Below are 72,089 nucleotides of genomic sequence, written 5' to 3' on the forward strand. Positions count from 1 at the left end.
CATGATCCGAGTCAACTAGGTCGTGTCCGATCATCACGTGAGACGGACTAGTCATCATCGGTGAACATCTTCATGTTGATCGTATCTACCATACGACTCATGCTCGACCTTTCGGTCTCTTGTGTTCCGAGGCCATGTCTGTACATGCTAGGCTCGTCAAGTCAACCTAAGTGTTTCGCGTGTGTAAATCTGTGTTACACCCGTTGTATGTGAACGTTAGAATCTAACACCCGATCATCACGTGGTGCTTCGAAACAACGAACTGTCGCAACGGTGCACAGTTAGGGGGAACACTTTCTTGAAATTATTATGAGGGATCATCTTATTTACTACCGTCGTTCTAAGTAAACAAGATGCATAAACATGATAAACATCACATGCAATCAAATAGTGACATGATATGGTCATCATCACTTTGCTCCTCTTGATCTCCATCTTCGGGGCTCCATGATCATCATCGTCACCGGCATGACACCATGATCTCCATCATCATGATCTCTATCATCGTGTCTTCCTGAAGTTGTCTCGTCAACTATTACTTCTACTACTACAGCTAACGGTTAGCAATAAAGTAAAATAATTACATGACGTTTATGTTGACACGCAGGTCATAAATAAATTAAGACAACTCCTATGGCTCCTGCCGGTTGTCATACTCATCGACATGCAAGTCGTGATTCCTATTACAAGAACATGATCAATCTCATACATCACATATATCATTCATCACATCCTTTTGGCCATATCACATCACATAGCATACCCTGCAAAAACAAGTTAGACGTCCTCTAATTGTTGTTTGCATGTTTTACGTGGCTGCTATGGGTTTCTAGCAAGAACGTTTCTTACCTACGCAAAAACCACAACGTAATATGCCAATTGCTATTTACCCTTCATAAGGACCCTTTTCATCGAATCCGATCCGACTAAAGTGGGAGAGACAGACACCCGCTAGCCACCTTATGCAACTAGTGCATGTCAGTCGGTGGAACCAGTCTCACGTAAGAGTAAGTGTAAGGTCGGTCCGGGCTGCTTCATCCCACAATGCCACCGAATCAAGATTGGACTAGTAACGGTAAGCATATTGAACAAAATCAACGCCCACAACTACTTTGTGTTCTACTCGTGCATAGAAACTACACATAGACCTAGCTCATGATGCCACTATTGGGGAACGTAGCATAAATTCAAAATTTTCCTACGTGTCACCAAGATCTATCTATGGAGTCATCTAGCAACGAGGGAGGAGTGGATCTACATACCCTTGTAGATCGCGCGCGGAAGCGTTCAAGAGAACGGGGTTGATGGAGTCGTACTCGTCGTGATCCAAAACACCGATGATCCTAGCGCCGAACGGACGGCACCTCCGCGTTCAACACACGTACGGAGCAGCGACGTCTCCTCCTTCTTGATCCAGCAAGGGGGGAGGAGAGGTTGATGGAGATCCAGCAGCACGACGGCGTGGTGGTGGATGTAGCGGGATTCCAATAGGGCTTCGCCAAACGCTGCGGGAGGAGGGAGATGTGTCATGGGAGGGAGAGGGAGGCGCCAGGGCTTAGGTGCGGCTGCCCTCCCTTCCCCCCACTATATATAGGGCCAAGGGAGAGGGGGGGCGCAGCCTTGGCCCTTCCTCCAAGGAAGGGTGCGGCCAGGGAGGAGTCCATCCTCCCCAAGGCACCTAGGAGGTGCCTTCCCCCTTTAGGACTCTTTCTTTCCCTTATCTCTTGGTGCATGGGCCTCTTGGGGCTGGTTCCCTTGGCCCATATAGGCCAAGGCGCACACCCCTACAGCCCATGTGGACCCCCGGGGCAGGTGGACCCCCTTGGTGGACCCCCGGACCCCTTTCGGCACTCCCGGTACAATACCGATAATGCACGAAACTTTTCTGGCGAACAAAACAAGACTTCCCATATATAAATCTTTACCTCCGGACCATTCCGGAACTCCTCGTGACATCCGGGATCTCATCCGGGACTCCGAACAACTTTCGGGTTACCGCATACTAATATCTCTATAACCCTCGCGTCACCGAACCTTAAGTGTGTAGACCCTACGGGTTTGGGAGACATGCAGACATGACCGAGATGACTCTCCGGTCAATAACCAACAGCGGGATCTAGATACCCATGTTGGCTCCCACATGTTCCACGATGATCTCATCGGATGAACCACGATGTCAAGGACTTAATCAATCCCATATACAATTCCCTTTGTCTAGCGGTACGATACTTGCCCCAGATTCGATCGTCGGTATCCCGATACCTTGTTCAATCTCGTTACCGGCAAGTCTCTTTACTCGTTCCGTAACACATCATACCGTGATCAAATCCTTGATCACATTGTGCACATTATGATGATGTCCTACCGAGTGGGCCCAGAGATACCTCTCCGTTTACACGGAGTGACAAATCCCAGTCTCGATTCGTGCCAACCCAACAGACACTTTCGGAGATACCTGTAGTGTAACTTTATAGCCACCCAGTTACGTTGTGATGTTTGGCACACCCAAAGCACTCCTACGGTTTCCGGGAGTTGCACAATCTCATGGTCTAAGGAAATGATACTTGACATTAGAAAAGCTTTAGCATACGAACTACATGATCTTGTGCTAGGCTTAGGATTGGGTCTTTGTCCATCACATCATTCTCCTAATGATGTGATCCCGTTATCAATGACATCCAATGTCCATGGTCAGGAAACCGTAACCATCTATTGATCAACGAGCTAGTCAACTAGAGGCTTACTAGGGACATGGTGTTGTCTATGTATCCACACATGTATCTGAGTTTCCTATCAATACAATTCTAGCATGGATAATAAACGATTATCATGAACAAGGAAATATAATAATAACTAATTTATTATTGCCTCTAGGGCATATTTCCAACAGTCTCCCACTTGCACTAGAGTCAATAATCCAGTTCACATCGATATGTGATTAACACTCAAGGTCACATCCCCATGTGACTAACACCCAAAGAGTTTGCTAGAGTCAATAATCTAGTTCACATTACCATGTGATTAACACTCGATGAGTTCTGGGTTTGAACATGTTATGCTTGTGAGAGATGTTATAGTCCACGGGTCTGAATCTTTCAGATCCGTATGTACTTCGCAAATCTCTATGTCATCTTGTAGATGCAGCTACTACGCTATATTTGGAGCCATTTCAAATAACTGTTCTACTTGGAGCTATTCTAAATTGTTGCTCCATTATACGTATCTGGTATCTCTACTCAGAGCTATCCGGATAGGTGTTAAGCTTGCATCGACGTAACTCTTTACGTCGAACTCTTTATCACCTCCATAACCGAGAAACATATCCTTATTCCTCTAAGGAAAATTTAGACCGCTATCTGGTGATCTACTCCTAGATTACCTTTGTACCCTCTTGCCAGATATGTGGCAAGGCACACATCAGGTGCGGTACTCAGCATGGCATACCGTATAGAGCCTATGACAAAAGCATAGGGGACGACCTTTCGTCCTTCCTCTTTCTTCTGCCGTGGTCGAGCTTCAAGTCTTAACTTCATACCTTACAAGTCAGGCAAGAACTCCTTCTTTGACTGGTCCATCTTGAACACCTTCAAGATCATGTCAAGGTATGTGCTCATTTGAAAGTACCATTAAGAATTTTGATCTATCCTTATAGATCTTGATGCTCAATGTTCAAGTAGCTCAATCCAGGCTTTCTATTGAAAAATACTTTCCAAATAACCCTATATGCTTTCCAGAAATTCTACGTTATTTCTGATCAACAATATGTCAACATATATTTATCAGAAATTCTATAGTGCTCCCACTCACTTCTTTGGAAATACAAGTTTCTCATAAACTTTGTATACACCCAAAACTTTGATCATCTTATCGAAGCATACATTCCAACTCCGAGATGCTTACTCCAGTCCTTAGAAGGATTGCTGGAGCTTTGCATACTTATTAGCATCTTTCAGGATAAACAAAACCTTCCGGTTGTATCACATACAACCTTTCCTCAAAAATCGTCGAGGAAACAATGGTTTTTGGCATCCTATCTGCAAGATTTCACAAATAATGCAGTAATTGCTAATATAATTCCAACAGACTCTTAGCATCGCTACGAGTGAGAAAGTCTCATCGCAGTCAACTCCTTGAACTTGTCGGAAAACATCTTAACGACAAGTCGAGCTTTCTTAATGGTGATACCTACCATCATTGTCCGTCTTCCTTTTAAAATCCATATGTACCTAACAGCCTTACGACCATCAAGTAGTTCTCCCAAAGTCTACACTTTGTTTTCATATATGGATCCTCTCTCGGATTATATGGCCTCGAGCCATTTTGGAATCCAGGCCCACCATCGCTTCTCCATAGCTCGTAGGTTCATTGTTGTCTAGCAACATGACTTCCAAGACAGGATTACGTACCACTCTGAAGTAGTACGCATCCTTGTCATCCCACGAGGTTTGGTAGTGACTTGATCTGAAGTTTCATGATCACTATCATAAGCTTCCACTTCGATTGGTGTAGGTGCCACAGGAACAACTCCTGTGCCCTGCCACACACTAGTTGAAGAGACGGTTCAATAACCTCATCAAGTCTCCACCATCCTCCCACTCAATTCTTGAGAGAGAAACTTTTCCTCGAGAAAGGACCCGATTCTAGAAACAATCCCTTATTGCTTTCGGATCTGAGACAGGAGGTATACCCAACTGTTTTGGGTGTCCTATGAAGATGCATTTATCCGCTTTGGGTTCGAGCTTATCAGCCTGAAACTTTTTCACATAAGCGTTGCAGCCCCAAACTTCTAAGAAATGACAGCTTAGGTTTCTCTAAACCATAGTTCATATGGTGTCATCTCATCGGAATTTCGTGGTGCCCTATTTAAAGTGAATGTGGTTGTCTTTAATGCCTAACCCATAAAGTATCGTGGTAATTCGATAAGAGACATCGTGGTATGCATCATATCCAATAGGGTGCAGTTATGATGTTCGGACACACCATCACACTATGGTGTTCCAGGCTGTATTAGTTGTGAAACAATTTCCACAATGTCTTAATTTTGTGCCTAACTCGTAATTCAGATATTCATCTCTATGATCATATCATAGATATTTTATCCTCTTGTCACGACGATCTTTCAACTTCACCCTGAAATTACTTGAACCTTTTCAATAATTCAGACTCGTGATTCATCAAGTAAATATACTCAACATCTACTCAAATCATCTGTGAAGTAAGAACATAACGATATCCACTACATGCCTCAGCACTCATTGGATTGCACACATCAAAATGTATTACTTCCAACAAGTTGCTTTCTAGTTCCATTTTACTGAAAACGAGGCTTTCAGTCATCTTGCCCATGTGGTATGATTTGCATGTCTCAAGTGATTCAAAATCAAGTGAGTCCAAACAGTCCATTTGCATGGAGTTTCTTTATGCATATACACCAATAGACATGGTTCGCATGTCTCAAACCTTTCAAAACAAGTGAGCCCAAAGATCCATCAACATGGAGCTTCTTCATGCGTTTTATACCGATATGACTTACGTGGCAGTGCCACAAGTAGGTGGTACTATCATTACTATCTTTTGGCATGAACATGTGTATCACTACGATCGAGATTCAATAAACCATTCATTTCAGGTGAAAGACCATTGAAGGTATTATTCAAATAAACAGAGTAACCATTATTCTCTTTAAATGAATAACCTTATTGTGATAGACATAATCCAATCATGTCTATGCTCAACGCAAACACCAATCTCGATGGTAGAGGGAGCGTACGATATTTGATCAACCTTAGAAATACTTCCAACACATATCGTCATCTCACCTTTAGCTAGTCTCTGTTTATTCCGTAGCTTTTATTTCGAGTTACTAACACTTAGCAACCGAACCGGTATCTAATACCCTGGTGCTATTAGGAGTACTAGTAAAGTACACATTAACATAATACATCCAATATACTTCTATCGACCTTGCCAGCCTTCTTATCTACCAAGTATCTAGGGTAATTCTGCTCCAGTGGCTGTTCCCCTTATTACAGAAGCACTTAGTCTCGGGTTTGGGTTCAACCTTGGGTTTCTTCACTAGAGCAGCAGCTGATTTGCCGTTTCATGAAGTATCCCTTCTTTCCCTTGCCTTTCTTGAAACTAGTGGTTTCACCAACCATCAACAATTGATGCTCCTTCTTGATTTCTACTTTTGTGGTGTCAAACATCGCGAATATCTCAAGGATCATCATATATGTCCCTGATATATTATAGTTCATCACGAAGCTCTAGCAGCTTGGTGGTAATGACTTCGGAGAACTACCACTATTTCATTTGGAAGATCAACTCCCACTTGATTCAAGCGATTGTTGTACTCAGACAATCTGAGCACAAGCTCAACAATTGAGCTTTTCTCCCTTAGTTTGCAGGCTAAGAAAATCGTCAGAGGTCTTATACCTCTTGACGTGGGCACGAGCCTGAAATCCCAATTTCAGCCCTCGAAACATCTCATATGTTTCGCGACGTTTCAAAACCGTCTTCGGTGCCTCAACTCTAAGCCGTTTAACTGAACTATCACATAGTTATCAAAATGTGTATGTCAGATGTTCGCAACATCCATAGACAACGTTCGAGGTTCAGCACACTGAGCGGTGCATTAAGGACATAAGCCTTCTATGAAGCAATGAGGACAAACCTCAGTTTACGGACCTAGTCCGCATAATTACTACTATCAACTTTCAACAAAATTTTCTCTAGGAACATATCTAAACAGTAGAACTGAAGCGCGAGCTACGACATAATTTGCGAAGACCTTTTGACTATGTTTAGGATAATTAAGTTCATCTTGTGAACTCCCACTCAGATAGACATCCCTCTAGTCATCTAAGAGATTACATGATCCGAGTCAACTAGGCCGTGTCCGATCATCACGTGAGACGGACTAGTCATCATCAGTGAACATCTTCATGTTGATCGTATCTACCATACGACTCATGCTCGACCTTTCGGTCTCTTGTGTTCCGAGGCCATGTCTGTACATGCTAGGCTCGTCAAGTCAACCTAAGTGTTTCGCGTGTGTAAATCTGTCTTACACCCGTTGTATGTGAACGTTAGAATCTAACACCCGATCATCACGTGGTGCTTCGAAACAATGAACTGTCGCAACGGTGCACAGTTAGGGGGAACACTTTCTTGAAATTATTATGAGGGATCATCTTATTTACTACCGTCGTTCTAAGTAAACAAGATGCATAAACATGATAAACATCACATGCAATCAAATAGTGACATGATATGGCCATCATCACTTTGCTCCTCTTGATCTCCATCTTCGGGGCTCCATGATCATCATCGTCACCGGCATGACACCATGATCTCCATCATCATGATCTCTATCATCGTGTCTTCCTGAAGTTGTCTCGTCAACTATTACTTCTACTACTACAGCTAACGGTTAGCAATAAAGTAAAGTAATTACATGACGTTTATGTTGACACGCAGGTCATAAATAAATTAAGACAACTCCTATGGCTCCTGCCGGTTGTCATACTCATCGACATGCAAGTCGTGATTCCTATTACAAGAACATGATCAATCTCATACATCACATATATCATTCATCACATCCTGTTGGCCATATCACATCGCATAGCATACCCTGCAAAAACAAGTTAGACGTCCTCTAATTGTTGTTTGCATGTTTTACGTGGCTGCTATGGGTTTCTAGCAAGAACGTTTCTTACCTACGCAAAAACCACAACGTGATATGCCAATTTCTATTTACCCTTCATAAGGACCCTTTTCATCGAATCCGATCCGACTAAAGTGGGAGAGACAGACACCAGCTAGCCACCTTATGCAACTAGTGCATGTCAGTCGGTGGAACCAGTCTCACGTAAGAGTACGTGTAAGGTCGGTCCGGGCCGCTTCATCCCACAATGCCACCGAATCAAGATTGGACTAGTAACGGTAAGCATATTGAACAAAATCAACGCCCACAACTACTTTGTGTTCTACTCGTGCATAGAAACTACGCATATACCTAGTTCATGATGCCACTGTTGGGGAACGTAGCATAAATTCAAAATTTTCCTACGTGTCACCAAGATCTATCTATGGAGTCATCTAGCAACGAGGGAGGAGTGGATCTACATACCCTTGTAGATCGCGCGCGGAAGCGTTCAAGAGAACGGGGTTGATGGAGTCGTACTCGTCGTGATCCAAATCACCGATGATCCTAGCGCCGAACGGACGGCACCTCCGCGTTCAACACACGTACGGAGCAGCGACGTCTCCTCCTTCTTGATCCAGAAAGGGGGGAGGAGAGGTTGATGGAGATCCAGCAGCACGACGGCGTGGTGGTGGATGTAGCGGGATTCCAACAGGGCTTCGCCAAGCGCTGCGGGAGGAGGGAGATGTGTCATGGGAGGGAGAGGGAGGCGCCAGGGCTTAGGTGCGGCTGCCCTCCCTTCCCCCCACTATATATAGGGCCAAGGAAGAGGGGGGCGCAGCCTTGGCCCTTCCTCCAAGGAAGGGTGCGGCCAGGGAGGAGTCCATCCTCCCCAAGGCACCTAGGAGGTGCCTTCCCCCTTTAGGACTCTTTCTTTCCCTTATCTCTTGGCGCATGGGCCTCTTGGGGCTGGTTCCCTTGGCCCATATAGGCCAAGGCGCACACCCCTACAGCCCATGTGGCCCCCCGGGGCAGGTGGACCCCCTTGGTGGACCCCCGGACCCCTTTCGGCACTCCCGGTACAATACCGATAATGCATGAAACTTTTCTGGCGACCAAAACAAGACTTCCCATATATAAATCTTTACCTCCGGACCATTCCGGAACTCCTCGTGACGTCCGGGATCTCATCCGGGACTCCGAACAACTTTCGGGTTACCGCATACTAATATCTCTATAACCCTAGCGTCACCGAACCTTAAGTGTGTAGACCCTACGGGTTCGGGAGACATGCAGACATGACCGAGATGACTCTCCGGTCAATAACCAATAGCGGGATCTGGCTACCCATGTTGGCTCCCACATGTTCCACGATGATCTCATCGGATGAACCACGATGTCAAGGACTTAATCAATCCCGTATACAATTCCCTTTGTCTAGCGGTATGATACTTGCCCGAGATTCGATCATCGGTATCCCGATACCTTGTTCAATCTCGTTACCGGCAAGTCTCTTTACTCGTTCCATAACACATCATCCCGTGATCAACTCCTTGATCACATTGTGCACATTATGATGATGTCCTACCGAGTGGGCCCAGAGATACCTCTCCGTTTACACGGAGTGACAAATCCCAGTCTCGATTCGTGCCAACCCAACAGACACTTTCGGAGATACCTGTAGTGTACCTTTATAGCCACCCAGTTACGTTGTGACGTTTGGCACACCCAAAGCACTCCTACGGTATCCGGGAGTTGCACAATCTCATGGTCTAAGGAAATGATACTTGACATTAGAAAAGCTTTAGCATACGAACTACATGATCTTGTGCTAGGCTTAGGATTGGGTCTTTGTCCATCACATCATTCTCCTAATGATGTGATCCCGTTATCAATGACATCCAATGTCCATGTCAGGAAACCGTAACCATCTATTGATCAACGAGCTAGTCAACTAGAGGCTTACTAGGGACATGGTGTTGTCTATGTATCCACACATGTATCTGAGTTTCCTATCAATACAATTCTAGCATGGATAATAAACGATTATCATGAACAAGGAAATATAATAATAACTAATTTATTATTGCCTCTAGGGCATATTTCCAACACTCACCGGATTCGGAGAGGCCCTCCGCGACGACACTTCGGGGTCGCCCGCTTCCGGAGCGGAGGAGTCCGGAGGAGGCGTTTCGCTCTCCATCATCTCTGGAAGAAGATCCCCCGAAGACGAAATCATTTGAGAGGGGCTAAGGCCCGAACTGCAAAGATATAGGCGGTGGTTATTTTCTCAGAAGAAAAAGATGGCATGCCTGTACTATTAAAGTATTTCGGTTCACTTACGACTCACCGGAGGATTGATCCCCCTGCGGACTTTGTGCGACAAAAGCACCTCCCAAGGTAGGACCCTCTGTAGGAGACTTCTTCTCCCGTTTGGAAGCTTCGGCTTCCGAATCCCCAGGCGCAGTCCTTTTCCTCCTCCGGTCATCTTCCTTCATGGAGACGCTCGCTCCCCCGGTAAGAATGGGCAGCGTTGAGGGCCCGCGTCCGCCCGTATTATCCTTCCCGGTATCTTCCTTCAAGGGCTCCGGGCAAGGTGCGACCTGGAGCATCTTTTCCAATACCGGATTGTCCAAACCCTCAGGGAGGGGGGCCGAACACCGAATCAACTTCGCTTTTGTTATCCAGTCCTGGTCAAAAAGCAAACTCTCAAGAAATAACTTCGCAACAAATGAGAGATGGTATGTTCGGCCGGAAGATTCCCTACCTGTTCGGCAGCGCGGTTACTGCTCAGGCCCACGTCCTCGGTGATTTCTGGACACTCTACCTGAGGTCCGAAGAATGACTTGTACATCTCCTCGTGCGTCAGGCCGAGGAAATTTTGAATGACACGCGGTCCCTCGGGATTGAACTCCCACAAGTGAAGGGGCCGGCGTTTGCAAGGCTGGACTTGACGAACCAGCATAACTTGTATTACTGCAACCAAACTAAAATCTCCATTGAAGAGATCTCGAATGCGGCTTTGCAGTATAGGCACGTCCTTGGCTGGACCCCAGCTCAGGCCTCTGCTGATCCATGACATCAGCTGTGGTGGAGGGCCCGAGCGGAAAACCGGGGCGGCCGCCCACTTGGCACTTCTAGGAGCCGTGATGTAGAACCACTCCTGTTGCCACAATTCAGACACCTCTGGAATGGAACCTTTGGGCCATGGAGCTCCCGTCATCTTGCATATTGAGGCACCTCCACACGCCGCATGTTGCCCCTCAATCATCTTCGGCTTTACTTCAAAGGTCTTGAGCCACAGGCCGAAGTGAGGGGTAACCCGGAGGAAGGCTTCACACACGACAATAAATGTCGTAATACGAAGAAAGGAGTCCGGAGCTAGATCATGGAAATCTAGCCCGTAATAAAACATCAAACCCCTGACAAAAGGATCCAGAGCGAGGCCTAGACCTCGGAGGAAGTGGGAGACGAACACGACGTTCTCATTGGGTTCAGGGGAGGGGACGGCCTGCCCTCGAGCAGGCAGCCGATGCGAAACCTCGGCGGTCAGATATCTGGCCTCCCTCAACTTTTTAATATCTTCTTCCGTGACGGAGGAAGGCACCCATCGGACTTGAAGGCTAGATCCGGACATGATTGAAGGTTCGGAGCACCTGACCTGAACTTTGGGTGTTTGAGCTTGAGGTGGGGGAAGGATTCGATTGAGCACTTGAGGTGGCCGTTTGGACTTGCCTATAGTCTAGGAGTCCTAGAAGCGGTTCGGTTACCCACGCCCGTATTGATGAGAATCCCGGAATAAGGGGACACGATCTCTGCTTTGACAAGACGTGCCAAGGAAACCGCCTCGCGTGACACGCGGAGGTGGAACAATAAAACGATTCGAATAAAGGCTTGGCCATGGTGTGATGTCACACTACAGAATACGTCAGCAGATTAGATTTGTGTAAATATTATTCTCTCTATGGCAATATGTGGAAACTTATTTTGCAGAGCCGGACACTATCTTTGTGTTCAAAATCTTCTATGAAGTACTTGGAGGAGGAACCCGCCTTGCAATGCTGAAGACAATCTGTGCGTCGGACTCGTCGTCATTGAAACCTGGTTCAGGGGCTACTGAGGGAGTCCTGGATTAGGGGGTGTCCGGATGGCCGGACTATACCTTCAGCCGGACTCCTGGACTATGAACATACGAGATTGGAGACTTCGTCCCGTGTCCGGAAGGGACTTTCCTTGGCGTGGAAGGCAAGCTCGGCGATACGGATATACAGATCTCCTACCATTGTAACCGACTCTATGTAACCCTAACCCTCTCCGGTGTCTATATAAACCGGAGGGTTTTAGTCCGTAGGACAACATACAGCACAACAATCATACCATAGGCTAGCTTCTAGGGTTTAGCCTCTCTGATCTCGTGGTAGATCTACTCTTGTACTACCCATATCATCAATATTAATCAAGCAGGACGTAGGGTTTTACCTTCATCAAGAGGGCCCGAACCTAGGTAAAACTTCGTGTCCCTTGCCTCCTGTTACCATCCGGCCTAGATGCATAGTTCGGGACCCCCTACCCGAGATCCGCCGGTTTTGACACCGACAGGTATGTTACTTGCCCAAGATTCGATCATCGGTATCTCAATACCTAGTTAAATCTCGTTACCTGCAAGTCTCTTTACTCGTTCTGTAATACATCATCCCGCAACTAACTCATTAGTTGCAAGGCTTGCAAGGCTTAAGTGATGTGCATTACCGAGAGGGCCCAGAGATACCTCTCCGACAATCGGAGTGACAAATTCTAATCTCGAAATACGCCAACCCAACAAGTACCTTTGGAGACACCTGTAGAGCACCTTTATAATCACCCAGTTATGTTGTGACGTTTGGTAGCACACAAAGTGTTCCTCCGGTAAACGGGAGTTGCATAATCTCATAGTCATAGGAACATGTATAAGTCATGAAGAAAGCAATAGCAACATACTAAACGATCGGGTGCTAAGCTAACGGAATGGGTCATGTCAATCACATCATTCTCCTAATGATGTGACCCCGTTAATCAAATGACAACTCATGTCTATGGTTAGGAAACATAACCATCTTTGATCAACGAGCTAGTCAAGTAGAGGCATACTGGTGACAATCTGTTTGTCTATGTATTCACACATGTATTATTTTTCCGGTTAATACAATTCTAGCATGAATAATAAACATTTATCATGATATAGGGAAATAAATAATAACTTTATTATTGCCTCTAGGGCATATTTCCTTCAGGGATACCATTTGCCTTGATTAGCTTTCGAATGTTATATCTGTTACCATCAATGACGGCACAAATATCATCTGAGTAGATGAAAACCTCCAGAACCATAAGCTGAGGAAACACTGACTCCCCTATCTCGATCTTCTTCAACGCCACATCCAGTACCAACTCGTTGAGACTTTGGAACCCACTTGTGAATACAATATGGTAATCTTTGTCTTCATAGGAGTCATGGTTTAGGGCAAGAGTGGCAAGAAAGGGCAGTTTACCTAGCTTATTGATGAACTCTTTCGTCACCTTTGTCTGCTCCAGAGACAGTTTTGTCAAGTTTGGGAGATAGAAGCCACTGCTCTTTGGCAGTGTTGGCGGCACAATCACCCCCTTTAGTCTCATTTCCTGGAGTCGCGGAAGGTTGGAAACAGTGAACAAATTGGAGGTAATGCTTTCACCTTCTATGCTTAGGAGCATGAGGTACTTGAGTTTGCATACATCAGTCAAGGCATTAGCATTTCTTTCGGGAAGCTTCCATATATACAAGGACTGAAGTTGTATCATATTCTCCAGGGTTCTTCTACCCCAGCCATGAACTTGATCTGGCTCTATGCTCTCTAGAGTCTGCAACTGTGTTAGGCGCCCGACTCGCCTTGGAAGGACGAGGAAGCCAAACACATGCCGCAGGCTCTGAATCTTCCAGAACTCCTCGGGGAGTGTCGTGACTTGGTTGTCTCAGACATCTAGTGTTTGGAGGCCAGTGAGCTTTCCAATTGATGGTGGTATTGTAGAAAATATAGGATAGCTAATATTTCTGTTGTTCTATGTTGTATTGATCTGACCCAAGTGTGGGGTATATATAGAGTACAATATGAGGGAGAGAGACTTGGAGTAGAGGGCAAGTCGTACACGATTTAATCCTATTCTATCTCTAACTCTTAATCTCTAACTTAAACATAATTATACTTCTAACATTCCCCCTCAGTCGTAGCGGGAGTGAAGCGGACGATTACGACTGAATTTGAAGTCTTGCTCTTTTGTCGTCTTCTCCGCTACGCCATCATCAACTGCGTCTCTGATGCGTCGGCAGTTAAGGCGGTGACTGCGTCCCCTTCTGGTGCCTTCCTGCCTTCCCCTCTATTCCCTCCCGCAGTCACAGCGGGAGCGTCGTGGACACAAATGACGAGGCGGACGGTGTTGACTGGAGTTGTTGCCGATGAGTTGCTGTAGACGCAGCCTTGTATGTCGATGTCGAGGTAGCCGATCATGATGATGTAGCCGTGGTCGAGGTAGTCATGGTCGATGGTGTGGTCATCGTGGATGATGAAGCCGCACAAAGCCGGAGGCGCAAAAAAATGCGCTCTGACGGAGCTGCAGACATGGACGATGCACCTTGTGGATGTCAGAGGGTGCCGTCGGCGATGAGTCCACCGATTTTGCCAAGATCGGAGGAAGCCCATCGAGCACACATCGGTTTTGCCAGAACCGTGTGGCCGTGTAGGGTCGTCACTGTAGTGACGCCGTGTCGATGCGGTCGTGCCGTCGTCGTGACGCGGTCATTGCTGTCGTCGAGGTCGCGCCTTGCAGAAAAGTCCGTCAGAGGACGCTAGGTGTCCATCTTATGGACGAGGCGGCGGCGGCGGTGTGTTGACGATGATGCTGGTGAAGACCATGTTGATGGAGATCTTGGCGATGAAGTGTCGGCTATGGCGTTGCAACAGCGTATCGACGATGATGTCGCTTGAAGGCGTCCCTCGTGACGACGATGTGTCGATGCCGTGTCGCGCCGGAGAGGTCGATGAAGACTTGCATCTCTCTCCACACCGGTCTGGCATGTGGACGGTGCATGTCATAGTCGCTTCTCGTACATGTGCTCGATGAAGATTTTTTTTTTTTCTTGGGCATGATGTAGACGTACAGCTCGATGATGTGGCGCGGGTCGATGTAGATCGCTCAGCGAAGATAGCTTGGTGCAGCGGTTATTGGACGTGGCTCGAAGATTGCAGTCGGTGCAGGTCAGCCGGCTCGATGCAGAAGTAGCGGATCAATGTCGATGTAGACGAGTTCGGCCGGTGCGTTGTAGTCACGTACGCGTACAAGCCGTACGGCTGCTGTGTGCCGTAGTCGCATGGACGGAAAACTGATTGGAGCTGCACCATCAATCGTGGAGTCCGTGTGGAGTCCGTGACGAGGCTGGTGAATCTGCATGGAGATTTGAACATGGACGATCGTTAATTGTATTTGCACTTGGCTCGTCTTTGCTCACGTACTGTCAACATGCATGGACGGCATGTTCCTCTTGTTTTGGGTGGATCGGGAAGCCGCCGGCCTCCCGGTGTCGGTGCATGGTCCCTCCTGATGCCCGGAGACAGCCCGTGAAGTACCTCGGGCGCCGTCGGTGTGGAGATCGCCTGCATGAGCAAGGCGCTGATCGGATCGTACGTGTGGCAGCTGGGCAGTTTAGCGATGTAGAGCCCGAGCCTGCCGCGCCGCATGAGTGTGCCGCTTCCTGGTTTATCGGTGACGGCTTGATCAGATCGGACGAAGAAGTCCATGCAGATGCAGCCGCCGGGAGATCCGCGTATGCGATCCGGATGGATGCCTACGCCGGACGTATTGCATCTAAGGATCACCGGATTCTTTTGGTGGCTAATGAAAAAACTAATCTAATGAGAATTTCTAAACCTGAAATTGATCTACTGCTGAAGAAATTGAAAATTGGATCTAAATTATGAGAGCGGTCTAATCTTTGATTGATCGGATGCCGCGCCCCCGGAAAGAGGAGATTAATCTCCCCGGGGGCGGCGCGATGTGGAAGTGGAGGAAGGTCCTAGGATCGGCGTCGTTGGACAAACCACTCTAATACCATGTAGAAAATATAGGATAGCTAATATTTCTGTTGTTCTATGTTGTATTGATCTAACCCAAGTGTGGGGTATATATAGAGTACAATATGAGGGAGAGAGACTTGGAGTAGAGGGCAAGTCGTACACGATTTAATCCTATTCTATCTCTAACTCCTAATCTCTAACTTAAACATAATTATACTTCTAACAGGTATCTGTTTCAAAGAGCGGGAGGTGATGCCGAGGTATTGCAAGTGCACCACATTTCCAATATCAGATGGTAGCGTGTCTCCAATCTCAAGGCCATGCAGGTTGATGACACGAAGGTACTCAGATCCTTGCAAGAGTTGCCTATGGCATACTTGATGAGTATGATCTCCTTGGAGTCGGCTGTGGGCCTTGACCTTGAGTGATGGAGACAAGGGCATGCTTGTTGTTTTTGCTTCTCTTCTTCCTTCTCCTCGGTACCCAGAGGCTCTTCTTCCTTCTCGACGGTACCTAGCTGGTCTTCTTCCTTCCTAGCCTCCACTTCTTCAAAGTTTGACAAGATGGACCGCAGCTTGGGCAAATAATGGTTGGCGAGAGCAGCATACTTGTCCCTATGATTCTGGAGGGAAAGGAGGCGTGCATTGGACAGTATAGGGAGGTCATCCCCACCATGGACCTCCACAAAGCTTGCCTCTTGCGCCTCATGAAGCAAGAAGTCATGGACTTTTGTCTGGATGGCCACACGCTCATCTCAGAAGCTTCATACTCCATTGGTGCAAGGTTCACTAACCGCCTTGCAATTAACTCTTTCAAGTACTGTTCACCCACCTTCTCCATTGCTTGCCATCTTTTGGTCTCAGAAATCCCTCTGCCATCCACATGCACACTAAGTTGCGTGCCCTGATAAGTGTGTTCACAGGCAAGGCAGCAAAATACAAGAAGCAAGATTTCATATCATGTGGAAGGTCATCAAAGCACATGGATAATACGATGTCGAGGCGCTTCCATTGAATGGCCTTGTTCTTGAGGTAGTCAAACACTTTCTCCCATTCTCCAGGATACTCCTTGGTTCTTAAAAGGCCAGATAGGACAACTGCAAGTGGCAGACCACCTTTAATCTCAAAGATGTCTTTTCCGTAGTGGTTCTTTCCAACAGCCTCCTTCACGGTTTTCCTGTACTTTTTACCTTTCTCCTTCATGAAAAGTGTCTTTAGGAATAGGTTGGTGGCCTCATCTTCATTGAGATCCTCAAGTTCAATGGGCTACAAGGTCGAAGGTGATGATTCTGGTTTGGTCTGTGTGATTTGCACTACCTTGCTTCCTGCCATGCCGTCTGGAAGGGCATTTAGTATGCTTTTCCACTCTGTGCTGCTGACTTCACCATCTATAACCAGCAAGTACTTTCCTTTTTCTAACTCTTCCTTTAGATTCTTACGAGCCTCCCCTCTGGAGCATGTAACATTGTCTTCTTTCAAACGCTGAATGATCAACTTCAGGATGTTGGAGGCACTTAGATTTGGTGCAAAGCTCACCCAAGCCTGCACATCAAAGTGATTCTTGGTCCAGTACTCCTCGTACATGTTCCTCACAAGCTTTGTCTTGCCCACACCACTCTTGCCTATCACATAGATCACTTCTGGTCTTGTTGTGTCAGTTCCTGCCTCTAAATATTTCTTCAGATCATCTAGCTGTGTCTGTCGTGCCACAATTGGTAGCACAATTTTATCCCTGTAGTTTAATTTTATGAATTAGTTTACATCTTCTCCACTCACATCAATTTAAGAATAAACATTACATATTCTTCTTTCTTGGAATGGAAGTTTCATTGTTAATCAACACAACAAATTGCACACCTTTTGGTGCTCCTTGAATGCTTCGGACACATGATGTTAGTTATTATGAGGTAATGTTTCTTGCAGTACTAGAAAAATAAGAAAACCAAGACACACACATGGGATACATGGTTGACTATATGTATGAGTAGAAAATCTTTACTTACATCTTCTCGGTACTAGTAGAGGTGTCAGCGGATGGTCTCCAGGTCACAACTGACACAGCAGATGCATCCTCAATTTTGTATCTGTCCTTGTTCGCGATGATGCCCTCTAGCCTTGTATTGATTGATTTGATCCTGCTAGAAAGATTGCGCCGCACGCGCACTTCTGTGGTGAAGCTGGCAAAGAACTTGAGGGTAGCACGAGTCCAGCTTGGGTATCTTAGAAGGAAAAAAGTTAAATTAATAACATCGTCTTACAGTTGTGTTTGAGCATATCTACGACATGTATTATCTGAAAGCTCCAAAATCACCTTTAATTTGCCATCATGTTCATATAGCCTTATTATTTATATGTCAATCACCGAGTGACTGATCTTTTGAGAATGCACGCGCAAATAAGAAACTAAAAGTAATCCATGGCTAAAGCTGGACAAATTTTAGGGAGGTTCAAAATCAGCACCCTGCTCGTATGTATTGTGTGAGGGGTGTGCTTTGCTATAGATAATACACCTGATATTGAGTAGAAAACTTGAGTGAACCTAGGTGTCTTGCTTATAATACGTCCTGACTTGGGCCACTTGAGCTGCGGCAGGCTTATTATTTGTTCTTGCAGTTACCATAGAATAGAAGCCTCTAAAGTGCATAGCTAAAATATTACTAGTGGTTAAGCTATGCAATAAATTTCAGGGCCGGCCCGGTGTTTCGGGAGGCCCTAGGCGAACTCGACGACATGGGCCCTTTAAGTCCTAAGACTGTGTGTGTGTGTGTTTGCGTGATACATATATATAACTTCATTTGCATAATACTAAAACTAAATTTTCAACCACACATCTTTAGTTTGAAATTTGACTACAATAGTTGTTGGACAATGCAAAATAAAACAAACATGACATGATTACCTCAAATAGGAAACAAATTTATTATCTCCTCTGTATATTTTCACAATCTTCATTGACCTTAACATCTGAATTTTCATGCTCGGGATTAGTTCCTTGCCTATGTTCTTCACTGACATCAACAATACTTGAAGATGTAAAATACTTTGTCAAAGAATCCTTCAGTGGTTGGATTTTCAGATGTATTTCTTTCTTTCTTTTTCTTTTTTCAGCACCCGACAAATACTTCTTAGGCAACATGGCATACTAATGTCCTAATATTACGAAGCAAAGAGTAGACAACGAATTGGAAATTTATAGATCGTATGATCAGAACCCTAGACATGTACACAGAATGACAAAAAATTAGGATGGTTGAATACATACTATGAAAGATTGAATTAGAAAATTATACATAAAAAATTAGATACTTCATGGGATGAATCGTGGATGAATAGTTTAATATACGTACTAAAGAAACTACTGAAATTGGGGATGGATGAATAAATCAGGAACATCCGAACATGAATATTGGGTACGGACCTGCGTTCGCATACATATGTATTGCCGTATTGTTGGAAAGCCGAGTTGTCGGATTGCTGCGTGCCGCGGCGGCAATGAGCGGCTGAGGCACCGAGCGAGGAACGACGGAGCGACGGGTTGATGAGACGACGAAGAAGAACCGACGAGTGACGAATGGGAAAAGTCAGATTTTTTATTTTTGAGAAGAAAGGAAAAGCCAGACATTCCGATTGATTTGTTTCACACGTACGCGTGCATCGAGCGGCTGTGACTTGCGTGCGCGACGTTTCGCTATGCATTACCAGGCGATCCGATGGGCCGAGCCCATCTTGTTTTCTTTCTCTCATAATTTTTCTCTTGTCTATTTTTTTTGCTGGGCTATACTATATGTGTACTACATCATGGGCCCCCCTCTGGCCTGGGCCCTGAGCCGTCGCCCCTCTGCCCATGCCCCAGGGCCGGCCCTGATAAATTTACACGGTCTAATACCAAATTCTATTGTAATTTGAGTGATTTAGTAATGAAATAATTCTAAATTACAACTATGGTTCATCTGTCTATAGAATATGACAATTTTAACATTTTCTTTTCCTTTTCAAGAACCGGATGCACCTTTAAAAAATGCCAAACGTCCTTAAAATGATTATAGATGTAGTCATAGTAGTATTATTTCCGTACATGGATTAATTTGCTGCGGAGAAGTTGTGTTTAGGAGTTGCATTATCATATTTGGAGGAAACAATACACTATTCTTCCAATTTTATTTATTTTAGATTCTCAATGCAAAAATTGCTTATTTTTCTAGATCTGCATTTATTATTCCATTGTAGTTTTTTTTGCATTTTTTATATTTCGGGAGTTATTTCAAAAATCTTCATGTATATCTAGAAATAAATATTATCATGTATATCTAGTTGGTGTCCGCAAGACAAGGGATTGTATTCTCTGCTCATGTCATGGAATGTGTAAGCATACATGGGATTTATTCTCTGCTCGTGTCATCGAATGTATTCGAGAAAAAAAACATTTTTAGGCTCAATTTGGCATTGTGGTCGATTATCATAATTCTGTTTGACCAACAACCTTTTATCGATATTACTATTTGTTTTTTTTTCTTAATCTTATAGTCCACTTGAAAGCGGATTAGAACCACAGTTGGAAACAACAACAATGTAAATAATTGGGAAAACAAATCATTTTCTGGTTATGTTATACTTCAAAAAGATAAAAGTGATTAGAATTAACTATGTTTTCCTTCCAAAGTTTATCTTATTATTATTTATTTACCAAAAATAAACTGTCATCTTCTCTACAACAACTTGGCTAGCGTTATCCATGGTGTCCGCAGCCTTGGCAAGAGATTATATTTCGTACCATCAAGAATCATCTTTTAAATTTGTTATATTAGAGAGCACACAAAAGTTCAAGCTACTAGGATTAACTAATATAAGAAGTGAGCCTAGCTGGCTAGGTGCCCATTGGTCAGAGCTGCTGGGCAAGAGAAATCCACGTAGACCTATTACCCAAAATGGTTTTCGCAGGGCCGTACCTCAGAAATCCGGGCTCCGGTGCAAAATCACAATTTAGGCTCCATTTAAAGGCCAAAATAAAATCTTTATTACTTTGAATTATTAATTTAGTATCTTGTACTCTTAGAACCGTGCCTATGTGAAAGACATCTCCGAAAATTATAATGCAAGCCCGATGAATAAATTCATGAAAGAGCAGCAAATTAACTTAAGAACAGGGGTATACAAAACAAAAGGGACAAATGACCTACCGTTGATTGTTGAGGGATGCACAAGAAACAAAGGCTCATAGGACTCTGATTGCTCTGCACCTCGACGAAGAGAAAGAAAAGAAAGTCTGAGGTAGCACCGTAGTAGCCAAATGAACCAGCAGTTCATAGCCATCAATCGTTCTGTTTTCAAAAAATTGTGAATCCACTAAGAGCATCTCCAACCGCCGCGCCAAAAGACGTGCGCGGTAAACTGAGTTTTAACGCGTGCGGAACGTTTTCGCGCGTTCCAGCGGTGACGAAAAACTAGCACGCGTCAGGGAAAAGGCGGCAGCTCGCGCGTTATTTTTGGCGCACCGTTTTCGGTGCGCCTTTAAATTGCGGCGCTCGCCACCCGGCTATTCCACACTCTCTTCTTGTTTCGCTGCCACGCGCGCCTTCCCCGCTTCCTCGTTGCTTCCTCGCCGCTCCAGCGCCCCGCCACCGACGCGCCACCATGCTGCCGCGCCGCCGAGGAGCGTCGGGCTACCGCGGTGTAACACCCTCGATGCGACTATATCTTCCACGTGTCGAGGCACGACTTAGAGGCATAATCGCATTGAAGGCATATGTCGCAAGTTAGGCAATCTTCACAACATCCCATGTAATATAGATAATAAAGAGGGAGATAACATAGTTGGCTTACACTCGCCACGTCAATCAAGGTACATAAATAACATTATATCATCCAAACACTCATGGCCCGACTATGGCGCCGAAAATAAAAGATAACCCAATATGCGACACGGTCCCGATCACCCCCAACTGGGCACCACTACTGATCATCAGAAAAGGAAACATAGTATCGTTGAGAGTCCTCGTCGAACTCCCACTTGAGCTCAAGCACGTCACCTGGAGCGGAATCCTCAGGCCCTGCATCTGGTGTAATAGTAATCTGTGAGCCACAGGGACTCAGCAATCTCGCACCCTCGCGATCAAGACTATTTAAGCTTAATAGGTATGGCAAGGTAAATATATGTGGAGCTGCAGCAAGCGACTAGCATATATGGTGGCTATCCTATTCGCAAAAAAGAGCGAGAAGAGGAGGCAAAGCGCGAGCGAGAAACTAGAGGACAACCTGCGCAAACATTACTCCAACACCGTGTCCACTTCCCGGACTCTGCCGAGAAGAGGCCATCACGGTAACTCACACTGTTGACTCATTTTAATTAAGTTAAGGTTCAAGTTATCTACAACCGGACATTAACAAATTCCCATCTGCACATAACCGCGGGCACAACTTTCGAAAGTTCAAATCCCTGCAGGGGAGTCCCAACTTAGCCCATGACAAGCTCTCACGGTCCACGAAGGAATAGACCTCCTCCCGAGACGTTCCGATCAGACTCGGTATCTCGGTTCTTCAAGACACTTCGACAGGTTAAAACAAGACCAGCAACACCGCCCGAATGTGCCGACAAATCCCGATAGGAGCTGCACATATCTCGTTCTCAGGGCACACTCGGATTGTCCAAACTTCCGGTAGGCCAGCCCAGAGTTGCCCCTGGTGGCCACCAGCGGCTGATGAGGTGGACCAACACTCAGAGGAGCACTGGCCCGGGAGGGTTAAAATAAGATGACCCTCGGGCTCCGGAAACCCAAGGGAAAAAGAGGCTAGGTGGCAAATGGTAAAACCAAGGTTGGGCATTGTTGGAAAAGCTTTAATCAAGGCGAACTGTCAAGGGGTTCCCATTATAACCCAACCGCGTAAGGAACGCAAAATCCGGGAACATAACACCGATATGACGGAAACTAAGGCGGCAAGAGTGGAACAAAACACTGGGCGAGAGGCCGAGCCTTCCACCCTTTACCAAGTATATAGATGCATTAAGATAACAAGATAATATAGTGATATCCCAACAAGTAAATAATGTTTCAACAAGGAACGGCCTCCAAGCTTCACCTGCAACTAGCAACGCTATAAGAGGGGCTGAGCAAAGCGGTAACATAGCCAATCAATGGTTTGCTAGGACATGGTGGGTTAGAGGTTTGACATGGCAATTTGGGAGGCTTGAAAGCAAGTGGTAGGCATCGTAGCATTGGCATAGCAAAAGAGCGAGCATCTAGCAAAGCAAAGATAGTAGTGATTTCGAGGGTATGATCATCTTGCCTGCAAAGTTGTCAGAGTTGACTAGATCATCGAAAGCAAACTCAACGGGATCCTCGTTAGCGAACTCGTCTCCCGGCTCTACCCAAACAAAACAAACAAGCAACAAGGACACAATCAACCACGACCAAGGATCAAACAATATGATGCAAGGATGGTATGCTATGCGGGATGCGATGCGGGATGCATATGCAAAATTTGACAAGGGATGCATGAACCTGGCCTCAACTTGGGAATCCAAGTGTGCCAATGCAAAGATGAGATGAAATCGCTTGAAAACGATATAAAGAACGCCGGAATCGGAGTTACGGTTTGGAAATGGCAAGCAATTCGAATATGACACCGGTCTGCGATTTACAGCAAGTAGCCATCTAAATGCAATGAGATGAACAAGCTACAGCACCCAAACATGGCATCAAAATACATGGCAGGGATTTATTCAAGATGCTTAACAAAAGTCTAGCACTGAGCTACGGCCAATTCATCCATTAACAGGTTCAAACAAGCATGGCAAAAATGCATATGGTAAACAGATCTCAGACATAGTGAAATTAACACTTGTCTGGAATTCAGATCAGACAGCACTCTTCGGAGCAACAAAACTATATGCTACAGGACCTGAACATGGCAAAGTAAAGCATGGCATGGAGCTACTCAAAGAGCTTAACAAAAGTCTCTTAGTGACCTTGAGCCAAAAGGGATCAGAAAATACAATTGCAAGCATGTGAACATGGAAAAAATATAATCAGTTCTCAGACTTAGTGAAAAACTGGAGCATGCTGAAAACAGATATCAAGTAGGCATGTTTACGAGCTCGATGCACTCACTACGGAGCAATTCATGAAAAGCTAAGCATACACCCATCAAGAATACACAAAATTCAAGCTAGACATGGCACGAACAATAGCATAGCATGCATGGATCAACTACAACATCATTGGCAAAATTGCTAACAAGTAGACAATCTACCCAGATTCACGAAGTAGCAAAAGTAGAGCTCGATTGACTCAAGCTAGGATGCTCCATAATTGCAAACAAAGACATGGATGGATAGAGCATTACAAGATTAACAAAACACCCTTACTGATCATCCTCAAAAGAGGCACGGATCACTAGGAAACAACATGAACATATGGCCATATGAGATAAATAGCTCAAGGACTTAGTGGAAATGCTAAGTCCCTGAAATCAGCATTACCAAGTGCACCACTTTGCAAGCTCGTGGTAGTCACCACACACATCACAAAAATACATGGGTTGCACCTCTGGAAAGATGGCAAAACCCTTAACAAAACATATGTAGAGCTTATGGGCATATCATGCACACAATAATCATGGCAAAAATGACAAAAATCTAAATGGAGTAGCAGATCTGACAATTATCTCAAGTAGCCCTCTTCTAACAGCATTTCGGGCATCAAGATGAACTCAAATGAAAATGATGCAATGGAATAAAATGTTGTACTCTCTGAGACGAACATTTTGATATGCTATATGCCCAAAACGGGTCTACGGATGCAAAGTTACGGCACGATGAAATATGCAAAATAGTTAGGGTTTCAGGGCAAAAGTCAACTGAGGAGGGGATCTCAGATCCAGATCCAGATCGTGCACGGAAGTCGAGGTCGGCCGGAAAACCCTGTAGCCCGCCGGAGTAGCTTCCGGGAGGAGTTGGAGGACGCCGGAGATGGGCCGGCGAGCTCCGGGCGGCGCGGCGCCGGCGATGGGGAGCTGCGGCGGCGCGGCGGACGGCGTCGCGGTGGCGCGACCTTGAGGAGGCGGCGGCCGGCGATGGGGAGCTGCGGCGGCGCGGCGGCCGGTGTGCGTCGGTGGCGGTGGCCGCCGGAGCGCGGGGAGAAGGGGGCGCGGGGCGCGCGCGGTCGACCGGGCCGGGAGGGCCCCGCCTGGGCCCGGGCGGGCCGGCGGCGTGGGGGCGGCGAAGTGGGCGCGGCTGGCTAACGTGGCGTGCCCTGGTTGGTCCGGGCGAGCGGCGGACAGTGTCCGGCGGCCGGCGGACGTGTCCGGCCGCGCGGAGGAGTGGATCTAGGGTTTAGGGCGGAGGGGAGACCCGTGAATTTTGGAGGAGGACCTATATATAGGCATAGGAGTAGCTAGGAGAGTCCAAATGAGGTGCGGTTTTCGGCCACGCGATCGTGATCGAACGCTCTAGATGATGGAGAGGGTTTTGGGCCAACTTGGAGGGGTGTTGGGCTGCAACACACATGAGGCCTTTTCGGTCCCTCGGTTAACCGTTGGAGTATCAAACGAAGTCCAAATGGTACGAAACTTGACAGGCGGTCTACCGGTAGTAAACCAAGGCCGCTTGGCAAGTCTCGGTCCAATCCGGAAATGTTTAATCCCCACACACGAAAGAAAGGTAGAAATGACCACCGGAGGAGAACGAAGCGCGGGAATGCAAAACGGACAACGGGGAAAATGCTCGAATGCATGAGATGAACACGTATGCAAATGCAATGCACATGATGACATGATATGAGATGCATGAAAACGACAACAACACACGAAGACAAAAACCCGAACCCGAGAAAATAAAATAACTTAACGCCGGAAATGGCAAGAGTTGGAGTACATATTGGAAAGTCATATCCGGGGTGTTACAACACTCCACCACTACGAAAGGATCTCGTCCCGAGATCTAGGACTGAAAGAACGCCGGGTACTCAGAACGGAGGTGATCCTCGCGTTCCCAGGTAGCTTCACAGTCGGAATGGTGTGACCACTTGACTTTGAGGAATTTGATTGACTTGTTGCGAGTCTTGCGTTCGGTCTCTTCGAGAATAGCAACAGGGTGCTCACGATAGGATAGATCTTCTTGGAGCTCAATGTCCTCAAAGTTGACGGTGCGGTCAGGAGTCTTGAAGCACTTTCGGAGCTGAGAGACATGGAACACGTCATGAACATTTGAAAAGTTTGAAGGAAGCTCGAGTTGATAGGCGAGATCGCCTCTCTCGCTGACAATCTTGAAAGGTCCCACGTATCTAGGGGCAAGCTTGCCTTTGATACCGAAGCGGCGAGTACCTTTCATAGGAGAGACATGGAGGTAAACATGATCTCCGATCTCGAAAGCCAAATCACGGTGCTTACTATCATAGTAGCTCTTCTGGCGGGATTGGGCTGCTTTGAGGTTATCTCGAATGACTTTGCACATTTCCTCTGCCTCTGTGATTAAGTCATTTCCCAAAAGCTGACATTCACCGGTTTCGGACCAGTTGAGAGGGGTACGGCACTTCCTGCCATACAGAATTTCAAATGGGGCTTTGCCCGAACTTGCTTGAAAACTGTTGTTGTAGGAGAATTCAGCATAAGGAAGACAATCCTCCCACTTCATGCCGAAGGAGATCACACAAGCCCTGAGCATATCTTCAAGAATCTGGTTGACACGCTCGACTTGACCGCTAGTTTGAGGATGGAAAGCTGTGCTGAAGCGGATGTTGGTGCCCATGGCCTTCTGAAAAGAATCCCAAAACTTGGAGGTAAAGATGCTGCCACGGTCTAAAGAGATCACCTGTGGAATACCGTGCAGAGAGACAATTCGAGAGGTATAGAGTTCCACCAATTGAGCTGCAATGATTGACTCTTTGATAGGTAGAAAGTGAGCCACTTTGGTGAGTTTGTCGATGACAATGAATATAGCATCATTGCCACGCTTGGACTTTGGAAACCCAGTCACGAAGTCCATTTCAATGTGGTCAAACTTCCATTTTGGAATGGCAAGAGGTTGGAGGAGACCAGCTGGCCTTTGGTGTTCTGCCTTCACTCTTCTGCAGACATCACACTCATTCACGAATTGAGCAATCTCGCGCTTCATTCGAGTCCACCAATAAGCCTGCTTGAGGTCCTGATACATCTTCGGACTCCCAGGGTGGATGGAGAGGAGAGAATTGTGAGCCTCGTTCATGACAATTTACGGAGGTCACCTTTGGGCATGACAATACGATCCTCAAAGAAGAGAGTGTCCTTGTCATCAAGGCGGTAGCACTTGTACTTGGGTTGACTCTTGGCAATCCCAATCTTCACCTTTTTCACCATAGCATCAAGAAGCTGGGCTTGGCGAATCTGGTCTTCCAAGGTAGGAGAGACTTGAAGGTTGGCGAGGAAACCTTGAGGAACAACTTGCAGATTAAGTTTGCGGAAAGCTTCACAAATCTCGGGTTGATAAGGCTTGAGAATAAGACTGTTGCAGTAAGCCTTCCTGCTCAATGCGTCAGCAATCACATTGGCCTTGCCTGGAGTATACTCAATACTCGGATTATACTCTTGAATCATTTCGACCCATCGAGTTTTCCTGAGGTTGAGATTAGGCTGAGTGAAAATGTACTTGAGACTCTTGTGGTCAGTGAAAATGTCCACTTTTCTTCCCAATAAGAGATGTCTCCAAGTCAAAAGAGCATGCACAACTGCCGCCAACTCGAGATCATGAGTGGGGTAGTTCTTCTCATTAGGCTTCAACTGGCGAGAGGTATAAGCAACAACTTTCTTCTCTTGCATCAACACTGCGCCAAGACCTTGGAGAGAGGCATCACAAAAGACCTCGTATGACTTGGATTCATCAGGCGGAGTCAGAACTGGAGCAGTGATCAATTTCTCTTTCAAAGTGTTGAAAGCAATGTCACACTCCGGAGACCAAACGTACTTGACGTGCTTTTGGAGAAGATTTGAGAGAGGCTTCGCGATCTTAGAAAAGTTTTCAACGAATCTTCGACAGTAGCTTGCGAGACCGAGGAAGCTATGGAGTTGCTTCACGTTCTGAGGAGGTTCCCAATTCACAATTGCAGACACCTTCTCAGGATTCACAGCAATGCCCTTGGCAGAGATGATATGACCAAGATAAAGAACCTCATCGAGCCAAAATTCGCACTTGGAGAACTTAGCGTAGAACTGGTGTTCTCTGAGCTTATCGAGTACCAAACGCAAGTGCTTGGCATGATCTTCCTTGTTCTTCGAGAAAACCAGAATGTCGTCGAGATAGACCAAAACAAAGTCATTGGTGTAGGCGTTGAAGATGAAGTTCATCATGCGAGAGAAAGTCGGAGGAGCGTTGACGAGGCCAAAAGACATGACAGTGTATTCATATGAACCATAGCTTGTCCTGAAGGCCGTCTTGGGAATATCTTGCTCACAGATTCGAATCTGATGATAACCCATACAGAGATCAAGCTTGGAGAATACTTGGGCACCTTTGAGTTGTTCGAACAGCTCATTGATGTTGGGAAGTGGGTATTTGTTCTTGATGGTCTTCTTGTTCAATGGACGGTAATCAACACAAAGTCGGTCCGTTCCATCCTTCTTCTTCACAAAAAGAACACCACAACCCCACGGATAAGAATTAGGCCGGATGAGACCCATTCTCTCTTGAATATCGAGTTGCTTCTTCAGCTCCTTCAACTCTTCAGGTCCGAGCTTGTAAGGACGCTTGCACACAGGTTCCGTGCCGGGCTCAAGATCAATGACGAATTCAACTGGACGGTGCGGAGGCATTCCTGGAAGCTCTTCTGGAAAGACGTCTTGATATTCGCAAACGACTGGAATTTGCGAGATAGCATCCAGTTCACCCTTCTCATTGAGGGAAAACAGACGGATGGTATTATCCCGAGCGGCAAAGACAATTACATCCTCAGACGAATGAGTCAATTGAGTCTGCCTGGCTGCGCAATCAAGCTGAGCCTTGTGCTTAGAAAGCCAATCCATTCCGAGAATAAGATCAATATCCGAGTTACCAAGAACCATCGGAGAAGCCAGAAACTTGAAATCACCCATCATGATAGAAATATCCGGAATCTCGTGGTTAGCAAGCAAACATTTACCCGGAGAGACAACTGCTAACGGACTATGCATAACTTGGGAAGTCAGCTCATGCTTAGATGCAAAAGGTTTCGATATGAAACAATGCGATGCACCAGTGTCAAAAAGAACTTTTGCAGGAATATCGTTAACTGGAAGGTTACCCATGATGACATCTGATGAATCCTCTGCCTGAGCTGCATTCATCAAGTTGACCTTGGCGTGCTTGGGGTTATGCTTGACCACAACTGTACTTGCCGATCTAACAGGAGGAGGAGGAAGACGCCTCTGGTTGAAACACTTGTTGGCATAGTGGCCCTTCTGTTGGCACTTGTTGCACGTGACCTCTGAAAGCGGGCGGTGATACGGAGCACTCGATCTTGGAGCTTGAGACGAAGTCTTATTCTGAAAGCCAGGGTTGGGTGGGTGGGAAGATCCACTGCCACCTTTGCTCTTCTGCTGATACGGCTGACGGAACGGAGGAGGAGGAAGCCAATACTTCTGTTGCTTGGCCACTTGAGTAGAGGAAGCAGTAACATCTCTGACTCGCTTCTTGGAAGCATCACACCTCAGTTGAGCGGCCTCTTGTTTCAATGCCATGTTGTAGAACTCATCATACCTCAAGGGCTCGAAGAGAACAAGAGCGAGCTGAATTTCTTCTCTGAGACCACCCCTGAACTGGTATATCATGCTCTTCTCATCAGGCACGTCCTGCTTAGCAAAGCGGGCGAGCTTCTGAAACAACTTGTTGTAGTCATAGACAGACAAAGAGCCTTGCTTCAGGTTCCGGAATTCCTCACGCTTGCTTTCAACCACGCTCTGAGGGATATGGTGAGCTCTGAAATCTTGACGGAATTCATCCCAGGTGATAACATGTCCACCTCTGGAATCCTTGTACTGCTGGAACCATTCTGCAGCTTGATCTTTGAGTTGGAAGGAAGCGAACTTGACAAAGTCCTTAGGCCTGACGTTACTGCACTCGAAATGCTTGCACAGATCCACAAGCCAATCGTCAGCATCGGTTGCCTCAACACAATTGGTGAAAGTCTTTGGCCCGTTAGCAAGGAACTGGTTGAGTGTAGCAAAGTAATTCTGATTGTTGCCTTGGTTCCCTTGGTTGCCTTGATTACGCTCTTGAAGAATTTGCATGATCAACTGTGTGTTTGCATTGGTTGCGGCCATCACAGCTTGCCACGCCTCCGGAGGAGGTGGAGGTGGTGGCGGATTAGGATTCGGAGTCGTGCGCGTTGGAGGAGCCATCCTGAAGAGGTTGACATCCATTAGCACATTGATAGACAAATATTGAAGCTGAATCCAACGGAATGAAAATTGCAACATATAGTCTTCACATCCGAACAAAATGAACGAATGCATTCCTCTTGAAATGGTCACATATCCATAAATTGAGAAGCCACGTAGAATTAAGGTAGAGAAGTAAATAAACAAGGTACGGATCAAGAACGAATACTCGGTAAGAAATCCCAATCTCAAACCAAATATCCGTGGAAGAAGAACTAGAGCTACTTGAATTCCCACCTATGAAACTCCCGAACCTTTTCGGTTATGCAATCAGGTGTTGGGGATACAGGGGAAGCATAATATCTCACCCAAATCTAGCAAATCCTACATCCAGCTGTATCCATCCTTCAACACATAACCGAGAAAACTTCGGAAACCATCTACCTCAACCTTCGAAAAGCATCCGTTATACAAGTTATGGCGATACTCCCGAACTCCCGCCCCAGTACTGGGTGGCGTCGAGGTTATCTCACCAACGAACTGCATAAAAGAGATTTTCGATGTCGGTGTACTAAACTCAGGTATTCCAGAACTGCAACGATAAAATTATGACGATAACACCTCAGAGCTCAACTCCCCGGGACACTTCCACAAAACCCCTGACAGCACGCACCAAGACAATGTTCTCATCATAAAACCATCGGAACGATTCCAAGATACCCGCGTGATCCTAAAAAAAATTTTAGTAAAATTTGAGAAGAGAAGAGTCAAAATTCTACGTCGGGATGCCTTACCAGAGCGATGAGGAGACTGGGAAGTAAAAAGAATTCCTAAACTCTCTGATATATAATTCCTAAATGACTCAAAACATTTTTCTAGACACAACTCGGCTGCTAAAAACGATCAACCAATGGGGCTCCTAAGGTCGGGGAAGGCTTTGATACCAACTTGTAACACCCTCGGTGCGACTATATCTCCCACGTGTCGAGGCACGACTTAGAGGCATAATCGCATTGAAGGCATATGTCGCAAGTTAGGCAATCTTCACAACATCCCATGTAATATAGATAATCAAAGGGGAGATAATATAGTTGGCTTACACTCGCCACGTCAATCAAGGTACATAAATAACATTACATCATCCAAACACTCATGGCCCGACTACGGCGCCAAAAATAAAAGATAACCCAACATGCGACACGGTCCCGATCACCCCCAACTGGGCACCACTACTGATCATCAGGAAAGGAAACATAGTATCGTTGAGAGTCCTCGTCGAACTCCCACTTGAGCTCAAGCGCGTCACCTGGAGCGGAATCATCAGGCCCTGCATCTGGTGTAATAGTAATCTGTGAGCCACAGGGACTCAGCAATCTCGCACCCTCGCGATCAAGACTATTTAAGCTTAATAGGTATGGCAAGGTAAATATATGTGGAGCTGCAGCAAGCAACTAGCATATATGGTGGCTATCCTGTTCGCAAAAGAGAGCGAGAAGAGGAGGCAAAGCGCGAGCGAAAAACTAGAGGACAACCTGCGCAAACATTACTCCAACACCGTGTCCACTTCCTGGACTCCGCCGAGAAGAGGCCATCACGGTAACTCACACTGTTGACTCATTTTAATTAAGTTAAGGTTCAAGTTATCTACAACCGGACATTAACAAATTCCCATCTGCATATAACCGCGGGCATGGCTTTCGAAAGTTCAAATCCCTGCAGGGGAGTCCCAACTTAGCCCATGACAAGCTCTCACGGTCCACGGAGGAATAGACCTCCTCCCGAGACGTTCCGATCAGACTCGGTATCTCGGTTCTTCAATACACTTCGACAGGTTAAAACAAGATTAGCAACACCGCCCGAATGCGCCGACAAATCCTGATAGGAGCTGCACATATCTCGTTCTCAGGGCACACTCAGATTGTCCAAACTTCCGGTAGGCCAGCCCAGAGTTGCCCCTGGTGGCCACCGGCGGCTGACGAGGTGGACCAACACTCAGAGGAGCACTGGCCCGGGGGGGTTAAAATAAGATGACCCTCAGGCTCCGGAAACCCAAGGGAAAAGGAGGCTAGGTGGCAAATGGTAAAACCAAGGTTGGGCATTGCTGGAAAAGCTTTAATCAAGGCGAACTGTCAAGGGGTTCCCATTATAACCCAACCACATAAGGAACGCAAAATCCGGGAACATAACAACGATATGACGGAAACTAAGGCGGCAAGAGTGGAACAGAACACTAGGCGAGAGGCCGAGCCTTCCACCCTTTACCAAGTATATAGATGCATTAAGATAACATGATAATATAGTGATATCCCAACAAGTAAATAATGTTTCAACAAGGAACGGCCTCCAAGCTTCACCTGCAACTAGCAACGCTATAAGAGGGGCTGAGCAAAGCGGTAACATAGCCAATCAACGGTTTGCTAGGACATGGTGGGTTAGAGGTTTTACATGGCAATTTGGGAGGCTTGAAAGCAAGTGGTAGGCATCGTAGCATTGGCATAGCAAAAGAGCGAGCATCTAGCAAAGCAAAGATAGTAGTGATTTCGAGGGTATGATCATCTTGCCTGCAAAGTTGTCAGAGTTGACTGGATCCTCGAAAGCAAACTCAACGGGCTCCTCGTTAGCGAACTCGTCTCCTGGCTCTACCCAAACAAAGCAAACAAGCAACAAGGACACAATCAACCACGAGCAAGGATCAAACAATATGATGCAAGGATGGTATGCTATGCGGGATGCGATGCGGGATGCATATGCAAAATTTGACAAGGGATGCATGAACCTGGCCTCAACTTAGGAATCCAAGTGTGGCACTGGAAAGATGAGATGAAATCACTTGAAAACGATATAAAGAACGCCGGAATCGGAGTTACGGTTTGGAAATGGCAAGCAATTCGAATATGACACCGGTCTGCGATTTACAGCAAGTAGCCATCTAAATGCAATGAGATGAACAAGCTACAGCACCCAAACATGGCATCAAAATACATGGCAGGGATGTATTCAAGATGCTTAACAAAAGTCTAGCACTAAGCTACGGCCAATTCATCCATTAACAGGTTCAAACAAGCATGGCAAAAATGCATATGGTAAATAGATCTCAGACATAGTGAAATTAACACTTGTCTGGAATTCAGATCAGATAGCACTCTTCGGAGCAACAAAACTATATGCTACAGGACCTGAACATGGCAAAGTAAAGCATAGCATGGAGCTACTCAAAGAGCTTAACAAAAGTCCCTTAGTGACCTTGAGCCAAAAGGGATCAGAAAATACAATTGCAAGCATGTGAACATGGAAAAAACATAATCAGTTCTTAGACTTGGTGAAAAACTGGAGCATGCTGAAAACAGATATCAAGTAGGCATGTTTACGAGCTCGATGCACTCACTACGGAGCAATTCATGAAAAGCTAAGCATACACCCATCAAGAATACACAAAATTCAAGCTAGACATGGCAAGAACAATAGCATAGCATGCACGGATCAACTACAACATCATTGGCAAAATCGCTAACAAGTAGACAATCTGCCCAGATTCACGAAGTAGCAAAAGTAGAGCTCGATTGACTCAAGCTAGGGTGCTCCATAAGTGCAAACAAAGACATGGATGGATAGAGCATTACAATATTAACAAAACACCCTTACTGATCATCCTCAAAAGAGGCATGGATCACTAGGAAATAACATGAACATATGGCCATATGAGATAAACAGCTCAAGGACTTAGTGGAAATGCTAAGTCCCTGAAATCAGCATTACCAAGTGCACCACTTTGCAAGCTCGTGCTAGTCACCAAACACATCACAAAAATACATGGGTTGCACCTCTGGAAAGATGGCAAAACCCTTAACAAAACATATGTAGAGCTCATGGGCATATCATGCACACAATAATCATGGCAAAAATGACAAAAATCTAAATGGAGTAGCAGATCTGACAATTATCTCAAGTATCCCTCTTCTAACAGCATTTCGGGCATCAAGATGAACTCAAATGAAAATGATGCAATGGAATGAAATGATGTACTCTCTGAGACGAACATTTTGATACGCTATATGCCCAAAACGGGTCTACGGATGCAAAGTTATGGCACGATGAAATATGAAAAATATTTAGGGTTTCGGGGCAAAGGTCAACCGAGGAGGGGATCTCAGATCCAGATCGTGCATGGAAGTCGAGGTCGGCCGGAAAACCCTGTAGCCCGCCGGAGTAGCTTCCGGGAGGAGTTGGAGGACGCCGGAGATGGGCCGGCGAGCTCCGGGCGGCGCGGCGCCGGCGATGGGGAGCTGCGGCGTCGCGGTGGCGCGACCTTGAGGAGGCGGCGGCCGGCGATGGGGAGCTTCGGCGGCACGGCGGTCGGTGGGCGTCGGTGGTGGTGGCCGCCGGAGCGCGGGGAGAAGAGGGTGCGGGCCGCGCGCGGTCGACTGGGCCGGGAGGGCCCCGGCTGGGCCCGGGCGGGCCGGCGGCGCGGGGGAGGCGAAGTGGGCGCGGCTGGCTGACGTGGTGTGCCCTGGTAGGTCCGGGCGAGCGGCGGACAGTGTCCGGCGGCCGGCGGACGTGTCCGGCCGCGCGGAGGAGTGGATCTAGGGTTTAGGGGGGAGGGGAGACCCGTGAATTTCGGAGGAGGACCTATATATAGGCATAGGAGGAGCTAGGAGAGTCCAAATGAGGTGCGGTTTTTGGCCACGCGATCGTGATCGAACGTTCTAGATGATGGAGAGTGTTTTGGTGGGTTTTGGGCCAACTTGGAGGGGTGTTGGGCTGCAACACACACGAGGCCTTTTCGGTCCCTCGGTTAACCGTTGGAGTATCAAACGAAGTCCAAATGGTACGGAACTTGACAGGCGGTCTACCGGTAGTAAACCAAGGCCGCTTGGCAAGTCTCGGTCCAATCCGGAAATGTTTAATCCCCACATACGAAAGAAAGGTAGAAATGACCACCGGAGGAGAACGAAGCGCCGGAATGCAAAACGGACAATGGGGAAAATGCTCGAATGCATGAGATGAACACGTATGCAAATGCAATGCACATGATGACATGATATGAGATGCATGACAACGACAACAACACACGGAGACAAAAACCCGAACCCGAGAAAATAAAATAACTTAACGCCGGAAACGGCAAGAGTTGGAGTACATATTGGAAAGTCATATCCGGGGTGTTACACGCGGCGTCCGCCAGCGCCCCAACGGCTCGTACTACTCCGAAATCTGGTCCAACGACGTCCGGCTCGCCCTCGGCACCTTCGAGACGGTGCACGAGGCCGTCTGCGCGTACGACGCGGCGGCGTGGCGCCTAGGCAGGCCGCCCCTGCAGATGAACTTCCAGGACGTCTACACGCTCCAGCAGGCGCTGGACGTCGCCCCTCCGCCTCGTCTTATCACGACACAAGACCGTGTGGAGCACGCTGAGCGGCAGCGCCACCTCCTCATCGCCGAGGAGGACGAATGGGCCATGGCGGAGTGGCGCCGGCGCCACCCGAAGGACGTCTCCGACGAGCAAGCCTACTGGGTGGAGCAGACGGCAAAGCGCCGCACGGAACGTTTGGACAGGCGTCGGCGGAAGGCCCTGGCGTTATTGCAGTGCGAGATCATTGAAAATGATGGGCAGTTGATCTTTTCGGCTAATGATCCTCGTTGGGACGACATGTGGCTCGATACCTCGGACCAGACTAGCGAGGATGACGATGATGATGATGACGACTGGGAGTAGGTTGTAGTTTATCTAGTTGCACTATCTAGTAGTTTATCTAGTAGTTTATGTTGTTGCATCGTAGTTTTATCTATCTATGCTGTGGAACTATGTAAAATATCTATGTATCGTTTTTATCTATGAATTTTATTTGTATCGATTATATTTCAAAATATGTATGCAATGTGCGCGCGATAGCGCGCGCTGCATTTTAGCACGGCTGCTGGAGTTATGCGCGCGCGCTAAATTTTAGCGCGGCTGCTAGAGCCGGCGCTGCCCGCCGCGCTTTTCCAGATGATGGGCGCACTGCAAACTGCTTTTTAATGCGCCACGCGTTGGGCGGCTGTTGGAGATGCTCTAAGAATCGAGGGAGGAGACGAAGGACTGGAGCGTATGCAGACTCCTTCGAGTCCCGTGAAAGTGAGACCGTGACATGACTTCGTGTCGTGGGCTCACATCAGCAAGTTGGGCCAGAACTTTCTTAGTCTCTTATTAATACCTGATTAGCTAAATAATAATAATAATGATAATGATGATAATAATAATAATAATTGGGCCCCTCGGATTTTGGGGGCCCTGTGCAGCTGCTCCGGCTGCACCTGTCCACATACGGGCCTGGGCTTTCGCCTCGTTTTATATATAAAGCCATGATCATCAACTGGTACAAACGCACGCCATCACAACACATGCACACATCCAAGGCATGATACATCGGCGGTGAGCACGGCAACACCATCCCTAGCACTACCGCCAAGAAGAGATGAAGCTGCATACGATGAATCGTGGGCTCCAAGGCGGCGCCTTCAGGAAGGATATGACACCGAAGCGCCGCCACCGCCTAATCCAATGATCAGAGTTTCCCCCAAAGCTGCACGACGAGCAATGAGAGCCGTGACGACGCCTTTAAGAAGGGAACGAGCTTCGCTGCCGCCGGTCCGTCCGAAAATAGAACAGGTTTTCACCCTGGCCAAAACTCACCGCCACCGAACGCCACACCCCGACGACTATGCCGCCCACACGGCCATGGCCACCGAGCAACACCACGACATGGCCTTTTCCCGAGAGCACCGCACAACCACCACCAGGGCCGCCGCCCCGGCATCCAAGACCTTGACACCACCTCACCCGAGACCTTCCGCTACCCCAACCAAAGAGACGAGCGGAAAGGTCCCCCCTTTCGCACCCCTGGGCGTCGAGACCCAATAGGTCGGCCACAACTGGCCTCCATCGACCCATCCTGCATCATTGGGCGCGAGGCGAGCTCGGTCCTGCAACACCGTGCGCAAGACGAGCTCAGTCCCGCGACACTGTGTGCGAGACGAGCTCGGTGTTGCGAACCGAGCGCGAGACAAGCCATGGACCGCAGCTGGGAGAAGGCCAACCCTTCGATGGACGAAGCGTCCGGACGACGAGGAGGAGGGTCGAAGGCCGACACCCTACGGACAAACCGACGCCAGGACACGCCAACCGCCGCCGTAGCCGACATGCCAAGCCACCATGGAGCCATCCACGGCCGAAGCAGCGGCCACCGCGGGCCACTACCCAACCCGCCCCACCCCCAAGCATCACGCCAACACCGGAAGGACGGAAAGGCCCGACCTTGGAGCCCCTGGTCGCCGACGAACTAGCCCGTTGTGGGCCACGAGCGGCACCACCAAACATCGGGGAGGCCGGATCTGGCGCCCAACCCACGGGATCGACGCAGACACCGAGGGCGGAGGCACGAGAGACGACGGGGGGAGGGATCTCCCCCCTCCCCCCGATCCGCGGGCCCAGCCACGGCGCGCACCGCCGCCCATAGCCCTTCGCACCATCACTAGAGGGCCGTCGTCCCAACAACTCCTGCAGTCGCGCCGCCGCGCGCCGTTCTCAGTGACGCGCCACCCCCGTTGGCCCCTGCCCGCGCCGCACACCACCGGAGAGGGGGAAGAAGAGAGGCCCGCCCCAGCCGACGTTGGAGGGGCTTCGCCCATCAACGCACTGTTTAGTAAAGGCAATTTCTTGATTTAATTAATCCATGAGTAAATCACTAGCATGGCATTGACACAAATAAACACATACTGATATTCAGTCAAGCTAGCACATACTATGCTAATTGCAGAAATATCTATGTATAACGCTAGCATGGCTAAAACAGAAAACAGTAGGAGCGGGATAAACGAGTTATACCCTCCGGTAGGCCATGCAGAGGCCGCGGCTTTGGTGGCAGCAGTGGCGTCCTCGGCGGCCTTCTTGTCGGCTTCAGCTTTCTCGGCGGCGGCACGTTTGACGTCGATGGACATGGTGATGATGAAGGCGCCGCGGACGTAGAGGAAGTAGACGATCGGAAGCGAGCAGTCGCGTAATCGCTGCCCAAAAACCTATTCGTCCCTCACCCCGTACAGGAACCAGAAGGGCGTGGTTTCGGAGACCTGCTCTCCCGTCGACCGTGTACGTGGCGGACGGGATGGAGTCACTGGCGGCAGCAGCAGCAAAGGAACGACGGTGGGCGCGCGCGTGGAGCAGATGTGATCTGTTCGTGGCAGCTAGGGTTAGGAGACACCGCACACTTATATAGGCGCAGCCGCGTGGAGAGACGTGGGCTCGACCCACGTCCGAGTCCGTGACAGCCCACGATCTGACGTCTCAGATCGTGGCCCAGCTGTCGGAGAACTCTCCGTTAGTGACTGGCCAAAATAATCGCGTAAGTGTGAGCTCGGCTCGGCTCAATCCCGCAACCCGCTGCACGTCGTGACGAGGCGAGGCGAGGCGAGGCGTGGTGAGGTGGGCGGCGGAGGAGTGCGCGAGGGCCTCTTCTCTTCTCAAGCTCCAATAGCATGTAGAAGAGAAACCCTTATAAGGAGGTCCAACTCCTCTTCTACTTCCGGGGTGGGACTAAACTTCCCACTATACCTAGTGCCATATAACCCACATGGGCCCTCAGAGATTTTTCAGAAATTGCTATATGGGACTAGAGACCATCTCAAATTTCAGCAATCCCCCACCAGATCTCGAGGGCCCACTGTGTCCTCTGTTCCAATTACTGTTTCGATATACTAGTGTTTCAGTGAAGACCTGTTAAGGTTGAGCTTCACCTAGAGCAAGTAGTTACACTGCTTCACAACTGAACAATGGACTATGCCTTGAATTGTCAGTTTCGCATAAAGAAGTTTCACCACATGTCTTACTAGTACTAGGCTGCCGAAGGCTGACCCCTCGGGTGGAGCATATAAGTCACACTCCTAGCCTATTCATGAGCTTACTAGAGATCACCCCAATCTCATAGACTGTGACCAGCAGTCGGGCTCATATAGATGTGTTCCTCCAAAGATCGCTGTGTAGTATAGCATCTTGCTTATATAAGCTTCGGAACACATTAAGATAGTAGTCATCCTACCATACAGTATCGAGAGTATTGCATCTCCAACGGAGTGGGTTAGTATAGTTACTCTCCTTAGTTCACCACTGGCTTGTTTTCCCAGGTCCTAATTCACGGGATCTCCGATCACATAGGTTGGGTTACTACCATGGCAACTTATGTGGGTCTTGTTGGAAATATGCCCTAGAGGCAATAATAAAAGCATTATTATTATATTTCCTTGTTCATGATAATTGTCTTTATTCATGCTATAATTGTGTTATCCGGAAATCATAATACATGTGTGAATAACAGACACCAACATGTCCCTAGTGAGCCTCTAGTTGACTAGCTCGTTGATCAATAGATAGTCATGGTTTCCTGACTATGGACATTGGATGTCATTGGTAACGAGATCACATCATTAGGAGAATGATGTGATGGACAAGACCCAATCCTAAACATAGCACAAGATCGTATAGTTCGTTTGCTAGAGTTTTCCAATGTCAAAGTATCTTTTCCTTAGACCATGAGATCGTGTAACTCCCGGATACCGTAGGAGTGCTTTGGGTATGCCAAACGTCACAACATAACTGGGTGACTATAAAGGTAGACTACGGGTATCTCCGAAAGTGTCTGTTGGGTGACATGGATCAAGACTGGGATTTGTCACTCCGTATGACGGAGAGGTATCACTGGGCCCACTCGGTAATGCATCATCATAATGAGCTCAAAGTGACCAAGTGTCTGGTCATGGGATCATGCATTACGGTACGAGTAAAGTGACTTGCCGGTAACGAGATTGAACGAGGTATTGGGATACCGACGATCGAATCTCGGGCAAGTAACATATCGATAGACAAAGGGAATTGCGTACGGGGTTGATTGAATCCTCGACATCGTGGTTCATCCGATGAGATCATCGTGGAGCATGTGGGAGCCAACATGGGTATCCAGATCCCGCTGTTGGTTATTGACCGGAGAGTCGTCTCGGTCATGTCTGCTTGTCTCCCGAACCCGTAGGGTCTACACACTTAAGGTTCGATGACGCTAGGGTTGTGAAGATATGTATATGCAGTAACCCAAATGTTGTTCGGAGTCCCGGATGAGATCCCGGACGTCATGAGGAGTTCCGGAATGGTCCGGAGGTAAAGAATTATATATAGGAAGTGTTGTTTCGGGCGTCGGGACAAGTTTCGGGGTTATCGGTATTGTACCGGGACCACCGGAGGGGTCCCGTGGGGCCACCTGTCCCGGGGGGCCACATGGGCTGAAATAGGAGGGAACCCAGCCCATAGTGGGCTGGGGCGCCACCCCCTATAGGCCCATGCGCCTAGGGTTCCACCATGGAAGAGTCCATGTGGTGGAAGGCACCCCTAGGTGCCTTGGGGGGGAGGGAAACCTCCCCTTGGCCGCCGCCCCCCCTAGTAGATCTCATCTACTAGGGCCGGCGCTCCCCCCCCCCATGGCACCCCTATAAATAGTGGGGGGGAGAGGAGGGATTTCACACCAGCCCCTGGCGCCTCCATCTCCCCCCGTTACGTCTCTCCCTCGTAGTCTTGGCGAAGCCCTGCTTCTGTGACGCCCTGCATCCACCACCACGCCGTCGTGCTGCTGGATCTTCACCAACCTCTCCTCCCCCCTTTCTGGATCAAGAAGGAGGAGACGTTTCCCGTCCCGTACGTGTGTTGAACGCGGAGGTGCCGTCCGTTCGGCGCTGGTCATCGGTGATTTGGATCACGTCGAGTACGACTACATCATCACCGTTCTTTTGAACGCTTCCGTGCGCCATCTACAAAGGTATGTAGATGCATTAGATGGCTCGTTGCTAGATGAACTCCTAGATGATCTTGGTGAAACGAGTAGGAAAATTTTTGTTTTCTGCAACGTTCCCCAACAGTGGCATCATGAGCTAGGTCTATGCGTAGTTCTTCTTGCGCGAGTAGAACACAATTAGTTGTGGGCGTGGATTTGTCAACTTTCTTGCCGTTACTAGTCTTTTCTTGCTTCAGCGGTATTGTGGGATGAAGCGGCCCGGACCAACCTTACACGTACGCTTACGTGAGACCGGTTCCACCGACTAACATGCACTAGTTGCATAAGGTGGCTGGCGGGTGTCTGTCTCTCCCACTTTAGTTGGAGCGGATTCGATGAACAGGGTCCTTATGAAGGGTAAATAGAAGTTGACAAATCACGTTGTGGCTTTAACGTAGGTAAGAAGACGTTCTTGCTAGAACCCTAATTTAGCCACGTAAAACTTGCAACAACAATTAGAGGACGTCTAACTTGTTTTTGCAGCAAGTGGTTTGTGATATGATATGGCCAAAGTTGTGATGAATGATGAATGATCTATATGTGATGTATGAGATGTTCATGCTATTGTAATAGGAATCACGACTTGCATGTCGATGAGTATGACAACCGGCAGGAGCCATAGGAGTTGTCTTTATTCTTTTATATGACCTGCGTGTCATCGAGGAACGCCATGTAAATTACTTTACTTTATTGCTAAACGCGTTAGCCATAGTAGTAGAAGTAATAGTTGGCGAGCAACTTCATGGAGACACGATGATGGAGATCATGATGATGGAGATCATGGTGTCAAGCCGGTGACAAGATGATCATGGAGCCCCAAGATGGAGATCAAAGGAGCTATGTGATATTGGCCATATCATGTCACGTTTATTATTTGATTGCATGTGATGTTTATCATGTTTTGCATCTTGTTTACTTAGAACGACGGTAGTAAATAAGATGATCCCTCATAAATAATTTCAAGAAGTGTTCCCCCTAACTGTGCACCGTTGCGACAGTTTGCTGTTTCAAAACATCACGTGATGATCGGGTGTTTTATTCAGACGTTCACATACAACGGGTGTAAGACAGATTTACACATGCAAACACTTAGGTTGACTTGACGAGCCTAGCATGTACAGACATGGCCTCGGAACACAGAAGACCGAAAGGTCGAGCATGAGTCGTATAGAAGATACGATCAACATGAAGATGTTCACCGATGTTGACTAGTCCGTCTCACGTGATGATCGGACACGGCCTAGTTAACTCGGATCATGTAATACTTAGATGACTAGAGGGATGTCTAATCTAAGTGGGAGTTCATTAATAATTTGATTAGATGAACTTAATTATCATGAACTTAGTCTAAAATCTTTGCAATATGTCTTGTAGATCAAATGGCCAACGTAGTCCTCAACTTCAACGCGTTCCTAGAGAAAACCAAGCTGAAAGACGATGGCAGCAACTATACGGACTGGGTCCGGAACCTGAGGATCATCCTCATAGCTGCCAAGAAAGATTATGTCCTACAAGAACCGCTAGGTGAAGCTCCCGTCCCACAGAACCAAGACGTTATGAACGCTTGGCAGACACGTGTTGACGACTACTCCCTCGTTCAGTGCGGCATGCTTTACAGCTTAGAGCCGGGGCTCCAAAAACGTTTTGAGAGACATGGAGCATACGAGATGTTCGAAGAGCTGAAAATGGTTTTTCAAGCTCATGCCCGGATCGAGAGATATGAAGTCTCCGATAAGTTCTTCAGCTGTAAGATGGAGGAAAATAGTTCTGTCAGTGAGCACATACTCACTATGTCTGGGTTGCATAACCGCTTGTCTCAGCTGGGAGTTAATCTCCCGGATGATGCGGTCATTGACAGAATCCTCCAGTCGCTTCCACCAAGCTACAAGAGCTTTGTGATGAACTTCAACATGCAGGGGATGCAAAAGACCATTCCTGAATTGTTCTCAATACTGAAATCAGCGGAGGTAGAAGTCAAGAAGGAACATCAAGTGTTGATGGTCAATAAAACCACTAAGTTCAAGAAAGGCAAGGGTAAAAAGAACTTCAAGAAGGACGGCAAGGAAGTTGCCGCGCCCGGCAAGCAAGCTGCCGGGAAGAAGCCAAAGAATGGACCCAAGCCCAAGACTGAGTGCTTTTATTGCAAGGGAAGCGGTCACTGGAAGCGGAACTGCCCTAAGTACTTAGCGGATAAGAAGGCCGGCAAAACAAAAGGTATATGTGATATACATGTAATTGATGTGTACCTTACTAGTGCCCGTAGTAGCTCCTAGGTATTTGATACCGGTGCAGTTGCTCACATTTGTAACTCAAAGCAGGGGCTGCGGAATAAGCGGAAACTGGCAAAGGACGAGGTGACGATGCGCGTCGGGAATGGTTCCAAGGTCAATGTGATCGCTGTCGGCACGCTGCCTCTGCATCTCCCTTCGGGATTAGTTTTAAACCTTAATAATTGTTATTTAGTGCCAGCTTTGAGCATGAACATTGTATCGGGATCTCGTTTAATTCGAGATGGCTACTCTTTTAAATCTGAGAATAATGGTTGTTCCATTTTTATGAGAGATATGTTTTATGGTCATGCTCCTATGGTGAATGGTTTATTCTTTATGAATCTCGAACGTGATGCTACACATGTTCATAATATGAGTACCAAAAGAAGTAAGGTTGATAATGATAGTCCCACATACTTGTGGCACTGCCGCCTTGGTCACATAGGTGTCAAACGCATGAAGAAGCTCCATGCTGATGGACTTTTAGAGTCTCTTGATTATGAATCATTTGACACGTGCGAACCATGCCTTATGGGTAAAATGACCAAGACTCCGTTCTTAGGAACAATGGAGCGAGCAACCGACTTATTGGAAATCATACATACTGATGTGTGCGGTCCAATGAGTGTTGAGGCTCGCGGTGGCTATCGTTATGTTCTCACCCTCACTGATGATTTAAGTAGGTATGGGTATATCTACTTAATGAAACACAAGTCTGAAACCTTTGAAAAGTTCAAGGAATTTCAGAGTGAGGTTGAAAATCAACGTGACAGGAAAATCAAGTTTCTACGATCAGATCGTGGAGGAGAATACTTGAGTCACGAATTTGGCACGCACTTAAGAAAATGTGGAATAGTTTCACAACTCACGCCGCCTGGAACACCTCAACGTAACGGTGTGTCCGAACGTCGTAATCGCACTCTATTGGATATGGTGCGTTCTATGATGTCTCTTACTGATTTACCGCTATCTTTTTGGGGCTATGCTTTAGAGACTGCCGCATTCACTTTAAATAGGGCTCCGTCGAAATCCGTTGAGACGACACCGTATGAATTATGGTTTGGGAAGAAACCTAAGCTGTCGTTTCTAAAAGTTTGGGGATGCGATGCTTATGTCAAGAAACTTCAACCTGAGAAGCTCGAACCCAAGTCAGAAAAATGCGTCTTCATAGGATACCCTAAAGAAACGATTGGGTATACCTTCTACCTAAGATCCGAAGGCAAGATCTTTGTTGCCAAGAATGGGTCCTTTCTAGAGAAAGAGTTTCTCTCGAAAGAAGTAAGTGGGAGGAAAGTAGAGCTTGATGAAGTATTACCTCTTGAACCGGAAACTGGCGCAACTCAAGAAAATGTTCCTGAGGTGCCTGCACCGACTAGAGAGGAAGTTAATGATAATGATCAAGATACTTCTGATCAAGCTCCTACTGAAATTCGAAGGTCCACAAGGACACGTTCCGCACCAGAGTGGTACGGCAACCCTGTCTTGGAGATCATGTTGTTAGACAACGGTGAACCTTCGAACTATGAAGAAGCGATGGCGGGCCCGGATTCCGACAAATGGCTAGAAGCCATGAAATCCGAGATAGGATCCATGTATGAAAACGAAGTATGGACTTTGACTGACTTTCCCCTTGAACGGCGAGCCATAGAAAATAAATGGATCTTTAAGAAGAAGACAGACGCGGATGGTAATGAAATCGTCTATAAAGCTCGGCTTGTCGCTAAAGGTTATCGACAAGTTCAAGGGGTTGACTACGATGAGACTTTCTCACTGGTAGCGAAGCTGAAGTCCGTCCGAATCATGTTAGCGATTGCCGCATTCTATTATTATGAGATATGGCAAATGGACGTCAAAACGGCATTCCTTAATGGTTTCCTTAAGGAGGAATTGTATATGATGCAGCCGGAAGGTTTTGTCGATCCTGAGAATGCTGACAAGGTGTGCAAGCTCCAACGCTCGATTTATGGGCTGGTGCAAGCATCTCGGAGTTGGAACATTCGCTTTGATGAGATGATCAAAGCGTTTGGGTTCACGCAGACTTATGGAGAAGCCTGTGTTTACAAGAAAGTGAGTGGGAGCTCTGTAGCATTTCTCATATTATATGTAGATGACATACTTTTGATGGGAAATGATATAGAACTCTTGGACAGCATCAAGGCCTACTTGAATAAAAGTTTTTCAATGAAGGACCTTGGAGAATCTGCTTATATATTAGGCATCAAAATCTATAGAGATAGATCGAGACGCCTCATAGGTCTTTCACAAAGCACATACCTTGATAAGATATTGAAGAAGTTCAATATGGATCAGTCTAAGAAGGGGTTCTTGCCTGTGTTGCAAGGTATAAAATTGAGCTCAGCTCAATGTCCGACCACGGCAGAAGAAATAGAAGAGATGAGTGTCATCCCCTATGCCTCAGCCATAGGTTCTATTATGTATGCCATGCTGTGTACCAGACCTGATGTAAACCTTGCCGTAAGTCTAGTAGGAAGGTACCAAAGTAATCCCGGCAAGGAACACTGGACAGCGGTCAAGAATATCCTGAAGTACCTGAAAAGGACTAAGGAAATGTTTCTCGTTTATGGAGGTGACGAAGAGCTCGTCGTAAAGGGTTACGTCGACGCTAGCTTCGACACAGATCTGGATGACTCTAAGTCACAAACCGGATACGTGTATATTTTGAATGGTGGGGCAGTAAGCTGGTGCAGTTGCAAGCAAAGCGTCGTGGCGGGATCTACATGTGAAGCGGAGTACATGGCAGCCTCGGAGGCAGCACATGAAGCAATATGGGTGAAGGAGTTCATCACCGACCTAGGAGTCATACCCAATGCGTCGGGGCCGATCAAGCTCTTCTGTGACAACACTGGAGCTATTGCTCTTGCCAAGGAGCCCAGGTTTCACAAGAAGACAAGGCACATCAAGCGTCGCTTCAACTCCATTCGTGAAAATGTTCAAGATGGAGACATAGAAATTTGTAAAGTGCACACGGACCTGAATGTAGCAGATCCGTTGACTAAACCTCTCCCTAGAGCAAAACATGATCAACACCAAAATTCCATGGGTGTTCGATTCATCACAATGTAACTAGATTATTGACTCTAGTGCAAGTGGGAGACTGTTGGAAATATGCCCTAGAGGCAATAATAAAAGCATTATTATTATATTTCCTTGTTCATGATAATTGTCTTTATTCATGCTATAATTGTGTTATCCGGAAATCGTAATACATGTGTGAATAACAGACACCAACATGTCCCTAGTGAGCCTCTAGTTGACTAGCTCGTTGATCAATAGATAGTCATGGTTTCCTGACTATGGACATTGGATGTCATTGGTAACGAGATCACATCATTAGGAGAATGATGTGATGGACAAGACCCAATCCTAAACATAGCACAAGATCGTATAGTTCGTTTGCTAGAGTTTTCCAATGTCAAAGTATCTTTTCCTTAGACCATGAGATCGTGTAACTCCCGGATACCGTAGGAGTGCTTTGGGTATGCCAAACGTCACAACGTAACTGGGTGACTATAAAGGTAGACTACGGGTATCTCCGAAAGTGTCTGTTGGGTGACATGGATCAAGACTGGGATTTGTCACTCCGTATGACGGAGAGGTATCACTGGGCCCACTCGGTAATGCATCATCATAATGAGCTCAAAGTGACCAAGTGTCTGGTCACGGGATCATGCATTACAGTACGAGTAAAGTGACTTGCCGGTAACGAGATTGAACGAGGTATTGGGATACCGACGATCGAATCTCGGGCAAGTAACATATCGATAGACAAAGGGAATTGCGTACGGGGTTGATTGAATCCTCGACATCGTGGTTCATCCGATGAGATCATCGTGGAGCATGTGGGAGCCAACATGGGTCTCCAGATCCCGCTGTTGGTTATTGACCGGAGAGTCGTCTCGGTCATGTCTGCTTGTCTCCCGAGCCCGTAGGGTCTACACACTTAAGGTTCGATGACGCTAGGGTTGTGAAGATATGTATATGCAGTAACCCAAATGTTGTTCGGAGTCCCGGATGAGATCCCGGACGTCACGAGGAGTTCCGGAATGGTCCGGAGGTAAAGAATTATATATAGGAAGTGCTGTTTCGGGCGTCGGGACAAGTTTCGGGGTTATCGGTATTGTACCGGGACCACCGGAGGGGTCCCGTGGGCCCACCGGGTGGGGCCACCTGTCCCGGGGGGGCACATGGGCTGAAATAGGAGGGAACCCAGCCCATAGTGGGATGGGGCTCCACCCCCTATAGGCCCATGCGCCTAGGGTTCCACCATGGAAGAGTCCATGTGGTGGAAGGCACCCCTAGGTGCCTTGGGGGGGAGGGAAACCTCCCCTTGGCCGCCGCCCCCCTAGTAGATCTCATCTACTAGGGCCGGCGCCCCCCCCCCCATGGCACCCCTATATATAGTGGGGGGGAGAGGAGGGATTTCACACCAGCCCCTGGCGCCTCCATCTCCCCCCTTACGTCTCTCCCTCGTAGTCTTGGCGAAGCCCTGCTTCTGTGACGCCCTGCATCCACCACCACGCCGTCGTGCTGCTGGATCTTCACCAACCTCTCCTCCCCCCTTGCTGGATCAAGAAGGAGGAGACGTCTCCCGTCCCGTACGTGTGTTGAACGCGGAGGTGCCGTCCGTTCGGCGCTGGTCATCGGTGATTTGGATCACGTCGAGTACGACTACATCATCACCGTTCTTTTGAACGCTTCCGTGCGCCATCTACAAAGGTATGTAGATGCATTGGATGGCTCGTTGCTAGATGAACTCCTAGATGATCTTGGTGAAACGACTAGGAAAATTTTTGTTTTCTGCAACGTTCCCCAACAGGTCTCATACCCATCTCCCTCGATGCATTATCTATCACTACACGTGATAGCCCTTTTGTAAAGGGATCTGCCAGATTCTTAGCCGTATGGACATACTCCAATGCTATCACTCCGGAGTTTCTTAATTTTCTGACAGCCGTTAATCTCATTCTTATGTGATTGTTGGACTTCATGTTGTCCTTTGAACTTTTCACCTTGGTGATGACAGTTTGATTATCGCAGTTTATAAGGATAGCCAGAACCGGTTTATCAACCAATGGCAAGTCCATCAAAAGATCTCAAAGCCATCCTGCTTCGACACCAGATGTGTCTAATGCTGTTAATTCTGCTTCCATAGTCGATCTCGTTAAGATCGTTTGCTTGCAAGACTTCCAGGAAACAGCGCCACCTCCAAGAGTAAACATATACCCAGTTGTGGCCTTCATCTCATCAGCATCAGAGATCCAGTTTGCATCACTATACCCTTCAAGTACCGACGAGTATCCGGTATAGTGAAGTCCATAGTTCATAGTACCTTTCAGATAGCGCATAACTCTTTCAACAGCATGCCAATGTACATCACCCGGTTTGGAAACAAACCGGCTCAGTTTGCTCACAGCAAACGCGATGTTAGGCCTCGTTGCACTCGCTAGGTACATCAGTGAACCAATGATTTGAGAGTATCTCAATTGATCTATAGCCGTGCCTTTGGACTTTCGAACCAACACGCTAGGATCATATGGTGTTTGAGATGGTGTGCAGTCTGAATATCCAAAATGACTCAACACCTTCCCAACATAGTGGGATTGCAGAAGTGTAATCCCACCCTCATTATCTCTCAGTAGCTTGATGTTCAAGATAACATCAGCCACACCAAGGTCTTTCATCTCAAAGTTCTGAGACAGAAACGACATGACCTCCTCAATGACTTTGAGGTTGGTTCCGAATATCAGTATGTCATCAACATACAAGCACAGTATAACTCCTTCGCCCCCACCATGGCGATAGTATACACATTTGTCAGCCTCATTAACAATGAAACCAACAGATGTCAGAGTTGTATTAAACTTATCATGCCATTGCTTAGGTGCTTGCTTCAGGCCATATAAAGATTTCAGCAACCTATACACCTTTCTTTCCTGACCATCTATCACAAAGCCATCTGGTTGTTGCATATAGATTTCCTCATTTAGCTCTCCATTCAGAAAAGCCATCTTAACATCCATCTGGTGGACGAGAAGGCCATGCGAGGCCGCCAACGAGAGTAATACTCTAATGGTGGTCAGTCTAGCCACAGGTGAATAAGTATCAAAGAAATCTTCCTCTTCTTTTTGGTCATAACCCTTGGCCACAAGCCTAGCCTTGTACTTTTCAATCGTACCATCGGGCCTAAGCTTCTTTTTGAACACCCACTTACATCCCAATGGTTTGCAACCATAGGGACGCTCAGTGATCTCCCATGTCCTGTTAGCCATGATGGAATCCATCTCGCTATGGACCGCATCCTTCCAGTAGTCAGCTTCTGGAGAGGCATACGCTTCTGAAATAGAAGTAGGAGTATCATCCATGAGGTACACGAAGAAATCATCACCAAAGATCTTTGCAGTCCTTTGTCTCTTGCCCCTACCAAGGGTTTCCTCGTCTTCCTCCTCGGTATTTTCATCATGTGTTTGTTCATAATATTCCATAGGGTTGGCAGGTTCAGGAGTCTCCTCAGATTCCTGTCTAGAAGTGCTTTGCATATCTCTCATAGGAAAACTATCCTCGAAGAATGTAGCATCCTTAGACTCCATAATTGTACCGACCTTCTGGTCAGGTACCTCAGATTTCACTACTAGAAATCTATAGCCAACGTTGTTCTTAGCGTAGCCCAAATTAACGCAGTCCATAGTCTTTGGTCCAAGCTTACGCTTTTTGGGGATCGGCACATTGACTTTCGCCAAACAGCCCCAAGTACGCAAGTACGAGAGTGTTGTCCTTCTCTTTGCCCATTTCTCATAGGGAGTGATCTCATTATTCTTTGTCGGAACTTTATTCAGGACATGACATGCCGTCAATATAGCCTCCCCCCACCATGCCTTGGATAAACCCGATGTATCTAACATGGCGTTAACCAAATCAGTTAGAGTACGGTTTTTCCGCTCGGCAACCCCATTTGACTGGGGTGAATAGGGAGGCGTCCTCTCATGAATAATCTTGTGTTCCGCGCAGAAAAAATCAAACTCACTCGAGAAGTACTCTCCACCATGATCTGACCGGACTCGTTTAATTTTATTTTCAAGTTGATTCTCAACTTCTGCCTTATAGATTTTAAAGTAGTGTAGAGCCTCATCTTTAGTGTTTAACAGATACACATAGCAATATCTAGTGTAGTCATCTATCAATGTCATGAAGTATTTATTTCCACCTTTAGTTAACACACCATTCATCTCACAAAGATCAGAATGTATGAGTTCTAATGGTGCCAAGTATCTTTCCTCCGCGGCCTTGTGAGGCTTGCGAGGTTGCTTAGCTTGCACACATGAAAGGCACTTAGAACCTTTGGCTAAGGTGAAACTCGGGATTAAATCCAACTTGGCTAGCCGCGTCATAACACCGAAACTAATGTGACAAAGACGTGAATGCCAAACTTTAGATTCATTAACATTCGAATGAATATGGTTCACGACTTTATTACAAAAATCTGCGAGGGAAAGGCGGAACATCCCTCCGCTTTCATAACCTTTTCCAACAAAGAGTCCATATTTCATAACAACTAATTTATTAGACTCGAAAACCAACTTAAACCCTTCTTTACATAGAAGGGAGCCACTAACGAGGTTCTTCTTGATGGCGGGGACATGCTGCACATTCTTCAGCTGCACGATCCTTCCCGAAGTAAACTTCAGATCGACCGTGCCAACACCATGAACAGAAGCACGCGCACCATTCCCCATCAATACGGACCCGTGGCCTGTGACCTGGTAAGAAGTGAACAATGAAATGTCAGCACACACACATGTACACATGCACCTGTGTCCACCCACCAATCGGTGGGCTGAAACACTGAAAAAACAGTAAATAAATTACCGTACCCAGGTGCCCCATTCTCATTGTTGTCCACAATCATGTTGACGGACTTGAAGTCCTGTCCTGACTTCTTGCACTTGTTTGGGCACTTGTTGGCCCAATGTTCAATTGAACCACAAGTAAAGCAGTCCTCATCCTTCTTGTTCTTCTTGAAAGTCTTCTGACCCTTCTTCTTAAAGTCGGTATTGTGTTGGACATCATTCTTTCCCTTGGGCTTGTGGGAGTTGAAGTTCTTCTGGTTCACCATATTGGCGACAGAAGTCCCTTCGGCCCCTTTTCCGTGCGAGTCCTTTGCCCTTGAATTCTGCTCAACACTCAGATGGCCAATGACATCCTCCACAGAGAATTCATGCCTCTGATGTTTCAGAGTGGTGGCAAAGTTCCTCCAGGAATTAGGGAGCTTAGCGATTATGCAGCCCGCGACAAACTTGCCCGGTAACTCGCACTTAAGAAGTTCAAGCTCCTTAACAATGCATATTATCTCATGAGCCTGCTCCAATACAGGACGGTTTTCAACCATCTTGTAATCGTGGAACTGCTCTATAATATACATCTCGCTCCCGGCATCGGCTGCCCCGAACTTAGATTCGAGCGCCTCCCACAAGTCCTTGGCGACATGCACATGTAAATATGCGTCGACCAGTTTATCTCCGATCACGCTAAGAACTGCTCCAAGGAACACAACGGTGGCCTCCTTGAACGCCTTCTCCTGTTCAGGAGCAATCGTTCCCGTGGAGACACCGGTGACCCAGAACACGTTCATAGCCGTAAGCCATAAAGTGGTCTTAGTCTGCCAACGCTTAAAATATGAACCGGTAAACTTATCCGGTTTCAGTGCAGCGGCAAAGCCACTTGCCGAAAAATTCCTACACATAATAGGTTTTTGGATTATTGAGTAAATAGGCAATTTCTCGATTAAATTAATCCACGAGTAAATCACTAGCATGGCATTGACACAAATAAACATATACTAATATTCAGTCAAGCTAGCACATACTACGCTAATTGCAGAAAGATCTACGTATAACGCTAGCATGGCTAAAACAGAAAACAGTAGGAGCAGGATAAACGAGTTATACCCTCCAGTAGGCCATGCAGAGGCCGCGGCTTTGGGGGCAGCAGCGGCGTCCTCGGCGGCCTTCTTGTCGGCTTTAGTTTTCTCGGCGGCGGCATGTTCGACATCGGTGGATATGGTGATGATGAAGGCGCCGCAGACGTAGAAGAAGTAGATGATCGGAAGCGAGCAGCCGCGTAATCGCTGCCCAAAAACCTATTCGCCCCTCACCCCGTACAGGAACCAGAAGGGCGTGGTTTCGGAGACCTGCTCTCCCATCGACCGTGTACGCGGCGGACGGGATGGAGTCACCGGCGGCAGCAGCAGCAAAGGAATGACGGTGGGCGTGCACATGGAGAAGATGTGATCTGTTCATGGCGGCTAGGGTTAGGAGACACCGCACACTTATATAGGCGCAGTCGCGTGGAGAGACGTGGGTTCGACCCACGTCCGAGTCCGTGACAACCCACGATATGACGTCTCAGATCGTGGCCCAGCTGTCAGAGAACTCTCCGTTAGTGACTGGCAAAAATAAGCGCATAGGTGTGAGCTCGGCTCGGCTCAATCCCCCAACCCGCGGCGTTGCGCGGCGCGGCGTGGCGAGGCGGGCGGCGGAGGAGGAGTGTGCGAGGGCCTCTTCTCTTCTCAAGCTCCAATAGCATGTAGAAGAGAAACCCTTATAAGGAGGTCCAACTCCTCTTCCACTTCCGGGGTGGGACTAAACTTCCCACTACACCTAGTGCCATATAACCCACATGGGCCCTTAGAGATTTTTCAGAAATTGCTATATGGACCTAGAGCCCATCTCAAATTTCAGCACGCACCACCGGCGGTGGCGAGGGAAGGGAGGGAGAGGTGGGGAAGCTCGGCTAGGGGCTAGGGTTTCCTCCCCGACACCCGCGGGAGCGCCACGGGAGAGGAGGAGAGGAGTCCAATCATGTATTACCACATCACGTAGACCTATTTGACTAGTCTCTTCGGAGGCGGTACGGGCCGCTACCTCCTTTATTTTCTCCCGACCATTGCATCACCACCGAGGCTAGCGTCACTGACGCGTAGCAGTGTTGTTGCCGCCCAACCCTTCCCGCGGTACAGTGCCACAGCCGCCTTATTATGTGTCGACTAGGGCAACCCCCTCGTTCCCTTGGTGAGGGCGCCCCTTACCGGAATCTAAGCGGAGATGACTGGGCGAGGAGATCAGCGAGAGGGGCCATCTCGAGCTAGGTGTTGGCGCTACTGTATTTAGTCCGTATATTAGCTTTGGTCAAAGTCAAGCTTTGTAAACTTTGACAAAGTTTATAAATAAAAATATTAACCAATACAACAACAAATCAACACCATTAGATTTATCATTGCATATATTTTCACATCATATAGATTTGTTACTGTAAATGTTCATATTATTTTCTACAAACTTGCCAGTCAACTTCAATATGCAGAGTAAATAAATAAAAACGAAGGGATTATGTAGTTTCTTTATTTTGCATGGAAAGGGCCGGGCGGTTTAATTTGGAGCGGCGAGCAAAGCACACACACCTGGAGAGGTCGACCTGGAGGATGTACTGGTCGACGGCATCCTCTCGAAGACCGCGCTGCGGGTCTGTTGCAGCCAATGAGCCAAACCCTGATGAGCTCGTCGTTCTGTAGGCGCCGCCGTGGCTCGACGTCGCGGAGGAAGGCCTGCATCCACATGAGCTTGTCCCGGAGGCTCCGTATGTCTTCGTTCACCGCCACCATTGCCCGGGCTTCGCTCATCGCCAGCTCCTGCAGCTTCCCCACCAGCGCCCCAATGACGGCCTCCGCCATCGTTGCCACCTCTCTGGACTCTGCTCACTCTTGCAACGCAATGATGCAGATGACGGTAGCTCATATGGTGGGTCGCTGCCCCTGCCTTCCATGGATGCCTACCAGCTCGCCCCTACTTCGGGACCAAATCGAGGGAGGCAAAGAATCATTGTAGATCTGTTTCTTGCTGGTATTCCTAGGCCTTTCCTCTTCCGATCACAAAACGTGATTCGTTACAGGATAAATATTTCTTCTTCTTCAAGATAACTCGCAGCACGTGGCCATTATGTATGTCTTTCCTCCCAACAAAGTGATGCTAAAATATGCCTTGTTCGTCAAGACAAATGGCTGCGTCTCTTCTTCAGAAAAGAAAGAACAATGGCAACATCAGCATCATGTGATGTGGTGTGAGACGATCCTCGCAAAAACAAAAAAAGCATCATGACCCGAAAATAGTGTCATGTTGTAAAAGAAGTAATGACAAACCAAAAAAAAAAATACAAGCTCCTCATTGGGTGAGCTCTAAACAGTAAGTTGGCGGGGTACAATACATCATCGTCAATGATATTTGTACGTGCTTAAAAAACCATCTGTACCTAGGAAGTTGGTCCTTCATTATGTCTCTCGTTACAACCTCCAGCATATCTTGAAAAATCCCTGCTGGATCATTTAACAGGCGCGCACTATATATTACACCAAATGTAGGGAAGAAACAAACATGTTTCAGACTGAAGCAAATTTGTTTTGGCTCCTAATATCAACAGTTAGAGAAGTTCAGAATTTAGGCACTATTAGCAATAATCTGAACATGCAAACGGAAACCTAGTAACGAAGATGCAGCGTGACAGGTATGGAGTCAGAACAATCAGCAAGAGGTGAAAAAGAAATGCAAAGGCTCCTACCAGGACTCACCTTGAAGCTGACGCCTTGCAGTACACGCTTGTCCCCAAAGGGCTTATGCACATCCCCACAATCCACAAGGACACTGTGTTCATTACCAATCTGCTTGCCCAAATCCCAGTTCTTAGACAAGCTAGAACCTTGCATCATGATCAAAACAAAACGCCATTCATCAAGCTGAGCAGAATTCGTAACAAGCAATATGTGAATACTAGAGTAGCAGAAGGGGCCAAATCTGATACAAAAAGTTTGTAGGGCACACCAGAGAGCAAACACCTCCCTATATTTCAAGTCGCAACGCATGAATCATGAATTGCACAGGAAAGAGAGAGGGAGAAGGGCAGTTGCAGATTCACGTACTCGTGCGGTCATTCATGTCGAAGGAAACCATCGCGTCCGCCGCCACACATGAGCAGCGAGCGCCTGCAACAACAATGGAAGAAATAACATGTCAGGATCAAGGTGCTGCAGCGTCAGGACTTCACGTGGATCGGATGCGAGCCAGCACACACCCCGAAGTTTCTTGAACACGCGGATGGGCGCGGCGATGATCCCGAACGCCAACTCGCCAAGGCGAGCCTCCCAGAATAAGTAACAAAATCATTTCATCGAACACACCATGAGCGATCAGCGCCATTTCACCATAAAATGGTGGAGCTGGTTTGGCGCCGGAGGATGGCAAGGTAGGGCGAGCACAAGTAGTCCCCTCTGCGTGCAACCTCTGGACAATGAGCAGCGAGACGAAGACAAACGGGCCAAGGACCCCGCCGCTGCTACAGACGCGCAGTGGCGGAGCTAGACATTATATTCATGGGGGGCAAAATCAAAGTATAGATGTTTGAAGGGGCTAAAAGCTCATTTTGTTCCAATTTGAGCAGCCCTAAAACATTTCTTCATGCTTTTTACAAAGGTTGGGGGGGGGGGGGATGGCCCCTGCAGGGTTCTACATAGCTCCGCCCCTGCAGACGCGGCAATGGCGCTAGAAGAAGCACCCCACATCCACTACGCCTAGTCACCCTAGCTCCTCCCTTTTCGGCGCGATGGACACACTCATGGCTCGAGGAGGCCGTCCCATTTTCCGTGAGCAAATAAGAGAAAGAGAGGAGAAAGGAAGGTGGCGTGCGTGGGGAGGAAAACTGGAAAAGTGAGTTGGGGGTGGAGCGTATCTGGAGGAGTACCCGAGTCTCTCGTTGCGGGATGACATGGACCAATAACAAAGAGAGCCGACGAACCAATCAGGGATCAGCGACTGAACAGTGCATCGATGCGATATGGACATCTCAAGCATGAGCCCTGCGTTTAGCTCATGATGGATATAATTTTGTCGAGATTTTCAAAACTAAATCCACGTTAATAGGTTACGATGAACTTACGAAAAACCCTAATAAAAACAAAAATAAAAACAAGCAATCAAAATAATATAAAAGACAAGAAAAGTTAGAAAAAAACCGAAGCAGGAAGTATGGTTGCGGGGTTTTCACCTTCTTCCATTTTGAAGCACAATTATGCTTTTCATGGAAACAAATCTATACTTCTCACGAAAGTAAATATATGCCTCCACATGAAGCAAATCTATGCTTCTTGTGAAAACACAGATATTTCCTTTCCAAGATTTGCTTCTCACGGAAATAAATTTGTGCCTCCACAAGAAGCAAATATATGTTTCTTGTGAAAACACATTTTTTTTATCCTTTTCTGTGAAGCACACTCTTATTTTTTGCGATATAAGAAGCACATTCGTGAAAGAATAATTTTTTTCTGAGAACAGAAGATAAGCAATTTGTGTCCTTCAAAACCTAGGAAAAACCGGGCAAAAACAATCAAAAAACAAAAAAAAACTAGAAAATAACCCATCTAAAACCCTCAAAAAAACGTACAGAAAAAAACAGAGCAAACACCCAGCACGTGACATGTGACGCGGCTAAACATACCACTTGACATGCTCTCAAGCCATCAAAATGACCCTGAAGGCCCCCACAAAAGGTTACCTCCGGTTAGTTGCTTTTTTTTCAATACAGTCAGACACAAACGCTCATACATACGCGCATACACTTACCCCTATGAACGTGCATATGCACACCCTATCCCTATGAGCACCTTCAAGAGACTTAGCTGGCATATCATCTCGAGATTTTCGAAGCCACCGTAAGCGTCTCGTCGTTGACGGGAGCATCTCCTTCCACTAAAAGCACATCGCCATAAATTCTAAAATAAATCTAGAAATAATGTGAGCATCAGGACTTAAACTCTGGTGGGCTGAGGATACCACAGTCCCTTTAACCATCCGACCTCATGTTGTTTCGCACCTCCAGTTAGTTTTTTTTTTGAGACAAACTCCAAAGCTTTATTTATGACGTCACAATGTTTACATGGACGAAAGAGAGTCCGTCCGGCTGGCCCAACCAAACATGTCAGCCAGCCGGAAGGGATAAAGCATGCCTCGCGAGCTTGTGAGCCTCGATATTCGAGCTCCTAAATTCATGACAAAAATTACAAAAGTGGAAATATGAACTATGCTCTATTATTTCATGTATAACCGCTCCATACTCCGTTGGGTTCTTCTCTCGGATGTCGTCAACCACCACCTTCAAGTTCGATGCCACTTTTATGTCTGTAACATTCAGATCATCAGCGAGGGCTAGTGCCTCCCTGACCGACATGCATTCGAGTGTCGCTGGATCAGATATGCCACCAAAGACCACAGTCGATGCCCCCAAAAACTGGCCAGTGCTATCTCTCGATATCGTCGCAACAGCTCCATGTTTCCGTCCCCTCCCCACTGCAGCATCAACGTTTATTTTTGTCAGCCCCGCCGGTGGAGCGATCCAGCCCGTTGGTCGCTGCACAGGAGCGCCAGGTTGCCTCGCCGTTTCCGAATGAACAGCCTTGAGCTCATTTATATAAGACTGGACGAAAGCATGGACTGAAAAAGGACTCTGGTAAATGTGCTCATGGATCGCCTTGCGTCGAGCAACCCACAAAGCCCATAGTGTAACCACCAGGGTAGTAAACTCTTCATGCGGTAGAGCATTGTGCATGGCAAAAAGCCAGCTCTTTGCATCAGTTTCTTCGTTCCTACTCACCACATCGATGATCTGCTCAGAGGACATGGCCCAAGTGCTTCGGGATACTGTGCAATTAAGCAGAGCATGCCTCCAAGTATCTTCAGCTCCACAAAGGCAACACGCAGGTGTATCTACCATATTACGATGATGCAGAAGTGCCGCAGTCGGGGTGGTGTTCTTCGCAAATCTCCATAGGAAAATTTTCAGCTTCGAGGGTACTCTAATCCCCCAAAGCTTAGTCCAGCCCTCGCTATCTCCAAGTGAATGAGATGACCCTCCTTGCTCATACAGCCATGCCTCTCTGCTTAGTTTCTTCTGCTGAATCATACGGTACGCAGTTCTTACAGTGAAGATACCCCTCATGTCCTCACTCCAAGCCCAAAAGTCCTCAATTTGTCTAGTGCAAAGAGGAACTTTTAAGATTGTCTCCGCATCGATTGGAATAAAGGTTGCCCGAACCAGCGGCTCATTCCAAGATCCTCTGGTGTGGTTGATGAGTTCTGAGACTAGATGAGGTGGATCATGGGCCAGAGATGTTATCGGTCTCTTCATCACCGTGCGGGGTAGCTAGTTATCATGCCATATATCCGTGGTTTCCCCGTTTCCTATCCTCCTCACTAGTCCTTGCACCATTATGTCACGGTCATCCAAGATAGCTCGCCAAATTTGTGATGGATGACTGCCCAGCCGAGCTGCAAACAGAGAGTCTTCTGGGAAATAGACACCCTTGAGGATGCGGGTACTAAGCGACATGGGGTTCTGAAGCAACTTCCACGCCTGTTTCGACAGTAGGGCAAGGTTAAAGATCTCCAAGTCCCTAAAACCGAGCCCACCAAGGTGTTTTGGCTTTGTCATCTCGTCCCAGGCTACCCAATTTGGCTTGCGCTTCCCCTGCTTGCTTCCCCACCAAAATTGCCTGATCAGGGAGGTGATGTTCTCGCATAATCCCCTTGGGAGGCGGAAACATGACATAGAGAAAATCGGGATAGACTGCGCCACTGCCTTAATGAGCACCCCTTTCCTGCTGCAGACAAAAGTTTTTCCATCCACCCTCTAATTTTCTCCCACACCCGGTCTCTCAAATACCGAAAAGTGCCATTCTTTGCATGCCCAACATCAGTAGGCATCCCCAAGTACCTGTCACTTATAGATTCATTATGCACGTTCAGAGTGTTCTTGATACTGTCTCTCATGGCCTGAGGGCAACCTCTGCTAAAGAAGATGGAAGACTTCTCATGATTTATTCGCTGTCCTGATGCCATACAGTAGCGTTCCAACAAGTTTGATGCTGCAACAGCCCATTCAACACTCGATTTAAACATCAGCAGGCTATCGTCGGCAAAAAGGAGGTGGTTCACGACTGGAGCCGTGGCTGCCACCTTGATCCCTTCTAACTGAGATGACAAGGAACTGGATTTCAGTAGACACGAAAGGCCCTCTGCTGCGATTAAAAAGAGATATGGGGATATCGGATCTCCCTGCCGTATACCTCTGGATGGGTAAAAGGTGTCGAGTCTCTCACCATTAAAGAGCATTGAAAAATAAACTGACCTCACCATGTTCATTACTATCTGGACCCATGATGTAGCAAAGCCAAGTTTTATCATCATTGCATGTAGATACTCCCACTCTAGCCGATCATATGCCTTCATCATATCGAGTTTTAGGGCACAGAAGGAGTTGGCCCTGGCCTGGCTGCGTTTCATAAAATGAAGACACTCGTATGCACTAATGATATTGTCTGTAATATTCATGCCTGGCACAAAGGCCGATTGCTCCTATGAAATAATGTTCGGAAGAATCTGCTTCAGTCTGTTCGCAATCACCTTGGATGCAATCTTATATAACATGTTACATAAACTGATTGGTCGGAATTGAGTGAGCATGGAAGGGTTCATTACCTTAGGGATAAGGACCAGTACCGTGTCATTTATGCTTTCTGGGCTATCCTCTCCCCGAATTATCCTGAGGACTGCCTCTGTAACCTCGGCACCGCAAAGATCCCAATGGTGCTGATAGAAATGAGCTGCAAATCCATCAGGTCCCGGTTCTTTGGTGGGAAACATCTGAAAAAGGGCTGCTTTAACTTCTTCTCCCTTGTACGGTGCAGTGAGTAACTCGTTCATCTCATTGGTAACTTCGGTTCGTACACAGTTGAGGACCGCTTCCATATTGTTCACACCCTATGAAGTGTACAAAGTTTCATAAAATTCCTGTACCAATGCTTTCAGCTCCTCCGGATCATCTGACATGACACCAAGGGAATTTTGTAGGGCCTTTATCATATTCTTCTTTCTCCGAATGCTGGCTCTCAGGTGGAAAAATCTTGTATTTTTATCGCTCGACATTAGCCACTCTATCCTGGACCGCTGCCTCCATAGAATCTCCTCCCGATGGTACAGTTCAACTAGATTTTCGTTTATCTTCTGCTCAACATGGGAAGGAGCCGTTCGACTTGGATCAGCGCGAAGCATCTCCAGCTCTATTTTCAGCTTTTTTTATCTCTTTCCTAACGTTCCCGAAGGTATCGTTGTTCCAGCTCCCCAAATCATGAGATATTGCTTGCAGTTTAGCCCGCAACTCCTCCGCTCTATTGCTGACCCCCCATCTGTCCATGCTGAATTAATGGTGTCGCTCCACGACTCATGTCCTTCCCACATTACCTCATATCAGAAGGGTTTTGGTTGTCGTACGCTGGGCTGCTCTTTGTTCAAACGCATCAGAATAGGACTGTGGTCAGAAGAGGCTGCTGTGAGGTGTGTCAAATCAGCAAGAGGAAACCTTGCTCTCCAGTCCGCATTGGCAAGTGCACGATCCAGCCGGACCTTAGTATAGGATCCTCCCCTAACTTTCTTTTCAAAAGTCCAGAAACGGCCCGAATAGCCTATGTCTAGCAACATGCAGACGTCAACCGCGTCACGAAAGTGATGTATCTGTGCGTTGCTCCTTTCTCCCACCCCCTCATGTTCATCCGGACGCAAAACTTCGTTAAAATCACCAATGCAGAGCCAAGGGAGGCTACTCAAAGTACTGATATTTTTCAAGGTATCCCATGTTTTATAACGAAGATGTGTTTGCGCCTCACCATAAACCACTGTAACTCTCCATGGATCATGGCCTACCTCCTCAACCGAGCAATCAACATGGTAATCCAAATAACCAAGAATTTCCAATTTTATTTCATTGTTCCAAAAAATTCCAATACCTCCACTTCTACCACGACTATCAATCGCAAAGCTATTATCATACCCAAAGGTGCCTGCTAGCGCTTCTACCCTCGTGCCTTCTAGCTGAGTTTCAACAATACATAAGAGGGTAGGGGCAAATTTGTTCGCAAACTCGCGAACCTCTCGAACTGTCGCGGCACTGCCCACGCCCCGACAGTTCCAACACAGCGCACTCATTGGGCACGGCAGTGCTCCTCGAAGGAGCCCGCCAAATTCTTCACTGTTGAGATTACATCCTCGGAATCCTCACCCGTCTTCTTGGTTCTCTTCAGGTCCCTTCGCGGTGGTGGACTCGCACCCGTCAAGCCCACCGGAACAATGGCAAGTGAGCTGGTGTTGGTCTCTGCTGTTTCAAAAATCTGTTGAGGCATTGCACCCTTAGCGCCCAGCTCAGCTCCCGCATTCCTTTTTCTATTAACCTCCTCCATGTCTGCATCACTAGCCATCCTGCTCGGGTCCACTTGAACATGGTATGTGCCAAGAGAGTCTGTCATGTTGCCTCGGCCTCCCTCGGAGCGCCCACTCGAACGGCCACCTAAACGGCCTCCTCTGCCACCTGTACCTCTGCCTCCACGACCAGCTTTGCCCTCACCCGGACCCTGACCAGGACCTCGGAACCAAGAGGCACGCAACTCTTTGAAAACCAGGGCTTTGGGGGCATGGACACCATCCCCACATTCTTTGTGCATGTGACCTAGGTGACCGCAGACCGCGCACCAGTCCAGTAATCTCTCGTATTTTACTCGGAAGATCTCCCGTTTCTTCTTCTTGACGATCGAGACTGCATTCTTCAGAGACTCGGTAACATTAATCTTTACTCGGACTCGCACGAAGTTCCCCTCGAAGTCTTGAGACCTCGGTTCATGGTAGATGTATTCACCAATGGTGGCTGCTAGTGATTTGATCAAGGGGAAATAGCCATCTGGGAAATCATGGATTTGGGCCCAGATTTCCATCTTGTCCAACGCGACTGCCGACGGCCTAGTGAATCCATCATAGGGCTCGATCACCACTGCTTTACCTTTGTATTACCAGGGTCCCTCCTCCATGACTCTCTCCCAGTCACCGAGGCACATGAACTGCATAGTATATAGATTATCTTCTAGCGGGCGGATCTTAACTTCTCGAGCAAGATCCCACGCGGCCCTCATATTGCGGTAGAACCAGTACTAACTGTAAGTTTTATCTGTATGTACCCTAGCAATCGCCATCCATCTGACAGATTCTTCCGGTAGATCGTCATCCTCAACAATCACATCTTGAATATTCTCTTCGTTCAACCCGAGCTCTTCCATCATGGTTTCCAGATCGGGCACCCCCGACCTTGAAGCCATAGACGCCATTGGATCTCTTGCCCGTGAGAAAACTATCGCGGGCGGGGGGTTCCCAACCGCTTGCACCGCCCCCGTACTGCCGGGGCACCAGGCTCCGATCAGCGACGGTAGGTACGTCGGAGGGGGTTGGTTCTCTACGAGGAGCGACCGCCGTCGCCGCCCGAGAGGAGAGGAAACCCTAACTTGAGGGAAAAGTTAGTTGCTCTGAGGTTTCTCTTGTAGCGAGCCAGAGTTTGAGCTTGCCGACAGAGTTTTCTTAGTGGGCCAGCCCACAGTACCGTGTACAATGTTTTTCCTTAGCATCGGTTTTCTGCGATGTTAGTTACACACTTTGTACAAAAAAAATGTAGTTTGTTTTCTTCTTGCATTATCTTTTTGTTTCTAGGTTTATTCCAACTTATGTTTTTACTCGCATTGAAAAAAATAATGGAATGTCAAAATTTGTTCATTCAGTTTTGAAAAAAAACATTTCAAAAAATATAAAAGTTTTAAAATTCTCAAATGTTTAAATATATGTCCATGACATTTCTAAAATGTTCATAAAAATGTAAACATTAGTTTAAAATTTTTGAAAAATATATTTTACCATTTCAAAAATTATTCATGAAATTTTAAAAATCTTCAGGTGCTTTTAAAATTATGCTGATGACTTTTAGGAAAATGTTCATACAATGCTTATCCTTTTGAGTAAATTTTAAAAAATGTTGAAGATATAAATCAATGTTCACGACACTACTGGGCCGGCGGCTGATGGTCAAAACTAGAGCGCCTTCCAGTCCCATGTCAGACCAGAAATGGCGATGATGTAAAAAAGATAATCCTTTGCCTTTTATTCGGTTGAATTGAGGTGGCCGTAGAAATTTGTTGGCAAATGTGCAATGTTTGTGATTTGGCGATGATTTTGCGTGTGTGTGTGTGTGGGGGGGGGGGGGGGGGGGACTCAATGCAACATCATTTATCTATAGTGTGATGGGTGATTCCGAGGCAAGTGATGTCGATCCCGAGGGTGCATTGTTGTCGCTTTTTGAACATGCGTCCGACCGAGATATGGAATTTGATAATTCGAATTCTCTGACTCTTCACTGGAGTTTGGTAGACTTCCACTCTTCCTGGCATGTTGCCTCTCCTTGTACCACTGACGTCGGTGCATCGGGGACCAGGGAATCCTAAAAATGAAGAGCGAAATCATTGTACAAACATAAATATATAAAGGAAATTATACCATGGATCCCATAGTTTCATGTACATGATAATTGTTGTGTTGCTGCGCCACCCCCACTCTGGCGCTTCATATTCACCGTGTAGGTCTTTGGTTAGCGACGTAATGCATACCGAACACTTGGTGCACAGTTATATGGGCCGTCCCATTTTATGCTTTTTTTCAGTCTATTTACACTTGGCCATGTCTTTTTGTTAGGCTTTATTCTAGTTAATCCTTTTCCTGCTCCTTTTTTGTTTTCATTGTCCATTTTTATATTTTGAAATCACGAAATTTTTCAAACTCGTGAACATTTTTCCAATTCATGAACAATTTTTGAAACCAGAAACATTTTTTTTCAAACTCATGATAAGTTTTAGAATTCGTAAACATTTTTTGAAATCATTAACATTTTCAAATTCTTATACATTTATCAATTCTTGGTGAACATTTTATGAATTTTGTAAGAAAAGAAAAGAAAAAATATGAAAAAGAATGAAAAAATGCGCCCAACGTCCTGCGGTGGGCCGGCCCAAAGCCATGCGAGTGAGCCGCGCGTCGGGGCGTGCCACAGCGAGCGTGGCTGCGAGTTTGCTCGCAGTCCATCTGGAGACCTTGGAGAAAGCAGCTCTCGCGCGAATATTCCCGTCTCCCGTTGTTTCTGAGCCGATCGGTTTTGCTGTGTTTTACGGTTGCTGGTTCTGGTCGCTCGAATTCTTTTGATCTAGTTTTCTTCTGTTTTTTCTTTCATTTATCTTTTTCTATTATTTTTTTCTTTCAGTTTCTTTGATTATTCATGGTTTTCTTTGGTTTTCTATTTACTTTGTTTTTAAACGGTTGTCTTCGTTCTTTCTCGGTGTTTACTGGTTATTTTCTTCATTTCTTGTTTTTCTTTAGTTTTCTTTGTTTCTTTTCTCCGTTCCCACTGTTTTTTATTTTCCTATTTTTGTTCCATCTTCTTTATTCTTTCATGGTTTTCATCCTTTTTTTTTTGTTTCTTTATCGGTTTTTGTTGTTTCCATTTTTTGCAATGGATTTCGTTGTTGATTTTTATTAGAGGGTGTTGTTTAGACTGTTCTGCTCCAGGAAGTTTATGCTTGTACGCTTGTTGTTGCCTCAGAACATTCTAAAATTGTCATTTCATAGCCTTCACCATTATATTTGTGTGCCTTTCTCTTGTTTTTGGAGCTCATTTGAATGTTTGATTATAGTTTCATGTCTAGGTGATAGTTTCTTCTTTATATATTGATTTTACAATTGATTCTTGTACCCATCCTATAATATTTTTACATAACTCCTGGGCCGAACAGTTCCTTTTTGGCCCTAATTTGCATCCATGAATATGAAGTGCAAACAACGAGAAAAACAGAGCCGAGTTCCAGCACGATCCTGGGGCAAGCACCCACAGCAAGCTGGGGTATCCCAGTCACATTTGCACCTTGGATCAGCACTACCATTTTATATGGGATCATCAGGAAAATTCAAGAAACTCTAAAAACATCACAATGTACTACCATTTTCGCACCAAGCAAGTTGAAAAAAAATGAGGCATCATATATGAGGAAACAACACTATCAAACCTCTGAGAAGGGCTACCAAGCTTGCACTATCTCTATTGTATAGCAGCAAATTAATTCATTTGCTACTCTGTAAATCATACAACAACACTTTTCAACAATTTGATATACGTGGAAGAGGTAGGTAAATAAAGTGAACTGAATACAGATTGCAAGCATCATGCAGACATTTTTCAGAATGTTGTTGGCATGGCATTTAACAAGTTTCAGTAGGTGGGATTACACAAAATTTATGATCTCATCAAGCACAAATGCAGTCAGCCATCTACAAAGAAAAACATTTAGTTCATCAAATAAGCTAACCCCGTGGTCAAGCGCACCTATAACTACCATCCCCAATTTTTCCATCCAAAACTTATCAACTGATTGTTGCATCCTGGTACCATTGGTTCAAATTCCCTGTTTTTCACTCTAATGTACCAAAGGATAACGTGGAAATCTTATGCAATGCTCGTCATTTTCCTAGAGAAAAAGAAAAGTACAAAAAGGCTGTTAGCCAAAATTGAGATGATCTAATGCTCATGCGCAGATGACCATCGGAAATAAGATTACACAAATGAAAATAAAGTTTACTAGCTCTTCATATCAAAAAGAAAGAATTGAACTGGGAGTGTACACAAACATGCAACTGTTTCTATGAGCTCAAGTGAAGTTGTATCGTATAATCTTGTTGCACCAACGATCGAGTAGACAATAGTTGCATGTAATCTTAATTATCAAGTAAACACGAGTCAGATGGAAATACATGGAAATGTTCTTATCATGCCATGATTGTTTGGAGTGCCTCACTAAGGGTAAACATATTATGCAACTAGCTTTGAGTGGTTGTGTCTTCAACCCTATGTCATCATGCTATATGCAATGGTCTGTTTCATTACTTAATACCCGGGTGTATATGAGGGTTTCGATAACTTTGAGTGGAGCATTAGCCAATAGATTTGATGGAAGCATTGTTATATAAAATGATCACTACATGTCCTTATCATGCCAGATTGTTTGGATTGCACAAGTCTCAAACATATGCTTATAATTATGTGCCACTGTGACTACAAGAGATGCTACCAGTGACCATATGAACCCTGGTCCAATTTTCTCTTTACAAAAAATCTCCAAAATCTCGTTTAGTTGCACTTTTATTTTGATTTAGTACTTATTCCAAAAAGAATAGAATTGCAGGTTGGCCAAAATGTACTATTGGTTCAGAGTCGTTTAGGAGAGTGGAGGGATGTGCTGGAGAAGGGTAATGAGGTGCGAGGCAATTAACCAAAATTACGATGCTATGGCAGGACACTAGCAATACAGATGCTTAAAAGTAGAAGATCTCATCCCACATGTCATCGCGAGGAACAGACAGTGGCTACGACTGGGCCATGAGGCAGTTGCGTGTAGGGAAAATCAACAAAAGACAAACAACCGCATCATGAATATGAGAGCATGGGAAAGATTGTAGAACGTTATAAAATAAATAGATAAAATTTGTCCAATCAACCAAAGAATGCTTTAAATAACGCGACATGAACTTTGAAATTGATGCACATAAATGGCCCAACAACCACGTAATAATGCTTTCTCGTCCCCTCGAGCTATATATACCACTACTACTCATCCTCGCCCAAGCACTTATAAAGCTTCATCTCCTCATTTCATCAGCACCTCAAACTTTCACATTTCAACTCCTTTTTACCATCTAGTACAATAAATACGTATATCACAAGCCACATGAACATACAGGAGAACAACCACAAAATAAAAATGTTGTCGAGAAATCATAGGAACAAGAGGCATACGGAAACAAACACATAGATGATGCCCACCTTATTCGTTCTTTGAGCTGCCCATGATCATGTGGTTCGGAACAACCCCTACTTTTTCTATAGCTGAGACACGGTTTTCAAATGGCTACAAGCAGCTAGCAATATGCCTTGTGCAAATTCAACAACAGCCATATGCCTGGAACTAGCTAGGTTGAACGATCAAGAACTATCATCTCCATGCAACCATTTTTTGTCTGGGTAGAGAATATATTGCTTATTGTCATTGTCATTCGCTCCAAATCTTATGTTTCTCATATTAATAGCATATTTGTGTTCTGTATGATAACTTTGAACCACTTGTATCCGTTCATGTAATGGCATGTTTGGGTTCGGTTCAGGTTATCTTTAGCATTTTGTATGAGTTCTGAACATTAGATGCCTGCATTGATGCAAATTGGCTGACCAAAAGCAACTAAACTACTGAAAAGGTTCACCTGCTTGTAGCCCATACTTACATGATGTTAGCTAAAGGCAATATGTTCCCTGCAAAAAAAGCTAAAGGCTGTTGGAATAGCAACTTAATCTTATTAGGAGGCCAAAGGCAGCATATATACAAGTACATGAGGATGCCAAAAGGCTAGAATGCAAAAGACCAAAAGTCATCACTAATATAACTCTAACACCCCCCCTCAAACTCATGGTGGATCTACAACACTGAGTTTGGAGAGGTGAAATCTATGTTGTGCTCTAGTATGTGCCTTAGTGAAGAAGTCCGCTAGCTGTAACTCGGAAGGTACATACTGAAGAGCAATAACATGATCCTGCACAGCAGCGCGCACATAATAAGCATCAACACCAATATGCTTGGTAAGCTCATGCTTCATGAGGTCCCGCGCAATACTGATAGCACCTGTACTGTCGGACAAGAGGGTGGTAGGTGTAGTAACAGAAACACCAAAATCCTCTGGTAGCCATCGTAACCAAGTCACCTCTGCTGTCAGAAGAGCCATAGCTCTCAACTCGGCCTCTGCACTCGAACGGGAAACTGCAGTCTGTTTCTTTGTCTTCCAGGCAATGAGAGAACCACCAAGAAAAACACAGTAAGCAGAAAGTGAATGGCGATCCGAAGGATCACTGGCCCATGTAGCATCTGAATAGGCCTGGAGCTGTAATGAGCTAGAACGGGGGGAAAAGAGGCGATGAGAGATCGTGCCACGAAGATATCGTAGAACACGAAGAAGGTGACTATAGTGAACTGAAGTGGGAGCAGAAACAAACTGGCTCAGAATATGAACAGGATATGAGATATCCGGACGAGTGACAGCAAGATAGAAAAGACTCCCAACAAGATGACGATAACGCGTCGGGTCAGACAAGGGCTCGCCATCAGAAGCACGAAGGTTAACATTGAGCTCCATAGGAGTCTCAGCAGTGCGCTCGTCACTAAGAGCCGCACGAGCAAGAAGATCCCGAATATACTTTTCTTGGGAAATAGAAAAGCCATCAGAGGTGGAGGAAACCTCAATCCCAAGAAAGTAACGTAGAGGACCAAGATCAGACATAAGAAACTGCTCACTGAGACGGGCCTTAACAAAGGCAATGTACTCAGAATCGTCGCCAGTGATGATCATGTCATCCACATATAGAAGAAGAAGAGTGCGACCACGAGCAGAAAGGTGGACAAATAGCGCTGGATCATGAGCACTAGGCGAAAAACCAGCTGCAGTGACCATAGAGGCAAAACGCTCAAACCAAGAACGGGGGGCTTGCTTAAGGCCATATAGAGAGCGACGAAGACGGCAAACCATGCCATCAGGAACTGAATACCCAGGTGGTGGATGCATATAAACTTCCTCACGCAACTCACCATTAAGAAAGGCATTCTTAACATCAAGCTGAGACACAGACCAGTGGCGAACAGAAGCCACAACAAGTAGTGTGCGGACAGTGGTCATATGAGCCACAGGAGCAAAAGTCTCATCATAATCACGACCATGCTCCTGCTGAAAGCCACGAGCCACAAGACGAGCTTTATAACGCTCAAGAGAACCATCAGAGCGAGTCTTAATCTTATAGACCCACTTACAAGTGATGGGACGAACACGGGGAGGAAGAGAAACCAGGTCCCACGTGCCGTTGCGCTCAAGGGCGGCAATCTCCTCTGCCATCGCAAACTGACATTCAGGATGAATGATAGCATCTCGATAAGAAGTCGGCTCAAGAACAGTCGAAAGACCATAGCAAGAAGGAGAATATCGATCAGGGGGCGGACAAGGCCGAGAACGAAGACCATAAGTCGGGTGAGAGGAGGAAGACGACACACCAGAAGTAGAGGGCACATCTGTAGACTTATCCACAACACATGAACGACGAGTATAATGGAAAGGAAATAAGGGAAGAGGTGGAATCACTGGAGGTGGAGAGGGGGAATGTATCGGTGATGAAGGTTGAGAAGGGGAAGGTATCGGCGACGAAGGTGGAGAGTCATGCGATGAGGAAGGAGAAGAAACCGTAGGAGAGGACGGGGTCGGATCTACAACAGCGGTACGAGGAGTAGGAATACTAGGCACAAAGGGTGGTGTATCCGGAAATGTAAGAAAAGAGATGTCATCCATAGAAAACTTCGAGCAGGATGGACGCGGGTAGAAGGGACGAGATTCATCAAAGGTCACATCTCGGGAAATACGCATCCGGCGACCGACAGGATCCCAACACCGATAGCCCTTATGCTCATCACTGTATCCAAGGAAGACACACTCAACAGACTGAGAGGTCAGTTTGGTGCGTTCACGAGGGGCAAGCAAAACATAACAAACGCAACCAAACAAACGAAGCGCCGAATAATCAGGAGAACGACCAGAAAGATGCTCGAGAGGAATACCACCCTGTAGAGCAGCAGAAGGCTGAATGTTGATGAGATAGGTGGAAGTGGTAACAGCCTCAGCCCAGAAGTGAGGCGGAAGAGAGGCGGCAATCATCATTGCACGCGTCATCTCTAGAAGGTGACGATGCTTGCGCTCAGCCACACCATTCTGAGCATGAGCACCAGGGCAAGAGAACTGAGTAAGAGTACCCTGCTCAGCAAGAAATCCTCGCAGTGCATGGGAGATATACTCACCAGCTGAATCTGCGCGAAAAACACGAATAGGAGTGGAAAACTGGGTATGAACCATGGCAGCAAATTTTTTGTATATAGGTAAGACCTCACTACGAGAAGACATGAAATAGATCCAAGTGTACTGAGAAAAATCGTCTATAAAGATAATATAGTAGCGATGACCCCCTTTCGAAGAGAAGGGAGCCGGACCCCAAACATCAGAGTGAACAAGATCGAAAGGACGCTCGGACACCGACTCACTGTGAGGGTACGGTAGCTGAATCTGCTTACCAAGCCTACAACCCAGACAATCCAACGAAGCGTTACCGGAGACAGACCCCAGAACACCACTATGAACCAAAGACGAGAGACAAGAACCACATAAATGGCTAAGACGATGATGCCACTGCTGAAAAGAGCTGCTAGATGCGGCTATAGGGGCTGCGAGACTGGCGACGGTGGCAGCGGAGGGAACACGAAGCCAGTCAAGCTCCCAGAGGCCATCAGAGCGTCGAGGGCCAGCACCAAGCAGAGTGCCCGTGCGACGATCCTGAACAGAACATGAATCAAAGTCGAGAATGACCCTACAACTAGAGTCAACAATCTGACCACCAGATATGAGTTGCATGGTAAGTCGAGGAACATGAGCGATAGAGGGAACATGAAATGAAGAAGTGCTAAGAGTGCCTCGACTAGCTACATGGAGGGGAGTGCCATTAGCCGTAAGAACACGAATAGGAGACTCGACAGGTTGAACGGAGGTCAAAGTGGAAGAATCATAAGTCATATGAAAAGACGCTCCGGTATCAAGAATCCATGGGGATGTACCTGAATGAGTAGAAGGTGGTTTCTCAATGCTAGAAGAGTCAGCCACAGAACCTGTAGAAACCGTCGGTGAAGAATCCCAAGCATCAAGCAGGCATTTCAGCTGTGCAATCTCATGCGCAGACAGGGACACGCCCGAAGAGGTCGAGGTAGAAACACCTGCCGACGATAAGCAGTCGCCTCCACCCGTGGAAGTTGTGTGTAGAGTCGACCGAGGGTAGCGAGTCGATGTAGAGCCGCAATCACTAGGTGCAAAAGTCGTGGGAAGAGTCGCTGAAGAACGACCAACACCATGCAGAGAAGCGGCTAGAGGAGGCGGTGCAGATGCTGAAGAAGTTGATGTAGAACGGTCAGCAGCACCGATGGATATCGCATAAGGTGTCGAAGTAGGTGACAACCACCACCTCCAAGCGGGCGAGCACCAAGCACCAAGGAACGACGTATTTGTGAGACAGGATCAATGTACGGAATACCGTTGAAAAACATCAGGCACTGCGAGAGAGGCGTGCCCGACCAAAGCATTGCACCTCTCTTTTTTTAACTCTTTTTTCTCTTTTTTTTCTCTCTTTTTTTCTTTTTTTTTGAAACACAGAACTCAAGCCAGGAGCCGGAAGCAGAAGCAGGCCAACTGGAGCCCGGCTGCCCACAAGCAGCCCAAAGCAGAGAGATGCACGGGCCGCGCAGGCAGGACGCGCACACACACAGGAAGTAGGTTGATGGATTCAGTCCAGTAGTCCACCCAGTCAAACACACCTCGAGCGTCAGATGAATCCAATGCCCGGTCACCGATCTAGCACGGGAACCGGTGGCCAGCGGCTGATCTTGGACGGAATCCAGCGGCCGGCGGACGCGGACGGCAACGGGAACCGGCGGCCGACGGACGCGGGTGGCAGCAGGAACCGGCGGCCGACGGACACTAACGGCAGCGGAGCGGCCTGGAGGAGGCGGAGCGCACGCGGACGGCCTGAATCGGGGCGGCAACGGCTTGGCCGGGAGGAGGCGGAGCCGCGGCGGTCTGGCCGGGAGGGCACGGGGCCGGCGTCCAGCGCGGGCGTCCCGAACTCCCGATCGACCAGAAGGCAGAGCAGGCGTCCTGGGTGAGTTGGGTCAGAAAAACAACGAACAAGAGGGAGCAGCGGCAGCGTATGTCCTTGGCATCGATCGATCTCACATCGATTGCTATAGAGAGATCGATTAAGAAGAGATCGATCGGGAGAAGAAGACTGAA

At 46.9% G+C, this 72,089-nt stretch overlaps 1 pseudogene; it reads right to left on the minus strand.

Annotated features, from left to right (window-relative positions):
- Nucleotides 1–12,898: 12,898 nt before the first annotated feature.
- LOC125516557 (putative disease resistance RPP13-like protein 3) lies at nt 12,899–54,004 on the minus strand (annotated as a pseudogene).
- Nucleotides 54,005–72,089: the final 18,085 nt, after the last annotated feature.

The sequence above is a fragment of the Triticum urartu genome, chromosome 6A (assembly GCF_056163025.1).
Source record: "Triticum urartu cultivar PI428250 chromosome 6A, HENAU_Tu73, whole genome shotgun sequence".
In the NCBI taxonomy this organism is placed as follows: domain Eukaryota; kingdom Viridiplantae; phylum Streptophyta; class Magnoliopsida; order Poales; family Poaceae; genus Triticum; species Triticum urartu.